The 60,948-nt window shown below is 45.6% G+C and overlaps 1 pseudogene; it reads left to right on the top strand.

Annotated features, from left to right (window-relative positions):
* Positions 1-824: 824 nt before the first annotated feature.
* LOC132869947 (adenosine deaminase 2-A-like) lies at positions 825-38,683 on the top strand (annotated as a pseudogene).
* The last annotated feature ends 22,265 nt before the right edge of the window (positions 38,684-60,948 follow it).

Below are 60,948 nucleotides of genomic sequence, written 5' to 3'. Positions count from 1 at the left end.
CTGAGTATTGGTATGGACGCGTCCATATGCATTTTTACGCCCATGCCTGTGACTCATCTGGAAAAAAAGGCGAATGTCAGCCCGTTGGTCCTTCCTTTTCTTTGCGGCTACCACCATTTGAATGTGTCCACCAGCAGCCTACCTGACAGTCCGACTGAGTGGATTTTCAAACCAACGAAGCCGCACTGGCGTCATGGGCTGACCCAAGTGCACAATCAAAGGGGGTGGTCGCAAAGTTTTTTTTTTTTTGGTTTCTCTGTGCTTCCTAAATTGAAAGTAAATCGGACATAACAAGTGAAGGATTCATTATATAGCCATGGTTCAGGATGGCATATTATTTGTCTCATATTGATTTAATACGCCAAATATTGGGGGGGACAGATTGGTACTTTCCCAATATTGGGGGGGGGGGATATGTCCCCCCCCAGTGCCTATGGTGGTTACGCCCATGGTGGTAGGCCTATCATTAGATTGACACAGAATTTAAGGACTGGAATAAAAAGCTATTCTCTTATCTGTTAATAATTATTATATTATGGGAAAAACACTTACTGTAGTGTGTCTTGTAGAGTTGTGAACAAGTTTTGAGCATTCGGTATATTGCACACTGGAATGCCTAGAAATCTGTTTTCAACTCTGAAGGTCCTTTTGTCAAGCAGTCTGACCCTGATGGCACAAGCTTTGCCATCTGACCTTTTGTTGGACTCCTCCATCATGATGGTGATCGGGCCCTCTTGAGCAGTTTCCACAATGCTTTTCATATAGTGAGGAGCAAGAGCCTTATTGATTATAGCTGTGGTTTTTGTGTGTCCACAGTGAAATTTTTCTGCTATCCTGCTGTCTGGAAAAGCTGCCTTCACAAGCTGAGTTATATGCTCGGCAACAGAAAATGGTAAGTTATGCTCAGCTATAAACTGGCAAAACAGTACCTCAGCTTTTGTCACTTTATCATCTAGACCCCGAAGCCGCCGCCAGGCGCCGCTAAAACCGCCATTTAGAATTTGAGCCGCCGCCAGCCAATAATTTTGTAAGCCAATTTGAGCCGCTATCTAATAAAATTTGGCTGAGCCACTAAGAATTGTGTACATCAAATAATGGGTTTATCCACATCATGAGCTACAAGAAAAGTGACACAAACATGATCAACTGTACACACTAGTAGTAACACAATAGAGACGTATAGGCATACACTGTAGAGATTTAGAACTAATATCACAGCACAGAGAGCCACCACAAGCTTGCCGTTGTGACTACCTGTCTGGCTTCCCGCCCCTCACACCGTTACCACGATACACTGGGGAACCCGGGAACCCACCCAGAGCATCAATCGACTCCGATATCGACGAGATGGCTGCATTCTTTGCCGCTGCTGAGGGAAAGTGTAAAGGTATTTTTTTTTTGTTTGTTTGTTTGTTTGTTTGTTTGTTTGTTTGTTTGTTTCACATACTTCAAGATTGATAAAAAAAAAAAGTACTCCACCACTCTACTTTCATCATAGTAAGATAGCTGCCAGTCCTTCACTGGTCATTGCTAGTTAGAGTAGATCGCTAGATGCCTTCCTCGAACAATCCAGATTAGCTTATTATTAGCATTGAACTACAATCTTGCTAGATTTATATTTACAATGAAGTAAGAGACCAGGGGACCTGTGGTAATTTGCTATTTATTCCCCCCATTTGTTTGATCCGTTCGCCCGGATATATGCCACACAGTGACGTCCAGTATCAGCCATTTGTAGCCATAAACATTTTGGTGGCTGCAGCAGCCATTAAGGTTTTGGCTGAGTCAGCTAGCCAGCCAATAATTTCATCAGCCAGCCATTATCCTGAAAACAAACGGCTTCGGGGTCTATTATCATCCACAGTTTCAGTTACTAATATTGACTGAAGTAGATCAGTCAATCTTGCTTGAGTACCGCTCTGTTTGGCAGAACGTTCACTGTCTTTGTGTTTTTGTGGATCGGAATGTTTTCGAAGATTGTTTTTACCTCCATAGGCTACCGAGAAAGTCTCAAAACAGTAAACACACTTGGCGAACATCAGTCCTTTCTTGGTCTCTCTGACCCATGGATACTCCATTTTCCAACTCGACTGATACTTCGACAAGTACTTCGTTGACTTATTAGGCAGTTGAGAGCCATCAAGTTCTGTATTTTGTCGTTTTGACATCCTTAATTTACTCCTTTTCATTGGTCAAAGCAAAAAAATGCTGCCGACCACAGAAAACTGAAAGTACACAGATTTACTTCTGGCGGAAGGTGGGAACTAGAATAGGTGAGGTGACATTTTACGGCGAAAATAGTAACTGATGATCGAGTGGCGTTGCAATCGCCTTCCGTGGAAAAAAAACTCATCTCATCATCTCTAGCCGCTTTATCCTTCTACAGGGTCACAGGCAAGCTGGAGCCTATCCCAGCTGACTACGGGCGAAAGGCGGGGTACACCCTGGACAAGTTGCCAGGTCATCACAGGGCTGACACATAGACACAGACAACCATTCACACCTATGGTCAATTTAGAGTCACCAGTTAACCTAACCTGCATGTCTTTGGGGGAAACCGGAGCACCCGGAGGAAACCCACGCGGACATGGGGAGAGCATGCAAACTCCACACAGAAAGGGCCTCGCCAGCCCCGGGGCTCGAACCCAGGACCTTCTTGCTGTGAAGCGACAGCGCTAACCACTACACCACCGTGCCGCCCAGAAAAAAAACTGTATAAAAATAATTTTCGACTTCAGTCAACGAAATGTCGGGAGGATTTTTTTCACGTGTCGGTAGATCAGGAGATTTTTTAGAAAAGTGCCAAATAACCGGAGATCTCCCGATTTATCGGGAGACTTGGAGCCTCAGTTAATCTATCGATCTCCCAAATCATCGCCATCTCTTTTTCTGTCTGAACTGAATGAACTGCTAACTGTCGCCTCATCTGTCTATACTGCTGTCATTCTTCTGGGTGACTTGAATATTCATGTTGACATTAGTTACTCCCTTAAGCCAGTATCTCACTGGGCTGTGACAGCTTGCGACAAATTGCGAACGTCATTCACGAGAGAGTTTCAAAAGTGTCTTGAAACATTCGCGGGGCTTCTCAATTTCCTCGCATGAGTCTCAAAGTGTCGCTCCTTCGTCACTAAATTTTGAACATGTTCAAAAAATTTGTGTGACAAAATTTCTCTCAAAATAGCTGCAAATGCGTCGCTGGTGTCGCAAAGCCGTCATGAACCCTTCTCAAGTAAGTTTCCGTGAGACAGGAAGTGCGAGTGTATCTCGCTGGGCTGCAACAGCCTGTGACTAGTTGGAGACACAACAATTGTGATAAAATATGCGAATATCAATTCAGTGTGATTCCAAGTGAAAATTGTCGCTAATTCGCATATTTAAATCGCAATTGTTGTGTCTCCAACTAGTTGCAGGCTGTTGCAGCCCAGTGAGATACTACCCTTACTGATGAGCTCTTGACTGTCTGTCTTTGAATGTTTTGGTTTAACTCACTCTGTTGATTTTCTCACACATAATCATGGTCATATACTTAACTTGCTTTGCTCTACTGGTATAAAAATTGTATCTGTATCGGCTTCTGATGTAGGTTTTACTGACCACAAGTTGATTGAGTGTTGTCTCAGTGTGCCTTCTTCTATATTTCCTCTGCGTTCTTCTGTATTTTTCCATAATCTTTCTTCTATTGATGTGGATTCTTTCTCTGCCTCTCTTCTTTTTGTAAATTTGCTGAGGTTTCCTTTCCTGATGATACAGTTTCTATTTACAATAATACTATATCTAACACACTTAACACTTTCACTTCACTTAAAACTAGACAGGTCTCCACAAATCGCACCTCTCCTTGGTTCACCTCTGAGCTAAGGGCCATGAAGGCCAAGGGAAGGCATCTAGAGCACCTTTATAAGAAAACTGGCCTTACTATTCATCTTTCACTCTTCTCTGAACACATCGCAAAGTAGAAGGATGCTCTTAATGCTGCCCGATCCTCCCACTACGCTAACATCATTAAGATTGGCAACCATAGTCCCAAAACTCTGTTTAATACAATAAATAAACTTCTTCAGCCTCCTTCCTCAACCACTCCCAGTTCCCCTGCTCAGTGTCAGGCTTTTTTGGATTTTTTCAAGTATAAAATTGACAGTATTTACCAACACTTTCATTCTGAAATTCATTCTTCTGTCTTGCAAGTAGCTCTTTCTCATAAAGCTGACTGCTGTCTCTCTGCTTTCTCTCCTGCTGATTCTTTTAAAGTATCGGAAATTATGACTAAGTCCTCCTCCTCCTCATTTCTGCTGGACCCTGCACCCACTGCACTTCTTAAATACTGTGTATCTGCCATCTCCCCTTATATTGCTCATATGATTAATCAGTGTTTTGCTTTAGGCACTGTTCCCATCTCCCTCAAAATTGCTTCTGTTACACCAATACTAAAGAAACCTGGTCTAGATTCTTTTTCACTGTCCAATTACAGATCCATTCCAAATCTCCCTTTCCTAGCTAATGTAATGGAGCGAGTTGTAGCCTCTCAGCTTCATACTTTCCTTGCTCATAATGATCTCTATGAACCCTTTCAGTCAGGCTTTCGCAATACGCATAGCACTGAATTTGCTCTCTTAAGAGTTGTTAATGACCTCCTGCTCTCATCTGATGCTGGCCATCTCAATGCCCTTGTTCTCTTGGACCTCACAGTTGCCTTTGACACTGTACATCATGAGATACTCATTTCCAGACTATCTTCTTTTGGTATTACTGGCTTAGCTTTAGCCTGGTTTCAGTCATATCTAGCAAACAGGCAACAGTTAATCTCTATTGGTGTTCATAAATCATCCACTGTTACTGTTGCTCAAGGTGTGCCTCAGGGTTCTGTCCTTGGTCCCCTTCTTTTTATATTATCTATTTCTCCTATAGGCCAGACTATTCGTAACCATGGCCTTAACTTTCATTGTTATGCTGATGACATTCAAATCTACATCACTATTACCCCTTCCGTAGCCTCCGTTCAGTTGCAAAGGACTTGCATCACTGACCCTTAAGCAATGGTTGCATAAGAACTGCCTTAAACTTAATGCTAGCAAAATGGAGGTTCTATTAGTAGGTACCAAAAGACAGGTTCTAAACTTCTCCAGTTTCACTATTGATGTTGATGGTGTGTCTATTAGTCCTTCCCAAGTTATAAAAAACCTTGGAGTTCTCTTTGACTCCACCCTTACGTTTGAACCCCATTTAAAACTAATTACTAAGAATGCTTTCTTTCACCTCTGCAATATTGCACATCTCTGCCCTCTTCTCTTGGAAACTGATGCCAAAATGTTGGTCAATGCGTTTATTTTTTCTCATCTTGACGATTGCAATTCTCTCTTTTATGGTCTCCCTGCCACATTGCTCAATCGCCTGCAGTACATCCAAAACTCAGCAGCTAGAGTCCTCACACTCGCCAAGCGCACTGCTCACATTACTCCTGTTTTACAGCAACTGCATTGGTTGCCAGTTATTTCTTGGATTAAATACAAAATCTTGCTTTTAACCTATAAAGCTCTTCATGGTTTCGCCTCTTCCTATCTCTGTGAGCTAATTCATTTGTACTGTCCCTCCCGCTCCCTCAGATCTTCTGTCTGTGGACTTCTGACTGTCCCACATTTTAAACAGGCATCTATGGGTGGCAGGTCTTTCGGTGTTGCTGCTCCTAGGCTTTGGAACTCGTTACCACAATTACTTTGTGACTGTTCCACTCTCTCTTCCTTCAAAGCTAACTTGAACTTTTCTCTTTTCCTCACACTACTCTTCCTAGTGTGGCTTTTTTTTTTTTTTTTTGGGGGGGGGGTAACTCCTGTGTAAAGTGTCCTTGGGTTTGTGATAGGCACTATATAAATTGAACTTATTCTTATTTCATGTTTGCTTAATTCAAATAATTCAAATAAATGACATATTAAGTGTGAGCTGGAAGTTGCTGAGCTAAATAAGGCCTCATTGCATTAAATCTGAGAATCAGCAGTAATGAATTACACTTCATTTATGACTCTTTTGCCCATCCTTCTTTACAGGCCATGAAGAGATTTTACTACATATCATGCAGTACTACAGCTCTGCTGACGATGCTGATCTTAGCCTCTGTGAAAGATAGCAAATGTATACCAGACCCTCATCAGAGAGAGCTTTTACTCCAAGAGGAAGCCTCCAGGCAGATCGGTGGCAGAGTGGAGCTCAGTACAGCAGAACGTCGACTTGACTCACTCTTGCATAAACTGAAAGAGCAGGAGATAATGGCTCCATGTTTCCCTCCAGCAATGCACTTCTTTAAAGCAAAGCCCTACATCCAAAAGAGTCCTGTGTTTAAACTACTAAAAAAAATGCCAAAAGGTATTTTTGTGAATCTCTAACTCCTTATCTAAAATGTACCAAATTTCCTCAAGGACTCCCAACAAGCCTACATTGGTTTTATTTGGTTCTATTTGTACTATCTACAGTATAATGATTCCTGATCCAGGTTACTGAGTGTGGCAGTTCCTATGTATGGGCAGAGCACAGAAGACGGCAGGCCAGAACTGAGTTCACAAAACTCTTTATTTGCACTTTTCAGTCGCAAACACTCTCACACACACACACACACACACACACACACACACACACACACACACACACACATCAGCCATCTGGTTCGGGAGAGCACCCCTCTGCTCTCGCTCTCCCTCTTTATGTAGGGCGCGGTCACTGGGAAGACACACAAACACAGGTTAATTGCTCTCAGGTGTAGTGATTCTGCCACTTACCTTCCCTGACTCCGCCCTCCTGTCACAGACCGGCGCTTGACCACGCCCCAGCTGCCACATACCCCCACCGCCCGACTCAGGCCGGGCGGTTGTCCGGCCTGCAGCCGACTCCCCCCCCCGACGGGAGAGTAAGTCCGCCACGACCATCTGTGCCCCCGGCCTGTGGACCACCTTGAAATTAAAGGGCTGGAGTGCCAGATACCAACGGGTGATCCGCACGTTGGCATCCTTCATGCGGTGGAGCCACTGGAGGGGCGCGTGGTCCGAACAGAGTGTGAAAGGGTGCCCCAGCAGGTAGTACCGGAGAGTGAGAACTGCCCACTTGATGGCCAAACACTCTTTCTCTATGGTGCTGTAGCGCCCCTCATGCACCGACAGCTTCCTGCTGATGTACAGGACAGGGCGGTCCTCCCCCTCCACCTACTGGGACAAAACCGCCCCCAGCCCTCTGTCCGACGCATTGGTCTGCAACATAAAGGGGAGAGAAAAGTCAGGGGAGTGTAAAAGTGGCCCCCCACACATTGCAGCCTTTATCTCAGAAAAAGCCTGCTGGCATTGCTCCGTCCACTGGACCGGATCTGGTGCCCCCTTTTTAGTGAGATCAGTCAGCGGGCTGGTGACGTCCAAATAATTAGGTATAAACCTTCGATAATAGCCAGCCAGCCCCAGGAACTGTCTCACCCCCTTTTTGGTCTTGGGCCTTGGGCAGGCCGCAATTGCTGCGGTCTTGTTAATTTGGGGACGCACCTGCCCGTTGCCCAAGTGGATGCCCAGATACCGTACTTCCACCCACCCAATCACACACTTCTTCGGGTTGGCTGTGAGACCCACTCGCCTCAGCAACCTAAGGACGGCCCTTAGGTGTTCAAGGTGCCTCGGCCAGTCATTACTATATATGATGATGTCGTCGAGGTAGGCAGCCGCATAGGTGGTGTGGGGGCGGAGGACCCTGTCCATCAGCTGCTGAAACTTAGCGGGCGCCCCAAACAGCCCAAACGGAAGTGTGATGAATTGGTGTAAACCAAACGGTGTGGAAAAGGCCGTTTTTTCTCGGGATAGTGGAGTCAAGGGGATCTGCCAATATCCCTTCGTCAAATCCAGTGTCGAATAAAAGTGAGCCGTGCCGAGTCGATCAAGCAACTCATCAATATGAGGCATTGGGTACGCGTCGAATTTAGACACCGCATTGTCTTTTCTATAGTCCACACAGAACCGGACCAACCCGTCGGCCTTGGGTACCAAGACCACGGGCTGCTCCAGTCACTGTGGGACTCCTCGACGATGCCCATTTCGATCATGGTCTCGAGTTCTTCCCGAACCACCTTTTTTTTGTGTTCGGGTAGCCTGTAAGGGCGGCGACGCACTACCACCCCCGGGGGCGTCTCTATGTGGTGCTCTATGAGGTTAGTGCGACCGGGCAGGGGCAAGAACACATCCGAAAACTCGGTCTGCAACTGGGCGACCTCCATGAGTTGGGTCGGGGAGAGGTGGTCTCCACAGGGGACCGGAGAGGTACGTGATGCCAATGCCCCTTTTTGAACCTCCGGCCCCAGCTCCGCCTTCTCCGGAACCACCGACACCAATGCCACGGGGACCTCCTCATTCCAGAGTTTAAGCACATTGAGGTGGTAAATCTGTAGTGCCCCACCCCTGTCCATTCGCCTCACCTCGTAGTCGACGTCCCCGACTCGCCATGTGACCTCAAAGGGTCCTTGCCACTTGGCGATCAATTTGGAGCTCGACGTGGGCAACAGTACGAGTACCTTATCTCCCGGTGTGAACTCCCTAAGACGCGTACCCTTGTTGTACAGGCGGGCTTGCCGTTCTTGGGCCTGCCGCAAATTCTCCTGGGTTAGGTGGGTGAGGGTGTGGAGTTTTGTGCGCAGGTCCATAACGTATTGAATTTCATTTTTGTTTTGTGAAGGTCCCTCCTCCCAATTTTCCCGCAGCACATCTAGAATGCCACGCGGCTTAGGCCCATATAATAATTAGAACGGGGAGAACCCCATGGAGACTTGGGGGACTTCTCGCACTGAAAACAGCAAGGGCTCGAGCCACTTATCCCAATTACGTGTGTCCTCACTTACGAATTTTTTAATTATATTCTTAATGGTGCGATTGAACCGTTCCACTAAACCGTCTGTTTGTGGGTGATACACTCTGGTGCGGATCGGCTTAATCCCCAATAACCCATACAGTTCGTGCAGTGTCCGTGACATAAATGTGGTGCCTTGATCAGTCAGAATCTCTTTCCGGATTCCAACTCGGGAGATAACACGGAAGAGCGCCTCCGCAATACTGCGTGCTGAGATATTGCGAAGAGGCACTGCTTCCGGGTATCGTGTTGCATAGTCCACCAGAACTAATATAAAGCCGGTACCCTTGTGCTGACCGATCTAATGGCCCGACGAGATCCATCCCAACGCTTTCAAACGGGGTCTCGATTAATGGAAGAGGGCGCAAAGGCGCTTTTGGAATGGCTGCTGGATTCACTAACTGGCATTCGCGGCACGCCGTACACCACCTACGGACATCACCACGAATCCCCGGCCAATAGAATCGGGCCATTATTCGGGCTAGTGTCTTATCCTGCCCTAGGTGTCCAGCCATGGGATTAAAGTGAGCCGCCTGGAATACCAATTCCCGGTGGCTCTTTGGAATTAAAAGCTGCGTGACTCGCTCTTTAGTTTGAGTGTCCTGCGTCACTCAGTATAACCTATCCTTCATAATCGCGAAGTAGGGGAAGGACGGGGTGGCGTTCGGCTGGAGCGTTTGACCATCGATTACTCTCACTTGGTCAAACACATGCTGCAGAGTCTCATCTCGTGACTGCTCTAATGGGAAATCTGCGAGGGATTCCCCAATAGAGAGAGGAGGGGCCGGCGGCTCCTCACTCTGACGCGGAGATGACATAGATGGCTCTGTGACAGCTGCTCCCACCAAAGCAACACCGGGACCTCCCCCTGTTAAATGGCAGGACCCACTCTCTACTAAGCATGTCATTAAACCCTGAAATCCCGGCCAATCAGTCCCCAAAATTAAAGAGTGGGTAAGGCGAGGATTAACCGCCGCCTTCACTATAAATTTTTCCCCTCGGAAAAAAATGTGGACTGACACCAAAGGGTAGCTGTGAACGTCCCCGTGCACACACAACACCTTCAGCCCCTGTGCACCCCCCAATGCCTCGTGTTGCACCAGTCTTTGGTGAATTGAGGTCTGATTACAACCAGAATCCACCAACGCCTGATATGTATCCCCTTGGATACTCACCGGTATGTGATACACTCCGGCCCGATCGAGGGCAGCTTCTGGCGCGTCGGGGATCCGAACCACCGTGCCCACCTCCCTTGCCGTGCACTGCTGTTGGAGGTGGCCCGGTTCCCCACAGCGCCAGCAAACCGGCCCAGGCTTCCTCTCTGCACCGGTGTTCTGGGGCTCACTCACCTGAGGGGGGGGAGAGACAGACACAGAAGGACGAAATGGGAGGGCACCGCGGGTGCGGCGGGCCGGCTGGGGTGGTGCCGGCCCCCGCCTCCGCAGTGGGGGAATGGGGCGAGGACGGGACACAGAAGGAGATGGAGAGAGAGAGAGAGAGAGAGAGAGAAGAGGAGAGAAGAGAAGAGACTGTCTGCTGTCCTGCCGCCGGAACAGCCTCCAAATGGTCCTCCGCCAGCTCAATGGCCTGATCCAGCGACGCCGGGTGGTGGCACTGGACCCACTCCGCGGTTCTTATGGGCAAGCGCGATGAACTGCTCCAGCACCACCTGATCGACGATCTCCTCTGCGTCGCGGTTGTTGACCCTCAGCCACCGCCAGCAGGCATCCTGGAGTTGCTGGCCAAACGCGAACGTGCGACCGACTTCCTCCAAGCGCAGAGTGCGGAAGCACTGGTGCTGTTGTTCGGCGGTGCGCCCCACACGCTGGAGGATGGCCCGGCGAAGGTCTGCGTAGGCCAGCCGGCGGTCGGTGGGGAGCTGTAGCGCAGCCAGCTGTGCCTCCCCCGTTAGTAGGGGGAGGAGGCGCGCCGCGCGCTGATCCATCGGCCACCCCGAGGTCTCCGTGACTTGCTCAAAGAGCGTGATGAAAGCCTCGGGGTCATCCTGCGGGCCCATCTTTGTCAGGGTGAGGGGGGACGGGCTCGCGGTGGACGCCTCGATTGTTCCTGCCGACGCGAGGAAGTGCCGGAACGCCTGTCGGTCCTCTTGCTGGGCCAACACCAGGGCCTTGAAGCGCTGCTCCTGCTCCTTACGGAGCGTGACGAGCGCCTGCTGCTGGCTTTGCTGGGCCGTGGCGAGGGCGTGGACCAGGTTGGCGAACAGGGAAGACTCCATGGGGCGGTTCAGCGTTCTGTGCTCCAGTCCTGGGTTTTGGCACCACTGTGGCAGTTCCTATGTATGGGCGGAGCACAGAAGACGGCAGGCCAGAACTGAGTTCACAAAACTCTTTATTTGCACTTTTCAGTCGCAAACACTCTCACACACACACACACACACACACACACACACATCAGCCATCTGGTTCGGGAGAGCACCCCTCTGCTCTCGCTCTCCCTCCTTAAGTAGGGCGCGGTCACTGGGAAGACACACAAACACAGGTTAATTGCTCTCAGGTGTAGTGATTCTGCCACTTACCTTCCCTGACTCCGCCCTCCTGTCACAGACCGGCACTTGACCACGCCCCCGCTGCCACACTGAGCTTTTAGAAACTTGAGACATTAAGAATTTACCCTCAGTGTTCCAGAGGACTGAATAGAGAACCGAGAACTGAGTAGGTCATAACCACAAAATTCTACTATCTGTTCCTTTAAGGTGCTATCCTACATGTACACAGCGATACTCTGGTAAATGTGGATTGGCTTGTGATGAATGTAACGTATCGGCCTCACTGCTACGTTTGTTTCACATGGACGGGACGCGTGCAGTTCATATTCTCAGCATGACAGCCATTACCACATTTGAATTGCTCTGGATGGAACCTATTGGAGAACTTGAGGGCCACTCTCAGTGATGTAAAAACTTTTGACAAGAGGTGATCTACTCTAGCACATAAATTTGTTTGTTTGTTTGTTTGTTTGTTTATTTAAAAAAATGAGAAGCAGAGAATAGTCTTTATAAACCACCTACTGGAGTGTTTGTTTTATTAAGATAGCAGTTCTGATACTTGTAACTGTTTGAACTGATTTGGTTGTTAATGCATCTCGTCTCGTCTTCTTCCGCTTATCTGGGGCCGGGTCGCGGAGGGAGCAGTCTGAGCATGGAAGCCCAAACTTCCCTTTCCCCAGACACCTCGTCCAGCTCCTCGGGAAGAACACCGAGGCATTCCCAGGCCAGCCGAGAGACATAGTCCCTCCAGCATGTCCTGGGTCTTCCCTGGGGCCTCCTCCCGGGGGGACATGCCTGGAACCCCTCCCCAGGGAGGCATCCAGGAGGCATCCGCAAGAGATGCCCGAGCCACCTCAGCTGATTCCTCTCGATGTGGAGGAGCAGCGGCTCTACTCCGAGCTCCTCCCGAGCGACTGTGCTTCTCACCCTATCTCTAAGGGAGTGCCCAGCCACCCTGCGAAGGAAACTCATTTCGGCCGCTTGTATCCACGAGCTTCTTCTTTCGGTCATTACCCAAAGCTCATGACCATAGGTGAGAGTTGGAACGTAGATCGACCGGTAAATCGAGAGCTTCGCCTTTTGGCTCAGCTCCTTCTTCTCCACAATGGACCAGTAAAGCAACCGCATCATTGCGGAGGCTGCACCGATCTGCCTGTCGACCTCATGCTCTATCCTTCCCTCACTCGTGAACAAGGTCCCAAGATACTTAAACTCCTCCACTTGAGGCAGGACTTCTCCACCAACCTGGAGAGGGCAAGCCACCCTTTTCCAGTCGAGAACCATGGCCTCGGACTTGGAGGTGTTGATTCTCATCCCAGCTGCTTCACACTCGGCTGCAAACTGCCCCAGTGCATGCTGAAGGTCCTGGTTTGAAGAAGCCAACAGGACACCATCATCTGCAAAAAGCAGAGATGAAATCCTGTGGTTCTCAAACAGGATTCCTTCTGGCCCCTGGCTGCGCCTAGAAAGTCTGTCCATAAAAATTATGAACAGAACCGGTGACAAAGGGAAGCCCTGCCAGAGTCCAACATGCACTGGGAACATGTCTGACCTACTGCCGGCAATGCGAACCAGACTCCTGCTCCGTTCGTACAGGGACCAGACAGCCCTTAGCAAAGAGCCCCGAACCCCATACTCCCAAAGCAACTCCCACAGAATACCACGAGGGACACAGTCGAATGCCTTCTCCAGATCCACGAAGCACATGTGGACTGGTTGGGCAAACTCCCATGAACCCTCGAGCACCCTATGAAGGGTATAGAGCTGGTCCAGTGTTCCGCGACCAGGACAAAAACCGCATTGTTCCTCCTGGATCCAAGGTTTGACTATTGGCCGAATTCTCCTCTCCAGTACCCTGGAGTAAACCTTCCCTGGGAGGCTGAGAAGTGTGATTCCCCTATAATTGGAGCACACTCTCCGGTCCCCTTTCTTAAAAAGCGGGACCACCACCCCTGTCTGTCACTTCAGAGGCACTGTCCCCAACCGCCACCCGATGTTGCAGAGGCGTGTCAGCCAAGACAGCCCCACAACATCCAGAGACTTGAGAGACTCAGGGCGGATCTCATCCACCCTCGGTGCGTTGCCACCGAGGAGCTTGCAAACCACCTCAGTGACTTCGAGTCCACCTCTGAGTCATCAGCCTCCACCTCCTCAATGGAAAACATGATGGTGGGATTGAGGAGATCCTCAAAGTATTCCTTCCACTGCCCGACAATGTCCCCAGTCGAGGTCAACAGCTCCCCACCCGCACTGTAAACAGTGTTGGCAGAGTACTGATTCCCCCTCCTGAGGCGCCGGACGGTTTGCCAGAATTTCTTAGAAGCTGACCGATAGTCCTTCTCCATGGCCTCCCCGAACTCCTCCCAGTTCTGAGTTTTTCCCTCTGCAACTGCCCGAGCTGCGGCACGCCTGGCCTGCCGATACCCGTCAGCTGCCTCAGGAGTCCCGGAGGTCAACATAGCCCGATAGGACTCCTTCTTCAGCTTGACGGCATCCCTTACTTCCGGCGTCCACCACCGGGTTCGGGGATTGCCACCACGACAGGCACCGGAGACCTTGCGGCCACAGCTCCGAACAGCTGCGTCTACAATGGAGGTAGAGAACATGGTCCTCTCAGACTCAATGTCCCCTGCCTCCCTCAGAAGCTGGGAGAAGCTTTCCCGGAGGTGGGAGTTAAAGACCTCCCCAACAGAGTGCTCGGCCAGACGTTCCCAGCAGACCCTCACCATATGTTTGGGCCTGCCAGGTCTGTCCGGCTTCCTCCTCCGCCAGCAGATCCAACTCACCATCAGGTGGTGATCAGTTGACAGCTCAGCCCCTCTCTTCACCCAAGTGTCCAAGACATAGGGCCGGAGATCAGATGAAACGACAACAAAGTCGATCATCGACCTCCGACCTAAGGTGTCCTGGTGCCACGTGCACTTATGGACACCCCTATGCTCGAACATGGTGTTCATTATGGACAAACCGTGACTAGCACAGAAGTCCAATAACAAAACACCACTCGGGTTCAGATCGGGGAGGCTGTTCCTCCCAATCACGTCCCTCTAGGTGTCACTGTCATCGCCCACGTGAGTGTTAAAGTCCCCCAGTAGAACAATGGAGTCCCCAGTCTGAGCACCTCTCAGTACCTCTCCCAGGGACTCCAAGAAAGCCGGATACTCTATACTGCTATTTGGCCCGTAGGCACAAACAACAGCAAGAGCCCTCTCCCCAATCCGAAGGCGCAGAGAGGTGACCCTCTCATTCACTGGGGTAAACTCCAACACATGGCGACTGAGCTGGGGAGCTATAAGCAAGCCCACACCAGCCCGCCACCGCTCACCATGGGCGACTCCAGAGAAGTGGAGAGCCCAGCCCCTCTTGAGGAGCTGGGTTCCAGAGCCCAAGCTGTGCGTGGAGGTGAGCCCGACTATCTCTAGCCGGTACCTCTCAACCTCCCGCACAAGCTCAGGCTCTTTCCCCCCCAGTGAAGTGACATTCCATGTCCCAACAGCTAGCCACTGTGTTCGGGGATCAGGTCGTTGAGGCCCTTGCCTTCGACTGCCGCCCAATCCACACTGCACCGGCCCCCTACAGCTACCTCTGTGGGTGGTGAACCCACAGGAGGTCGGGCCTACGTCACTGCTTCGGGCTGAGCCTGGTCGGGCCCCGTGGGCAAAGGCCCGGCCACCAAGCACTCGCATACGAGCCCCAACCCCGAGCCTGGCTCCAGGGTGGGGCCCCGGCTGTGCCATACCGGGCGATGTCACGGTCCTTGATCGATTATTCTCCATAAGGGTTTTGGTGAACTGCTCTTGGTCTGGCCTGTCACCTAGGACCTGTCTGCCTTGGGAGACCCTAACAGGGGCGTAATGCCCCCGACAACATAGCTCCTAGGATCATTCAAGCACATAAACCCCTCCACCACAATAAGGTGGCAGTTCTAGAAGGGGGTTGTTAATGCATATAAGTGTTGAATCAGAGCAATCTTGTCCATTATAAGAGTAGTATGTGTAGGTGCAGTTTCTTCAATTTTTGTTTTATGACCAGTTCCTTGAGCTTTAAGTCAATGACGCAAGACTTCTTAAAAGTTTAAACTGTTTATTAAATCAAAAGGTTCAAATTACAAGCATAAAATTGCTAAAGTATCTAACTATACAGGAGATGGCTGATTTCCATGTAGTCACAGTCAAAGACTGCTGCGCTCTGACCTTCTGCGTCACTCTCACTGCTTAATGCTTCGGTAGAGTGATGTCATACGTACGCTAAAATAATTAAGCAATATTAAACTTACCAATTAACATTGCTAAAAAGCAACAGTCAGTTCTTTAAAATATTCAAATTAACATTATACATGACAAAAATTAAACTATTATTCACTAATTTACATAATGGCTCTAACATGCCCGGCCCCTAATTGTGTAGGCATGGGGTGGCCTCATCAATTACTCAATCAAATAGAGCCATTCAGATTCTTAGTCAAATACTAAACATATTCTAAGTTTTTAACTCTCAACATTAACTGTGATTCATCAATTATTCTAACAGTCCTTAATGTCCATTTAAACTGCTTTCTGCAACAAACATAACTTGGTTACAGGCCTTTCCAGGATGCTGCTGTTCGTCTGCACTTGAACACTCTGAACATTGCCTCTGGAATCTGGCATTGTCTTGATGATGCGGCCTATCATCCATGAGCTTCGTGGACCTGAAGGATCCACAATCAGAACAATGTCGTTCACTGCAAGGTTTCTTTTCATCTTGGACCAGCGCTGATGTTCTTGCAGCAGGGGTAAGTACTCTGTGGTCCATCTGCACCAGAACAGGTCAGACAGGTACTGAATTTGTCTCCAGCGTCTCCTCCCATACACATCACTCTTCCCAAAGATCCCTGGGGGTATTGCAGGCTTTGCTTTCATCAGCAGTAGATGATTTGGAGTGAGTGGTTTGAGGTCATTTGGATCTTCTGACAACTTTGTTAATGGTCTGCTGTTGATTATGGACTCTACTTCACACAACAGTGTATGCAAGCCATCATCATCAAAAACTTGTTGCTTCAGCAGAGCTGCTAGCACCTTCCTTACTGTCCTAATCTGGCGTTCCCAGATACCTCCTTGGTGTGAGGCACCAGGCGGATTGAAGTTCCACTCAGTTCCTCCTTTTAACATTTCTTCTTTGACCTTTGAGTCATTGATGTTCTGTATAGCTTCATGCAACTCTCTTTCTGCTCCAATGAAATTTGTTTCATTGTCCGATCTGATAACAGACACCTGCCCTCTTCTACTGATGAAGCGGCGCAATGCATTGATGCATGCATCGGTATCCAGAGAGTGCGCAACCTCTATATGAACAACTCTCATGGTCAAACAAACAAAACGCCATATCTCTTCACCATGGCTCGGCCTCTTTTTACTTGAAACGGCCCAAAGTCGTCAACACCAGTGAACGTAAAAGGTGGGTTGTCTGGTGTCAGTCTTTCCACTGGCAAATCTGCCATCTTTTGCTCGCCAGTCCTTGCATAGAGCTTGCGACAGGTGTAGCAATCTGATAGCATCTTTCTTATGGCAGAATTTGCATGCAGGATCCAATACTTCTGCCTGAGCCTTGCCAACACATAACTCCGTCCACAGTGTCCAACCTGATGGTGAGTATATTTGAGAATAAGTGTGGAAATCTTGAGGTCTTTGTGCAGGACAGCCGGATGCTTAGCCTCCTCTGGCATCGCTGTCCTACACAACCTTCCTCCAACTCTCAACACTCCTTCATCAAGGTATGGATGCAGCTTGTATATGTGGCTGCTCTTTTTAACTTGGTTCTTTCCTTGTAGCAGAGTCTTGATCTCTTCTCCATATTTCAGCTGTTGACTGTAGCGAATCAAATCATGTTCAGCATTTGTCAAATCCACCACACTGATTTGTGAAGTTTTTCAGGCTCTCCTTGTATTTCTTCATTTCTTGAGCTATAGCGCTATGCTGTCCATTCTGTTTGTTATCTGATGCACTGCTGGTCTTTTGCAGCTCTGCTCTTTTGTGGCTCAAGTCCAGCAGGATCCTTTTGAGATGGGTGAGCCAAGCTACTGCCTTCTTTAAGCGGTGCCAATCAGAATAGTAAGCAATGAGCTTGCTCAAAGCATATTCATCTTCTTCAATTCTGACGACACAAGATACAGCATTTCCTTTGATCTCTGGATCATCTTCTAGCAAAGAACTTGACCGGTCTGTCCTGACAGGCCATTCCTCGCATGGTCTCAGCAGGAACGAAGGTCCTTCAATCCAGTTCTCACATCTCATAAGGTTTTCTGCCGTCAGACCTCTTGAGACATGGTCTGTGGGATTCTTTGATGAATTCACGAACCTCCACTGTGACGGCTTGGAGGCCTCTCTTATCAGTGACACTTGGTTTGCTGCATGTCCAGCTGCATGTCCAGTTCCTGCTTCAGCATTCGGTCCATCTTAGCTGCCACAGTTGCAGCTGTAAGTTCCATTCTGGGTACGGTTACTTGTTTGAGTGGTGCCACTCTGGACTTGGCCATTACAAATGAACAGGACTTCTGATCATGCTTATTGGTCAACACAAGGTAGGTCACTGTCCCATAACCGTCCTCGCTGGCGTCTGAAAAATTATGCAACTGTGCTGTCTTGACAGGTCCAAAGTTAGCAGGCTTGAAACATCTCTTGACTCTAAAGCTGGAAAGCTTCTGAAGATCAACTGTCCATCGTTTCAGGTGGTTTTCTGTGATCTCCTCATCCCATCCTGTCCTGTCTTTACAGAAGTCTCTCAGGAGCAGTTTTGCTGGCAATACAAATGGTGCCAAGAATCCAAGGGGATCATATACAGAGCCAACTACTGACAAGATTCCTCTTCTTGTAGGGGGTTTGTTCTGCACATTGACATTGAAGGAGAATGTGTCAGTCTCAGTGCACCAAGTCACTCCTAAGGCTCGTTCTACAGGTAACTCACTGTCCAAATCCAGAGTCTTGGCTTCTGTGGCTCGCTCTTGCTCAGGAACAGATGACAGAAAGGCTCTTGAGTTACTCATCCACTTCAAGTTAAATCCCCCCTTGTTACAGAGAGATTTCAGATCCCTGGCCAATGTGATCGCTTCTTCCTCTGTTTCCACTGAAGTCAGGCAATCATCCACATAAAAACTATTCAGGAGTGTCTGAGCTGCCTTCTCTGTTTTCTCATCTTGTTGATCCTCCACTATTCTTCAAAGAGCAAAGCATGAGCAGCTTGGCGAAGAGGTAGCATGTGGACACACATCCGGTAATCAACTGCCTCGTCTTCCAGACTGCCTTCAGGCCACCACAAAATCATAAGAGGTCTGTATCCTTCTCTTGAACTCAGACCTGATAAAACATTAATTCAGTGTCAGCCATGATGGCAACTGGCTGTCTGCAAAACCTGTTCAGCACTCCAAGAAGAGCGTTAGTGAGGTTGGGCCCTTGTAGTAACTTACCATTCAGGGAAAATCCTTGGTAGGACACATTGCAGTCGAACACCACTCTTATCTTATTCTTCTTGGGGTGGTAAACCCCGTGGTGAGGGATATACCACACCCTTCTGTCTGGCTGCAACTCATCCTCTGGTACCCTTTCAGCATATCCCTTGTCAAGCATGCTGTCCATGAACTGTGTATAATCACTGTGAAACTGGGGATTTCTTGTGAGTTTCCTTTTCAAGCCTAACAGCCTCTGCATTGCTATGCATCTGTTGTCTGGCACCTGAATCTTCTCATCTTTCAGTGGCAATCCTATGTGGTAATGACCATCTCTGAACTGTAAGGACTTAGTCACTGATCGCATGAATTGGTGATCTTCCTGAGACATTTCTGTCTTATCCTCATATCTTTTTTCAGGAAAGTCGGTATTGAACTGTTGAACTAGCAAGTCCTCAATGGTCTCCACTGATATGCGGTTCGCTATGCAGCTTTGCAGAGTGTCGGGATTCAAACTTGTGCTGTCTTGTTTTGGGCCATTCACGATCCAGCCTAGCAATGTCTGCACTGCATATGGTCCATCATCTCTGCTGTTCAGCACTTTCCATGGTTCCATTGCTTTATAGGCATTCACACCTATCAACAGTCCAACATCTGCTTCAAGTTGTGGTAGATGTACTTCGGACAGATAAGGCCACTTACTTAGATCTTGTTGCTTAGGAATGTTACCTTCCTTCACAGGAATATGTTGCTGTGTCAACACCCTTGGCAGATCAATGTATGTGGTTCCTTCTAATGCGCACACTTCTAAATCTGTTAAGACATGTCCTTGTGTCTTCTTTTGCTGTCCCATGGTACACAGTAAGAAGTCTGTCTTCTTGCCTCTGACATTAAGTTTGTGCATCAGATCCTCTGTACAGAAAGTAATGGTGCTGCCAGGGTCTAAAAACGCATATGTCTCCACAGTCTTGTCACTTTTCTTTGACTTCACCTTGACAGGTACGACTGACAATATGCACTCACTGTCACCGGCCCCAGTAGAGCCACAAGTTTCTTGTTCCAGTGACAGAAGAGCATTTGATTCTGTAGGACTGCTTGCATTATAATTCCCATTAGCACTACCATTTTCCATTGTCTTATGCAGTATTGTTGGATGCTTGAAAGCACATTCTGCACATGTCAGTCTTTTCTTACAATCTTTACTTAGGTGTCCTTTGTTCAGACATCCATAGCAAATTCCTTTGCTTTTCAGGAACTGTATTCTTCGGAATGCTCCTGTTCCTTAATCTTTTCACATGAGCTGAGCGTGTGTGCCTTCCCACAATACAAACAAGTCTTTTCTGTGGTGTCAGTGGTCTTGTTCATATTATGCTGTACCTTTTCCTTAACAGGCTGTGTGCTGTCCTTCACAATAGGGGAAATACCTGTAGCAAAGTTAGCACCTTTCATATTCTTCTTAGCACTTTTTGCAACTGGCTTGGCCTTTGCATCAGAGGTCACATCCTGAATGTCACCAAAGAGTGGATCATTCACAACTTGTGCATACCAATCAATGAAGTCGACCAGGTCTTCAAATCTGGCTCACCGTCTGTGACGTGTTTGAAAGTCAAATGCAGTGTTCCTCCAACGTTCTCTGACTTTGTATGGAAGTTTTGAAATCACTGTCCGCATGTTGCTTGGATTGTCCATCTCTTCCATAAAATCAATATCAGTCATGGTATTTCTACATCCAATGAGAAACAGTGCATACGTCTTCAACCCTTTGGCATCCTCAGCTTTGATCTGTGGCCATTTAAGTGCTTTTTCAAGATAAGCTGTGGCTATCTTCAGTTCGTTGCCATAATGGTACTGAAGCAGTCTCTTGGCTTCTTTAAGCCCTTTATCTGGCCGCATGTGTTCACAGCTGCAGACAAAGTCTCTTGGTTTGCCACTTGTGTACTGTTCTAAGTAGAACAACCTATCCTGATCACTGTTCGTCTTCTTCTCTATTGCACTTTCAAATGCCCTCATAAATGATCTGTAGGCAAGTGGATCTCCAGAGAATACTGGAACCTCTCTTTGGGGAAGCTGGGATAGACTTTGCTGCATGACTAGTAGCTCTGTTACTTCATTCTGACGTTGTATTATCCTATGAAGTTCCTTCTCAGGGCCACTAGGCTGTGAGGAGTCAGGAATTTGCCTTGCTGATGCATTTGTCTTACTGCATGAGCCAGGTGCTTGTAATGATGTCCTTGGCAGAGGTGGTACAGGTTTTCTTTCCTCTTTCAATGCGGAATCAGAAAAATCAGATCTGTCCTTAGTAACATTCTTGTGTGACTGATAATAATCATTCATGCCATCATTAATCTCTTCATGTTCACTAAATATTTCCAATCTGGCAGTAGAAGCTGCAATCTCTGCCTCCATCTCAGCATGTTCACGTTTGGCCATTAATTTCAATTCTTCAGCATCTAGTTCTTGCTTTTTTCTGTAATGCATTTGCACGCGCAAGCAATACTGCATGCTCTACTTTGGCCTTAATGCGTGCGGAGCTGGTTGTGGATTGTGCTGCAGAGCTATGTCTACTCCTAGCACCCAGTGAGAAAGTTGCTGACACACTGTCATGTGGCATAATGTCTTCATCTACATCCTCTTCACTTTGCCCTTTTCGTGTTTCTGAGATCCATTTTTGAGTTTCAAATCTAAAATTCTCAAATATAGCAAACTTAGAATCATACCAATTTGACTGGTCATCTTCTCTTTCAGTTTCAGATAAATTCTGAATCACTTCTTCATTGGCATCTTTAAACTCACAAAATATGCGATGAAAGCTATGTGACAATTCAGTTTCAATTATTTCAACATTGTCTTCAACTTTTTTCATTTCCTGAATATCATGCATCTTGCAAGTGAGCATTGACAATTTTCCTTGTCTCTTGTTACGCAGCCTATTCAATTTGTCTTCTCTGGCTGTTTCTGTAGGCTTTGGCGCCCTCTTGTGGCTAGCAGAATCCATGTTTTCACTTGCTGAGTCATCAGCCATTTTAGCTCCTTATGCTAGTGCACATTAACTGTCTCAATTAACTGGAACTTCGACAATTTCACTGTCTTCTTAATGTTCACAAATCCTCTTGTGAAAAGACACACATAGAGTGCAACAAGCATTCAAATAAAGCTGGCTTTTTATTAAAATGATTTTCAGCAGTGCTTTTCCACTAGCAGCAGGAATTAGCAAGCTCACAGTAGCATGTTCATCTTAGCGTTCAGACGTCAAAGGCATTTTTCCGAGTTTATCGTCGTCTTCAACATTACAAAAGTAAACGATCGGTAAAACAGTCTACTTCAATGCAGTTCAGTTTACCTCCCTTTAGAATGCAGCAGGATAGATGAAGGCTCCGTTTTGGTTTTTCCTCCAGAAGCTTCTGTTCCACCACGAGGCGTCCATGAGCCCGGTCTTTGACTAATGTAGGTGCAGTTTCTTCAATTTTCGTTTTATGACCAGTTCCTTGAGCTTTAAGTCAATGACGCAAGACTTCTTAAAAGTTTAAACTGTTTATTAAATCAAAAGGTTCAAATTACAAGCATAAAATTGCTAAAGTATCTAACTATACAGGAGATGGCTGATTTCTGTGTAGTCACGGTCAAAGACTGCTGCGCTCTGACCTTCTGCGTCACTCTCACTGCTTAATGCTTCGGTAGAGTGATGTCATACGTACGCTAAAATAATTAAGCAATATTAAACTTACCAATTAACATTACTAAAAAGCAACAGTGAGTTCTTTCAAATATTCAAGTTAGCATTATACATGACAAAAATTAAACTATTATTCATTAATTTACATAATGGCTCTAACAGTATGAAATACAAACCCAATCTTATGTTCTTCTAAAATGTATTAAATAAAGCCAGATAATATAAAATCCTCACTCTCTATTCCTGATCTTAAGTACTTCTTTAAGAATCTGAAGAAACTTATGAATGTGATACATTTCATACTTGGTTTGGAGGAAGCTGTGTTTTATATTTCTTCAGATTCACCTGTTTAACAGAGACCTACAGGTTTTGTGCCCAAATACACTAGTTTGGTATTAGGAGCTATCCATAATTCCCTCTATCTTGACTAGAGCCCCAGTCCCAGTTGAAGAGAAGCAGCCACATTACATGATGCTGCCACCACCATGCTTCAGCGTGGGTTCATTCTTTGGATGATAAGCTGTCTTGTTTGTTTGTTTGTTTGTTTTTGTGCACCAAACATATATTTTAGAATTATGCTCAAAAAGTTCTACCATGGAAGAACTTGGAGAAGAACTTGATTTAAGCAGGCTTGAATGCTTTTTGTTCTTGAGGAACTGCTTCAGTCTAGCCACCCTACCCCAAGTACAGACACATGAACAATACAAGGGATCGTTAAGTAAAGTCAATCTAATCTTTTCCACATTTTCCTCTGAGGACCCTGATGTAAAATACCCGACTCAGGATTTAGTCATATTCAGGAAGTCATAGCATATGTAAAGATGTATTCATTTCCAGGCAAGGTTTGTAACTGACTAAATGATACTGCTTTTTTAGCAATACTAAGCATGATTTTCTGCTTCAGATATATGAACTTGATGGCACCATTTATGACAAAGAATGGTCTATTCAAACCTACAAAAATGTAACGGAGCAGTTCACGCTGGAGTATCCAGATTTCATTGGGATTCGATTAATTTATTCTGTCGATAGGTAAGCTGACATGGAAATACATTTGACAAGTTGTTCTGGTACAACAATTCCAGAAACTTGTAGAATTGACCCAAGTTGCACTGAAGCTGTTTTGTCTGATTTTCCTGGCTGAAAACTTGAAGACTCTTTTTATGTTGATTTTTGTTGATGTTGACTGTCACTCATCTGTATGTCTTGTGAATGCTTTGCTGTTTTGAGATGCGTCTCTTCTGCTTCCTTGTACAGATTACAGAACTTGTCCATGGTCAAAATAGCAGTAAGAGATACTATTGAGATGCAAAAACAATATCCAGAGATTATCGCTGGCTTTGGTCAGGTGAAATCCTTTACATGACTTTATGCCAAATCCATAATAGAAATACATCTCGTAATGAAATTCTGTTACGATCTACAGTAATTTAATGATCTAAATTTGGGATTATCTCTTGCTGTAGGTTGGGCAAGAGGATAAAGGAAATTCCATCTGGTATTTTCGAGATGCTCTATCAATTCCTGCTAAAGTTAAAGCCAAACTTTCCTACTTTTTCCATGCAGGCGAGACTGGTAAGTGTCATATTAATATATTACATATACAGTCAATATCACCCACATTCAAATGTTTACAAAAGAAGATATTTTGTTCTGATTTCTTCATAAATACTTCACAACATCCTGCCGAAAAAAAATTAAATCTCTGAAAAAGTTCATAATTAAAAGGAAAATAAATGAGTTGTTTAAAGGAACATCTTGCGATTTACACTGTGATTTATGGTATCTTTTGCATGAATTATAGTGTGTTTAAATGCATCTCAATCCACTTTACATCCCTCAGTGCAGGCATATTTGGACAGTCCTGCTTATACAATTGATCAGACTCTCAAACTACTGTACCTTTATTCTTTGGAGAGAATTGGCATTAAGGGGTAACTTATAGGTTTAGCAAAAAATAAATAAATAAAAAGGACACCTTATATTAGGCAACCATTTGGTCACTCCATCATGTTTCTTCTTAGATAGGGCCACCCAGTAGGGCAGTGCTCCATTTTATCTACAGTCCCATATCAGAAAACGTTGGGGTGGTATGGAGAAATGCAAATAAAAGAGAAAGCAGTGATTTTCTAAATTTACTTTGACTTGTATTTCATTGCACACAGAATGAACTCAAGATATTTCATGATTTGTCTGGTCAAGTTAATTTCATTTGTTAATTTCAGGCCTGTAACACATTCCAAAACAAGTTGGGATGGGGACAATTTAGGGTTAGTAATGAGGTAAAACAATTAAATAATGATGTGATTTGAAACAGGTGATGTCAACAGGTGACTGTAATCATGATTTGGTACAAAATCAGTATCCAGGAAAGGCCTAGTCTTTGAGGAGCAAAGATGGGCTGAGGATCTCCAGTTTGTCAACAAATGTGTGAGAAAATTATTGAGGTGTTTAAAAAGAATATTCCTCAGAGAAATATAGGAAGGGATGTGGATATTTAACCCTCTACGGTGCATGATATCATTAGAAGATTCAAGGTATCTGGAGGAATTTCAGTGCATAAAGAGCAAGGGCACAAGCCTAAGCTGAACACTTGTCATCTCCGATCCCTCAGACAGCACTGCATCAAGAACCGTCATTCATCTATAGCTGATATAATCACATGGGCTTGGGATTAATCTGGCAAACCTTTATCAAGCACTATAATATGGAGTTACATCCACAAATGCCAGTTAAAACTTTACTGTGTAAAAAGGAAGCTTTATCTTAACTGTGTTCAGAAGCACCATTGACTTCTCTGGGCTTGGAGGCATCTGGGATGGACCATCACACATTGGAAACTGTCAGGGACCAAACAGGAGAGGAGATCAAAAGCACTCAAACCACAGTTTATTAATGAAAAGGGAGTTGGGAGAATGTGTGAAGTCCAGTGGCAAGAGAACTGAGAGGCAGGGATGGCTGGTGGTGACGTCTGAGGTCTCCCATCCAAGTACTGGCCAGACCCAACCCTGCTTAGCTTTTGAGATCTGACAGGACCAGGCATAGTCAGAGAGGTGTGGCTGTAGGCTGATAGTACTTGGGTTTCAGGCAGTCTCCCAGCAAGCAGTACCACAGCAGGCAGGAGTTAGAGAGCAGGACCAGGCAGATGGAGAGGCAGGCGAGCAGCAGGGCTAAGCGAGCTGGAGATCAGGCGAAGGTACAGGAGAGGCAGGCAAGAGGCAGAGTCGACAGAACGGAAGGCAGATCAGGTTACCGGGGCTGGAGAGCAGACAGAGTCAGACGGAACAGGATAATTTCAGGAACCAGAGTAGTTGGGACACAGAGCAGGTTATCAGGCTGAGAGTTGCAGACGATCTGACACAGAAGCTTGGGAGGACTGCAGCTTAAATACACACGGGGGGAAGCAGGTGATCGGCAACAGCCAATGACAGTCACTGAAAGATAATAAGAGGAAGTGAGTGTGGGTGTGGCCGGTAATGCTGAGTGGAGATGTACCTGAAGAGAGAAGCCCACAGGTAGGACCATGACAGAACCCCCCCCCCTCAAGGGATGGCTCCAGAAGTCCCTAGCCACAGATCCACAAAGACGGGCGGGAGGAGGAGGGTCAGAACTCCTCTGACCGGTCAGAGTCCAAGGCCTCAGGATCTGGTTCAGGATCGGACTCAGGGACAGTAGCGGTGGGCGCATCGTCATTCCGACAAGGCCCCTTTCGTCGGCCCCTCCGGTTGGCCGGCTGGTCCGGATGCAGGTGGTGAAAGGTGCTGATGAGGGTACGGTCTAAGGTGGTGTTTACATTAGACCGTTTCAGCGGATCATCAGATTAATATTTTTAAAACGATTCGCGTGCACACAGCAACGCCAATACACGGATACGCTCGGCTCCGCAGGCATCCTGCGCTCCAAATCACTCCGCCCTTAACAGCGAGTGCCCTCTGGAGGGTGTACACTCCGGCCCTGCGCAGCTCACAGAGCGTGCGAGTGAAGCGCACGAGCAGTGATTCGGGACAAATAGCAGGAAGTGAAAGTCCACGCCGTTTTTCAGCAGTCGCGTCACATGACCAACGTGGCATGACCAATGCCAGCGAATCAGGAAGGTGGATGTCACAGTGATGTTGTCCAATGACGACGTCAGCTAGAGCTCAGCACTGCGTATCCTCGTTCCTCAATGTTTACACAGCACCGGATCAGATACGTAATGGATTGAATACGTGGGCCCTGGCGGATTCAAGTTGTTCCACCTGTGGAGTCGTTTCCCGGCATTTTAATGTGAACGGACAGTGCATCCGCGAAGAAAACAAGATGGATACAGTCTAATGTAAACACCACCTAAGATCCTCCCAGCAGGGACCCACATCCTCTCCTCAGGACCGTAGCCCTCCCAATCTACCAGGTATTGGAGGCCCCTGCCCCTGCGCTGTGACTTCAGCAGTCGCCGGACGGAGTAGACCGGGCCACCATCAATGAGATGAGGAGGAGGAGGAGAAGGTGCAGCTGGGACCAGCGGGTTCTCGTGCACTGGCTTGATCTTAGAGATGTGGAAGGTGGGGTGCACTCTCATAGACTTGGGCAGTCGGAGCCGGACAGCAGACTGGCTGATTATCTTCAGGATAGGGAATGGTCCGACGAACCGAGGTGTTAGCTTACGAGACTCCACCTGGAGGGGCAGGTCCTTGGCAGATAACCACACCTTCTGGCCCACCCGGTAGGTGGGCGCAGGCGTCCTCCGCCGGTTGGCTCCAGTAGAGTAGCTGGTGACTGACTTGAGGAGTGCAGCGCGGGCTTGAGACCAGGTGCGGCGGCATCGGCGTGCATAGGTGAGGGCAGCCGGGCAGGTGACCTCTTCCTCCTGGCTGGGGAACAGGGGTAGTTGGTAGCCATACACGCAGTGGAATGGGGACAGCCCGGTGGCTGAGCTGGTGAGGGAGTTGTGAGAGTATTCCACCCACAGAAGGTGCTCGCACCAGGCCCTAGGCTTGTGTGACGCCATGCACCGAAGTGCCTTCTCCAACTCCTGGTTAGTCCGCTCCGACTGGCCATTGGACTGGGGTCGGAATCCGGAGGTGAGGCTGGCGGTGGCCCCGAGTAGGTGACAGAACTCCTTCCAAAAAGAGGAGGCGAATTGCGGCCCCCGGTCCGAAACGATGTCCTTGGGCAGCCCATGGATGCGGAAGACATGTTGCAAGACGATTTGGGCAGTCTCCTTGGCTGACGGTAGTTTAGGGAGGGGAACAAAGTGTGTGCCATCTTGCTAAAGCGGTCCACGATGGTGAGTATGACCGTCATCCCGTTAGAAGGGGGTAGACCCGTAACAAAATCCAGGGAAATGTGGGACCAGGGTCGCATTGGCATGGGCAGAGGCTGGAGCAAACCAGCAGGGGGCCAGCTGGAGGACTTATTTTGGTTACAGATAGGGCAGGCTCGGACGAAGTCTCACACATCCCTGCTCATAGTAGGCCACCAGAACCATTGGGCGAGCAGGTGGTAGGTGTGAGTGGAACCAGGGTGGCAGGCTAGATGGGAGTCGTGTCCCCATTGTATAACCTGGGATCGCAGGTCTTCAGGAATGAAGAGGCGACTTGCGGGGCATGCGCTGGGGCTGGGTTGGTCACGGAGGGCTTCCCGCACTCGTTCTTCGATGTCCCAGGTCAGAGCAGCAACGATACAGGGGTCAGATAGGATGGGAGCCGGGTCCTTGGAGGGGGCATCATCCTTCTGGAACTGGCGGGAGAGTGCGTCAGGCTTGGTGTTGCGAGATCCGGGCCGGTACGAAAGGGTGAAATTGAATCAGGTGAAAAAGAGAGCCCAGCGGGCCTGTCTGGGGTTGAGTCGTTTGGCGGTGCGGATGTATTCTAGATTCTTATGGTCTGTCCAGACCAGGAATGGGACTACGCTCCCCTCCAGCCAGTGGTGCCATTCCTCCAGGGTGAGCTTGACTGCCAGCAGTTCCCAATTGCCTACGTCGTAATTGCGTTCGGCCGGTGATAGCCGGCGGGAGAAGAACGCACAGGGGTGGAGCATGTTGTCATCCACAGACCTCTGTGAGAGCACTGCCCCGACTCCCACATCCGAGGCGTCCACCTCAACGATGAATTGCTGCTCCTCATCAGGCAGCCGGAGGACAGGAGCAGTGGTGAACCGAGCCTTGAGGGTGGCAAAGGCTTCGTTGGTGGCCGGAGTCCAGGTGAAGGGCTGTTTGGTGCTGGTCAAGGCGGTGAGGGGTGATGCAATGGTGCTGTAATTACGAATGAATTTCCTGTAGAAATTTGCGAAGCCCAGGAACTGCTGAAGCTGCTTCCTGCTCTCTGGTACTAGCCATGAAGTAACTGCAGAGACTTTGGCAGGGTCCATCTGGATGCTCCCTTCTGCCACAATGTACCCCAGGAACCCCACAGACTTGGCATGAAACTCACACTTCTCCGCCTTGACGAAGAGGAAGTTTTCCAGGAGACGACGGAGCACTTGCTGGACATGCTGGGTGTGTTCGGACAGGGTTTTAGAGAAGATCAGGATGTTGTTGAGGTAAACGAACACGAACTTATTCAACATATCTCGCAGGACATCATTCACCAGAGCCTGGAATACCGCTGGCGCGTTGGTAAGGCCAAACGGCATCACCTGGTATTCATAGTGACCGGTGGGGGTGTTGAATGCGGTCTTCCACTCATCTCCCTCCCTTATCCGAACCAGGTGGTAGGCATTCCGGAGATCGAGTTTGGTGAAGACCGTGGCTCCCTGGAGCAGATTGAAGGCGGAGGTAAGCAGTGGGAGAGGGTATCGGTTCTTGACGGTGATGTCGTTGAGACCCCTGTAATCGATGCAGGGGCGCAGGGATCCATCTGTCTTTTCCACGAAGAAGAACCCAGAGCCGGCGGGAGAAGAGGATGGACGGATAAGGCCGGCAGCCAGAGAGTCACTGATGTAGGCCTCCATCGCCTTCCTTTCCGGGGCGGACAGAGAGTAGAGACGACCCTTGGGTGGTGCAGTGCCTGGGAGGAGATCAATGGCGCAGTCGTAGGGCCGGTGAGGAGGCAAGGAAGTGGCCTTGGTTTTACTGAATACCTCCCGAAGGCTGTGATAACACACTGGGACATTAGTGAGGTCGGGGGCAGAGTTGGCAGGTGGAGTACGGGTGTTTAGGATGGCGGCTCGTAAGCAGGTCCAGTGGCAGTCCTTGCCCCATTCTCTTATCTCTCCAGTGGCCCAGTCGAGGTGAGGACTGTGCTGGCGGAGCCATGGATAGCCCAGGATGAGAGGTTGGCCGGGGGAATGGAGCAGGTGAAATTGGATGGGTTCGTGGTGGTTGCCTGACAGAGTCATCGGAACAGGGGCAGTGAGGCGGGTGACGGTGCCAAGGAGATGGCCATCCAGCGCCCTGGCTGGAACGGGAGAGGATAGGTGATGGCTTCGCAGACCCAACTGGCGTGCAAGCTCAGTGTCCATGATGTTAGCCTCGGCGCCAGAGTCCACCAGGGCGGCCAGGGTGTGGGTGGAATCCAACAGACGAAGGCAGACTTGGAGCATAGGTTTCTGGCTGGTGGAAGATTGGATGGTCATTGAGCCCAGCCGGGCCCCTCCTATGTCCGGTGAGCTCGTCGCTTTTACTGGGCAAGAGGCAGCACGGTGACCGTCACCCCCACAGTACAGGCACAGATTGGAGGTGATCCGACGCTGGCGCTCGGCCGTGCTTCCCTCAGCCCGGCCGATCTCCATGGGCTCTGACTGGTCCAGAAGGTTCGGCGGAGAAGCAGCAGGAGATGTAGAAGGGGCTGGGTTACTCCGTGCACTGGTGACTGGCTGATTCTGGCGGGCCCTCTCTCGTCGACGGGTCCGGACCCGGCGGTCAATGCGGACGGCCAGGGCAATGGCCTCATCGAGTGTCGATGGTTGTTCATACAAGGCCAAATTGTCCTTCATGTAGTCGGCCAGGCTGTGCAGAAAAGCGTCCACCAGCGCCTGCATGTTCCAATTGCTGCGCCGGGCCAAGGTCCAGAAATCGATCGAGTAGTCAGCCACTGTTTGTCTGCCTTGGTGAATACTCATCAGTCCTCCGGATGCCTCTACTGACGACGAGCCCAGGTCGAAGACCTTGGTCATCTCCGCTGCAAGCAGGGAGAAGGAGGCACACGCCGGTGTCCGGCGTTCATACTCTGCAGTCCCCCACAGGCGTGCGCGGCCAGTCAGACGAGTGATGACGAAGGCCACCTTCGCTGCCTCCGACGTGAAGGTTCTGGGCTGCAGGTCGAACAGCAACCGGCAGCTGGTCAGGAAAGCACGGACTTGGGAGGGATCACTGTCAAAACGCTCCGGACTGCTGACCTTGGGTTCCAGGGCATCGAGTGTAGCAGGAGCACCTTCCGGAGCTGGAACATCAGCGGCGGGTATGACGGGGGCTGATGCAACGAGGGGCTGCGGTGGTTGACTCGGAGGAGCAGGGGGTGCTAGGGCGGTGAGCAGCTGGAGTGCTTGGTCCAGTCATTGTTGCTGGAGCTGTTGCTGATGACCAAGCTGGATCAGGGCTGTAATGTCGGCAGACATCCGACTGACCTCCCCTTCGGTGCGCTGCAGCCGGTCTAGGCCAGAGGGTTCGGGCACTGACTCCATGTAGTGTTCAGATCATTCTGTCAGGGACCAAACAGGAGAGGAGATCAAATGCACTCAAACCACAGTTTATTAATAACAAGGGAGTTGGGAGAATGTGTGTGGGTGAAGTCCAGTGGCAGGAGAACTGAGAGGCAGGGATGGCTGGTGGCGATATCTGAGGTCTCCCATCCAAGTACTGGCCAGACCTGACCCTGCTTAGCAGTAGGGATCTGACAGGATCAGGCATAGTCAGAAAGGTGTGGCTGTAGGCTGACAGTACTTGGGTTTCAGGCAGTCTCCCAGCAAGCAGTACCACAGCAGGCAGGAGTTAGAGAGCAGGACCAGGCAGATGGAGAGGTAGGCGAGCAGCAGGGCTAAGCGAGCTGGAGATCAGGCGAAGGTACAGGAGAGGCAGGCAAGAGGCAGAGTCGACAGAACGGAAGTCAGATCAGGTTACCAGGCCTGGAGAGCAGACAGAGTCAGACGGACCAGGATAATTTCAGGAGTCAGAGTAGTTGGGACACAGAGCAGGTTATCAGGCTGAGAGTTGCAGACGATCTGACACAAAATCTTGGGAGGACTGCAGCTTAAATACACACAGGGGGGAAGCAGGTGATCGGCAACAGCCAATGACAGTCACTGAAAGATAATAAGAGGAAGTGAGTGCGGGCGTGGCCGGTAATGCTGAGTGGAGATGTACCTGAAGAGAGAAGCCCACAGGTAGGACCATGACAGGAAATGTGTACTGTGGTGAGATGAATCAGTATTCCAGATCTGTTTTGGATGAAATGGACATGGTGTGTTTTGGACGAAAGACAAAAATGACCATCCAAACTGTTACCAGCAACAAGTCCAAAAGCCAGGGTCTGTCATGGTATGGGGTTATGTCAGTGCCCTTGGCAAAGGTAACTTGCACTTCTGTGATGGCAACATTAATGCAGAAAAGTACATTGAGATTTTGGAACAACATATGCTGCCTTCAAGAAGACATCTTTTCCAGGGAGATTTCAAAATACAATGCAAAACCACATTCTGCTCACGTTACAAAGGCATGGCTGTGGAAGAAGAGGGTGTCTGTCCCCTCTGTCTCCTCTGTCCCCAATAGAGAATGTGTGGAGAATTCTGAAATGAAAAATATGACCATGATGATCCTGTACTGTTGCACACCTTAAGACCTGTTTGCAGGAAGAATGGGACAAAATCACACCTGAAACGCTTCAACACTTGGTGTTTCCAATCCCTAAACATCTTTTAAGTGTTGTAAGAAGGAGTGGAAACACTATAAAGTGGTAAATGCTTTACCGTCCCTACTTTTTTGAAATGTGTTGCAAGAATCAGAATTAAAATAAATGTTTATTCTGAAAAACTATCAAATTCATGAGGTAAAACATGACATAATGTGCTGTTGTATTGCTTTGAATGCAATACAGGTCAAATATTATTTACAAATCATTGTTTTCAGTTTTAAATTCAATTTGAACATACCGTCCCAACTTTTTCTGATTTGGGCTTGGACCACAGGGGCACCCTCGAGAGCACTTTCACACTTTCCCTATGGGGGCATCAGCAATGTACACCCCAGTTCCTCCAGTGTTATGTAATGCCTCATTGTGTGTTTTCCTGTCCACACACTCACAGCCAAGATCCTACAGCTCTGGATGTGTGCCAAAGTTTCCTGCACCTTCTTTAATGTCCACATAAAGGACTCATGCCCTGTCTGAGACCTGGTGCTGGCTGATACATGCCATATCAGAGTTCTAGATGGCAAGAGCTGCATTAACAAAATGACAGGTAATAAAACATCCAATAAAAGCAGTGCTTAAATAACTATGAAGGTACTTGTGACTGGTTTGAAGAGACTGCAGTTTGAAGAGTTCATTAGATGAATGTCATTGGGAATAATAGCAGTATGATATGATGACACCAGGTCAATCTCATCAGAAATATTCAGTCAAAAAAATGTGAATCACATATTTGTACACGGGCGGCACGGCGGTGTAGTGGTTAGCGCTGTCGCCTCACAGCAAGAAGGTCCTGGGTTCGAGCCCTGGGGCCGGCGAGGGCCTTTCTGTGCGGAGTTTGCATGTTCTCCCCGTGTCCGCGTGGGTTTCCTCCGGGTGCTCCGGTTTCCCCCACAGTCCAAAGACATGCAGGTTAGGTTAACTGATGACTCTAAATTGACCGTAGGTGTGAATGTGAGTGTGAATGGTTGTCTGTGTCTATGTGTCAGCCCTGTGATGACCTGGCGACTTGTCCAGGGTGTACCCCGCCTTTCGCCCGTAGTCAGCTGGGATAGGCTCCAGCTTGCCTGCGACCCTGTAGAAGGATAAAGCGGCTACAGATAATGAGATGAGATATTTGTACACAAACTGCTCTCCCATTATAGTCTCTGAAATCAGTGGTCTGCCCAAATATCAATCAGTAAAAATGCAGGGATATGGATTTTTGGTTTTGTCCTATTAAAATCTCCTTCTGAAAAAGGGTTTAAAAAGTATCCTTTTTAAAATTCTATCCATATTCACTGGATATGAGCAATCGCACGCTCTGATTGGCTACTCTACTACTAGGCTATCAACTCATATACCGTGAGTAGAGAAAAACAAAATGGCGGAGCGTGTTGCTGAACCAACTGAGGACAAAATAAAAACTCTACTTTAAAACAAAACCCCAAAAAATAAAAAAAGCAACAAAATATGGAATAAAAGTATTTGATGGTAAGAACATATCTTTTTCAAGAATTATTATTATTACAGCATTTTTCACAAATTGCTACTGTTATTTCGCCAGTTTGTTTACATTCTAAGCAGAAATGATTTTGTCAGACGTTTTGTACAAAGTTTTTATTTATTGACTTTGCCAAAAATAAAAATAAAAATGCTCTGTTTCTCAAAATCCAGTGAATGTGGATAGAATAAAACAATTATTTCACTCCATCTCATCGTACATGGCTTATAGCCAACTCAGTGCTACGTGCCTCGTCGGCTATCAGCTCATGTACGATTCGATTTCATGGAATATCTTAATTATTGAGTATGATTAAGGATTGTACCACCCAAGCACCTTCTCAAATGCACCCTTATTGCTTAGAAAATTGTTTTATTGGTGATAAATTGGTGCCATGGTCATGCAGTGGTTAGTGGTGTTGCTTCATAGCAAGAAGGTTCTGGATTTGAATCTGCTGGTCAGCAGGGGCCTGTCTGCATGGAGTTTGCATGTTCTTGCCATGCCTGGCTACTCTAAATTGCCTATAGGTGTGATGGTGAGTGTGTCTCTCCGTGTTAGCCCTACAATACAGATTGGTGACCTGTCCAGGGTGAACCCTGCCTTTCATTCAATGTCAACTGGGATTGGCTTCAGCTCATTCATGACACTCTGTAGGATAAATGGCATAGAAAATGGATGGATGGATTAGTGATAAATGACCTGCACTTAAGCTTTAATATAACAAACATCTTAAAGTTTGAACGTATTTGGTCTCCTTTTCTGTTCAGCCTGAGATGATCTATAGCCTCTGTATGCATACAAATACAGTGGTGCTTGAAAGTTTGTGAACCCTTTAGAATTTTCTATATTTCTGCATAAATACGACCAAAAACATCATCAGATTTTCGCACAAATCCTAAAAGTAGACAAAGAGAACCCAGTTAAACAGATGAGACAAAAATATTATACTTGGTCATTTATTTATTGAGGAAAATGATACAGTATTACATATCTGTGAGTGGCAAAAGTATGTGAACCTCTAGGATTAGCAGTTAATTTGAAGGTGAAATTAGAGTCAGGTGTTTTCAATCAATGGGATGACAATGAGGTGTGAGTGGGCACCCTGTTTTATTTAAAGAACAGGGATCTATCAAAGTCTGATCTTCACAACACATGTTTGTGGAAGTGTATCATGGCACAAACAAAGGAGATTTCTGAGGACCTCAGAAAAAGCATTGTTGATGCTCATCAGGCTGGAAAAGGTTACAAAACCATCTCTAAAGAGTTTGAACTCCACCAATCCACAGTCAGACAGATTGTGTACAAATGGAGGAAATTCAAGACCATTGTTACCCTCCCCAGGAGTGGTCGACCAACAAAGATCACTCCAAGAGCAAGGCATGTAATAGTCAGTGAGGTCACAAAGGACCCCAGGGTAACTTCTAAGCAACTGATGACCTCTCTCACACTGGCTAATGTTAATGTTCGTGAGTCCACCATCAGGAGAACACTGAAAAACAATGGTGTGCATGGTGGGGTTGCAAGAAGAAAGCCACTGTTTTCCAAAAAGAACATTGCTGCTTATCTGCAGTTTGCTAAAGATCACATGGCCAAGCCAGAAGGCTATTGGAAAAATGTTTTGAGGATGGATGAGACCAAAATAGAAATTTTTGGTTTAAATGAGAAGTGTTATGCTTGGAGAAAGGAAAACACTGCATTCCAGCATAAGACCCTTATCCCATCTGTGAAACATGGTGGTGGTAGTATCATGCTTTGGGCCTGTTTTGCTGCGTCTGGGCCAGGATGGCTTGCCATCATTGTTGGAACAATGAATTCTGAATTATACTGGTGAATTCTAAAGGAAAAATTCAGGACATCTGTCCATGAATTGAATCTCAAGAGAAGGTGGGTCATGCAGCAAGACGACGACCCTAAGCACACAAGTTGTTCTACCAAAGAATGGTTAAAGAAGAATAAAGTTAATGTCTTGGAATGGCCAAGTCAAAGTCCTGACTTTAATCCAATGGAAATGTTGTGGAAGGACCCGAAGCAGTTATTGCTGCACAAGGGGGTCACACCAGATAATGAAAACAAAGGTTCACATACTTCTGCCACTCACAGATATGTAATATTGGATCATTTTCCTCAATAAATAAATGACCAAGTATAATATTTTTGTCTCATTTGTTTAACTGGGTTCTCTTTATCTACTTTTAGGACTTGTGTGAAAATCTGATGATGTTTTAGGTCATATTTATGCAGAAATATAGAAAATTCTAAAGGTTCACAAACTTTCAAGCACCACTGTACATCTGAATGCATTATATACTTATACTTTTGGGACTCACTTAACTATAAACTAATCCCTAATGTTACTTTGATATAAACATATTAAATACATCCATATTACAATATAGATTATCATCTTGTTTATACTGTAGTGTATGTGTGTTTATAGACTTATACAGCACAGATGTTGACAGGAACATTCTGGATGCTCTGTTATTCAACACTACGCGTATTGGGCATGGTTTTGCCTTGGCACACCATCCCCTGGCTAAAGAGCTCTCCAGAAAACTGGAAGTGCCAGTGGAAGTATGTCCTATATCCAACCAGGTATGGCATCAGTATCAAGTGTTGATAAAGCAAATAGACTGCACACAAATACTGTATCCCTATAGCTATTTCGCTAAATATGAACGTTTTATTGTCTTTGGGGTGCTTTGATTCAATTATAGGCTCCCTTAGTGCCTTCCATTTAAATATCACTAATATATCAGAATCACTTTATTCACAAAATACTGACATACAAATGTGCCATGATTAGTTGAATCACACACATCAGAAAACAGTTGAAGAAAAAATGCCCAGCTACATTCTGTATGAAGACTATTCATGAAATAGTATAATTATCAGTTTAATTAGCATGGGTTTTTGAAATTAGCATGAAAATCTGCAAGTTCAATTGACTGTGCACAACACCAGCCTTTAAAGGCACATTTTATAGGAGTAGTTTTCTTGTACCCCTTTTCAACCAACAGGGAACGGGTTCCGTTCTTGTTCATGCACCAAATTTTGTACTGTTCAGAGCATTTCGACCAAAAATAAATTGGTTCGAAACCTGAAAAGTTAGTTCCCAGCTGGAACCAAAATATAGCTGTTTTTTCCAGCACAAACTGTGACATCAATGGTCGTGTCATTAGTTTGGAGAGGAAGCAGAGTGCAGCAATGGAGAATGCAACAGAAAAGGATATATCTTCAGAAAAAATGGACCGAAAACAAATATCTGTAATAACAGAACGAAAGTTTGCAGGTAATCAATATGCTCTGATATATTGCTGCTACTGTTTACTCCTGTTGTGAATTGTGCAGTGCCCTCCGTTGATGATGCATCATTGATTTACTATGGTTCTGAGCAAAGCTAGTTTTCTAGCTGGCACCAAGGTTCAAAGAATCCTGAACAGAACTGGTTCCAGAACCCTTTCCCTGTTGGTCAAAAAGTGGTATTGGTGGTGGTCCACTATATGGCCAAAAGTATGTGGACACCTGCTATCACACCCATATGTGTTTTTTCTCCCAACAAAGTTGGAAGTACACAGTTGCATAGAATGTTTTTGTATCCTGTAGCATTACAATTTCCCCTTCATTGGAACTGAGACCGAAACCTGTTCCAGCATCACAGTGATCCTGTACACAAAGCGAGCACCATGAAGACATGGTATGTTAAAGTTGGAGTGGAAGAAGTCAAGTGTCCTGCACAGAACCCTGACTGAACACCTTTGACATGAACTGGAACACCAACTGAACCCCAGACCTCCTCATCCAACATCAGTACCTGATCTCAGCAATGCTCTTGTATCTGAATGATCTGAGCTGGAAGAGTGGAGCTTATTATAACAGCAAACACACAGGGTGACGAAATCTGTAATGAGATGTTCAACAAGCACATATGAGTATGGTGGTCAGGTGTCCACATGCTTTTGTGTGTATATATAGTGCATGTGGATACCTGTCCTCCTCTCACGAATGTCGTGGTGGATTTATATGTATTGTAGGTGCTGAAGCTGGTCTCAGATCTGCGAAATCACCCCGCTGCAGTGTTAATGTCAGAGGGCCATCCCATGGTGGTGAGCTCCGATGATCCGGCCTTGCTTGGCACAACTGGACTCACCTATGATTTCTATGAAGTCTTTGTAGGAATTGGAGGTCTGAGTGCCAATGTAGGCACGCTGAAGGAGTTGGCAATGAATTCAATCAGGTGAATGACTTTGCTTTGTAATTAGATTAAAGCTTTTTTTATATGTGAAAGAAATTTCCGACTGAATTATTTTGTTTGCGTACAGGTACAGTTCCTTGCCAGCAGTGCTTAAGGATAAGGCCATGGCCTTATGGCAGCAAAAGTGGAACAAATTTATATCGGAGTATTCACCATAGTTACTGAAAGTTGAAGAAAACACTTGAATGACATTTTCACACTGAAAAGAAAAAAAAGCAACAACCACCAACTCTCTGGTGAAGCCATAGTTTATTGGAGTACTGTTGCAGAGATCCTTTGGCTATTTGACTAAATCCTGACCTTCATGTTTTCTAAAAGTCTCCATCACATAGGGCTGGGTGATATTGTGATAATTTATGTTACAATATGCTTTTCTGAAATAAAGTGGAACTTGTGGTTTTATTTTATAATAAAAACACAATTCAAGAACAGAATTTTAGTGAGACAAAACTATACTGAAAACGCTGCTTGTGAATATGAATCAGTTTTAAGCGACATTAACATTGAATGACTACAAATCTGGCCTCCAGTTCATTAACTTTTGTTAACTCCCAGTAAAGTTGCTACGACTATGAACAGTTTTCAGTGTAGTCTTTTCTGAACACCTCAAAACCGAGCCTTCCAATAAATATCACTCCACTGCCTCTATCCACACAATAATACATTACATTACTTACAATAATGCAGAGCAATGTTTTTTTTAATTTCTGATCTGTGAAAACGTGATAAGACGTGTATAAAATAAACATGCATTCTGCCTGATCAATACACGTGTCTTCTTTTCAGACAGTTGATCAAATGTTACGTGGCGAAATAAAGCCAGATCATTGCCTATATCGTTTAAGTTGTGTGGAAAAATTTGGCCAGGAATTTGTTTCTATGCATCATCAAACTTATTTGATGAACAAAAGTTTTTTTTTTTTAAATAATAACAGGTTAATTTTTTTTAAAGCAAGAAGGAAAAATAATGTGCAGGAACTTTTAATCTCAACACTATATGGTCAAAAGTATGTGGATACCTGACTACACCCATATCTGATTCTTCCTCAAACTGTTTCTATTGTGTATGAACAGGCAGATTAATGTAAGTCATTAATGTATTTATAACGAACCAGAAATCTAACTTATAAAAGAAAGAGACACAACATGTAACAAAATGTGCCGCATGTTTGAACCATCCTAATTCCGTGCAAAACCCATGTTTCGAATCTTTGATTTAGTTTGGAGCAATTGACTCATTTTACTTGAATGGTTCAAACGTACTGGACTTCCCATCACCCTCTTTAACAATTTTGCAGCGTACAAATTGGCAGTCAGGAGTGATTTCAATTGAAACATGACAAGGATTTAATTTACATCTTTAATTCTCACTACACTCCAAAGACAAATAAAACACAACAAAATATGTAGATTGGACGTTTTTCAATTAAAAAAAGTGAAGACAGTTAAGAAAAAAAGATATTGGCTAGACAGATACAATTATGTTCAGTATAATGATTTTTTTTTTTTTAAACAAAAAGCTTCTACTGTGCTACAGTGTTGGGGTGCAGGGGTTTTACTCGAGCCAGGCGGGACAGTCCTAATTGTAGACCAAGTCCAGGGGACTTCACAGGAGGACTCTGACATGAGCTAGGGCTTCTTCCTACCAGACCTGATAGCATCCAATGAAAAAAAAATGAACAGATCCTTTGCTTAGGTCTTAAATAGAGGAATTAATAATTAGTATACCTCAATATGATTAATATTTCTAGAGTAAAGCATCAGTTTGCTTTGTAGATAAAAATTCAGACATTCAGACAATAGGATACATCCCTTGCAGAGAGAGACTGCTGTTTGTACATGATTATCAACTGCACAAGATTCACTTTAAAGAAGTCATCGTTGTCTACATACGCATGCATTCTACACACGCCTTACCAGGAGGAGTCCACTTTGGCATTCTGCCCCCAGCAGGACTGGTATGGAGAGTAGATTTAGTCACAGGAGGAGATGTGGGAGTTCTGTTCAGTGCACATAGAGGCTGAGCAGCAGCTGGACTCCGGACCTCTGGACTATTGAGTACTGTGTTTTTGACTGAGAAGAAGAGCAAAAAGTCAGTTATTGGTTCCAGCATGACAATGCCCCTGTGCACAAAACACACTCAATGAAGACATAGTTTGTCAAGGTTGGAGCGGAAGAACTTGAGTGTTCTGCATAGAGCCCTGTCCTCAACCCCACTGAACACCTTTGGGATGAACTGGAACACCAACTGCACCCCAGACCCCTTCGCCCTACATCCCTAATGCTCTTTGGCTGAATGAGCCACTAAGTCTGGAATGGGTTTTTCAGCAAGCCCAAATAGATGTGATAGCCAGGTGTCCACAAACATTTGATCATATAGTGTGTATTCAGCACTAACTGTTTAGTGCAACATTAACTTGCCATTTATAACAACTAAACACAGCACTACAACAGACAAGCTGTAGTTATGTACATAACCATCATGGTTTTCTCCAAAGCGCAGATACATGCCGTGCTGTGCGACGTCAGCACCACGCTGTTTTTTTGTTTGTATTTATTTATTTATTTATTTATTTATTTTTAGATCGAGTCAAAAATCGTAATACATACATCAGCATACATGGGGTACAAAAATAAAAAAAATAAATCACAAAGAGGAATGCAAATCTGCAAGCACGCAGACAGTCCTGTCTGCTTTCTGGCTGTATAGTCCCATTAAAGTGTTCAGATAGGATTTGATTTCATTTTTAAATGCAATGATTGAGGGTTTCCCTCCCCCCACTTACATTTGTGGATGTGGAATTTTCCGACAGGATAAGAAGATTTATGGTGAAAATGTGATTTTTACAAAACGCTTCTTTCTCAAAAAAAAAACATCTTTTTGATTAAGTGTAACACTGCAGGACCATAACACACCACACATGTTCTCTACTTCAGTCCAGAAGTACCTTGTGTAAATGCATTCATAAAATGAATGGGAAATAGTTTCAGTCATATTCACTCAGAAAACACAGGAGTCTGAAGTATCTCTAAATTTTTTTAACAAAGAGTTGGTAGGATAGAACATGTGTATTATTTTATAGTATATTTCTTTTACTTTGTTATTTAATATAAAATCATTGACACAGCACCAGACCCTGTCCCAATGGATTCCGTCAAAGATGCCGTCCCAATAGCTTTTGCAACATGGAATAGCAGGTAGCTGCACTATTCGTCTTAACCATCTATTATTGCATTTGTATTTTTTATGCTAACACCATTCAGTGATATCTCACTCTGTAGAGTAGACTGCTCGCAGGGAGCTTGAGGGCCTAGTATTCTAAGAAAACCGTCAGGAAGTGCAGCAAACACAATACTGTATTCTCTAGGTTGTACTGGGATGGCAAATTTGTTTAAGAATTCAATATATGTAAGAAATTGGCCTTCGTTATTAATCAATTGAGAAATAAATAAAATGTTATTGGAGACCCACTTTTCAAAGTACATAGATTTGTTTTTAAAAGTGATAAGTTTCATCTCATCTCATCTCATTATCTCTAGCCGCTTTATCCTTCTACAGGGTCGCAGGCAAGCTGGAGCCTATCCCAGCTGACTACGGGCGAAAGGCGGGGTACACCCTGGACAAGTCGCCAGGTCATCACAGGGCTGACACATAGACACAGACAACCATTCACACTCACATTCACACCTACGGTCAATTTAGAGTCACCAGTTAACCTAACCTGCATGTCTTTGGACTGTGGGGGAAACCGGAGCACCCGGAGGAAACCCACGCGGACACGGGGAGAACATGCAAACTCCACACAGAAAGGCCCTCGCCGGCCCCAGGGCTCGAACCCAGGACCTTCTTGCTGTGAGGCGACAGTGCTAACCACTACACCACCGTGCAGCCCGAGCCAAAATTTGCATAACTAAAATGAACAAGAATGGTGGTGCAGGGTCTCCCTGCTTTATTCCTCTAGATATGTTAAATCTGTGAGTGGTACCTCCTGGAAGTTTCACTGAACTATTACAATCATTATATAAAGTTTTTATTGCCCTTTTTAAAAAAAAGGGCCGAACCCAAAAATGTCTAGAACATCAAATAAGACATTATGCGTTACAGTGTCAAAAGCCTTATATATGTCGATAAATAAGATAAAATTATTGCCGGTTAGAAATTCTCTATAGTCAATTATATCTAAAATTAGTCTAATATTGTTGCTGATAAGTCTTCCTTGCATAAATCCTGACTGGCCTTCATCTATAATTGAGGGCAGACACAACTTGAGACGTTGTGAGAAAATATGTGCAAATAATTTAGCATCATTGTTTATTAAAGTAATAGGTCTCCAATTTTCAATTAGTAAACGATCTTTATTAGCTTTAGGTATCAAGGTAATTAGCCCTTGACACAAGGAAGAAGGGAGTTTGCCAAGATCTATAGCTTCTTTGAACACATGCAATAAAAATTCAGCAATGTATTCTTGAAAGACTTCAAAAAATTCTCCTGTAAGACCGTCATTACCAGGGGATTTATTGTTTTTTAACCGACTAATATATTTTTTTAACTTCATCTAAGGACATATTCTGATCACATAGACTTTTTTTGTGCTCAGTCAATCTGCCTTACATTATTGTTTAAAGAGGACAAAAAAGGGAGTGTGTCATAAATTACATCTGGCTCAGTGTATAGTTTTCTATAAAATTCTTCCACAAAGTTGGATATTTCCTTGGGGTTTTCAGAAATTGATTGATTAATTTTTAGTTTATGTATGTTGTTAATGCTGGCATTCCTTTTTTCTAAATTATGAAACTATCTAGTGTTCTTTTCACCTTGCTCCAACCATTTACGTCTGGAGCGAACAAAGGCACCCTGTGCCATGCTCTCATAGATACCATCTACAACCCCGATTGCAAAAAAGTTGGGACAAAGTACAAATTGTAAATAAAAACGGAATGCAATGATGTGGAAGTTTCAAAATTCCATATTTTATTCAGAATAGAACATAGATGACTGTAGCAAGAATCGCGTGTGGGTGGAGCACAGAGGACGGCAGGACAGAGTAAAATTCAATTACTTTTTTATTTGCTCTTTTCAGACGCATACACCACTCTCTCAGCCACGCACACAGACACACACACACACACACACACAAGTCGTCTGGCTGGGGAGAGAGCTCCCTTCCGCTCTCCCTCTCCCTCCTTAAGTAGAGGGCGGTTTACTGGGGAAAACACACACAAACACAGGTTAATTACCCTCAGGTGTAGCGATTCTGCCACTTACCTTCCCCGACTCCGCCCTCCTGTCACAAACCAGCGCTTGACCACGCCCCCGCTGCCACATACCCCCACCGCCCGACTCAGGCCGGGCGCCCGTCCGGCCCGCAGCCGACTCCCCCCCCCCCCCCCCCCCTTGACGGGAGAGGAAGTCCGCCACGACCATCTGTGCCCCCGGCCTGTGGACCACCTTGAAGTTGAAGGGTTGGAGTGCCAGATACCAACGGGTGATCCGCGCGTTGGCATCCTTCATGCGGTGGAGCCACTGGAGGGGCGCGTGGTCCGAACAGAGGGTGAAAGAGCACCCCAGCAGGTAGTAACGGAGGGCGAGGACCGCCCACTTGATCGCCAGGCACTCCTTCTCTATGGTGCTGTAGCGCCCCTCACACACTAACAGCTTCCGACTAATGTACAGGATGGGGCGATCCTCCCCCTCCACCTGCTGGGACAAAACGGCCCCCAGCCCTCTGTCCAACGCATCCGTCTGCAACATAAAAGGGAGAGAGAAGTCAGGGGAGTGTAAAAGTGGCCCCCCCACACAGTGCAGCCTTTACCTCAGAGAAAGCCCGCTGGCACTGCTCCGTCCACTGGACCGGATCTGGCGCCCCCTTTTTAGTGAGGTCAGTCAGCGGGCTGGTGACGTCCAAATAATTAGGTATAAACCTACGATAGTAGCCAGCCAGCCCCAGGAACTGTCTCACCCCCTTTTTGGTCTTGGGCCTCGGGCAGACCGCAATCGCTGCTGTCTTATTAATTTGGGGACGCACCTGCCCGTTACCCAAGTGGAAGCCCAGATATCGTACTTCCACCCGCCCAATCGCACACTTCTTCGGGTTGGCAGTGAGCCCCGCCCGCCTCAGCGACCTAAGGACGGCCCTCAGGTGTTGCAGGTGCTGCTGCCAGTCATTACTATAAATAATGATGTCGTCAAGGTAAGCGGCCACGTAGGTGGCGTGGGGCCGGAGGACCTGGTCCATCAGCCGCTGAAACATAGCGGGCGCCCCAAACAGCCCAAACGGAAGTGTGACGAACTGGTGTAAGCCGAACGGTGTGGAAAAGGCCGTTTTTTCCCGGGATAATGGAGTCAAGGGGATCTGCCAATATCCCTTCGTCAAATCCAGTGTCGAGTAAAAGCAAGCCGTGCCTAGTCGATCGAGCAGCTCATCAATACGAGGCATTGGGTACGCGTCGAATTTAGACACCGCGTTGACTTTTCTATAGTCCACACAGAACCGGACCGAGCCGTCGGCCTTAGGAACCAAGACCACCGGGCTGCTCCAGTCACTGTAGGACTCCTCGACGATGCCCATTTCGAGCATGGCCTGAAGTTCTTCCCGAACCACCTTTTTTTTGTGTTCGGGTAATCTATAAGGATGGCTACGCACTACCAACCCCGGGGGCGTCTCTATGTGGTGTTCTATGAGGTTAGTGCGACCGGGCAGGGGCGAGAACGCATCCGAAAACTCGGCCTGCAACTGGGCGACGTCCGTGAGTTGGGTCGGGGAGAGGTGGTCTCCACAGGGGACCGGAGAGGTATGAGATGCCAATGTCCCTTTTTGGACCTCCGACCCTCCCTGTCCGTTCGCCTAACCTCATAGTCGACGTCCCCGACTCGCCGTGTGACCTCAAAGGGTCCTTGCCACTTGGCGATTAATTTGGAGCTCGACGTGGGCAACAGGACGAGTACCTTATCTCCCGGAGTGAACTCTCTAAGGTGTGTGCCCTTGTTGTACAGGCGGGTTTGCCGTTCCTGGGCCTGCCGCAAATTCTCCTGAGTTAGGTGGGTGAGCATGTGGAGTTTTGTGCGCAGATCCATAACGTACTGAATCTCGTTTTTGCTCTGTGAAGGTCCCTCCTCCCAATTTTCCCGCAGTACATCTAAGATGCCGCACGGCTTATGCCCGTATAATAATTCAAACGGGGAGAACCCCGTGGAGGCTTGGGGGACCTCTCGCACTGCAAACAGCAAGGGTTCGAGCCACTTATCCCAGTTACGTGCGTTCTCACTTACGAATTTTTTGATAATATTCTTGAGGGTGCGATTGAACCGTTCAACTAAACCGTCCGTCTGTGGGTGATAAACGGTGGTGTGGATCAGCTTAATACCCAGTAGCCCATACAGTTCGCTCAGTGTTCGTGACATAAACGAGGTGCCTTGGTCAGTCAGAATCTCTTTCGGGATTCCAACCCAGGAGATGACGTGGAAGAGGGCCTCTGCAATACTGCGTGCTGAGATATTGCGAAGAGGCACCGCTTCCGGGTATCGTGTTGCATAGTCCACCAGAACCAATATAAAGCGGTACCCTCGTGTTGACCGATCTAATGACCCGACGAGATCCATCCCAATTCTTTCGAACGGGGTCTCGATTAATGGTAGGGGGCGCAAGGGCGCTTTTGGAATGGCCGCTGGATTTACTAACTGGCATTCGCGGCACGCTATACACCACTTACGGACGTCGCGGCGAATCCCCGGCCAATAGAATCGGGCCATTATCTGGGCGAGTGTCTTATCCTGCCCGAGGTGTCCAGCCATGGGATAAAAGTGAGCCGCCTGGAATACCAATTCCCGGCGGCTCTTTGGAATTAACAACTGGGTGACTCGCTCTTTCGTCTGAGTGTCCTGCGTCACTCGGTATAACCTATCCTTCAAAATGGAAAAATAGGGGAAGGACGGGGTAGCGTTCAGCTGGAGCGTTTGACCATCGATTACTCTCACTTGGTCAAATGCATGTCGCAGAGTCTCGTCTCACGATTGTTCCAGTGGGAAATCCGCGAGGGATTCCCCAATAGAAAGAGGAGGGGCCAGGGGCTCCTCACTCTGTCGCGGAGATGACGTAGACAGCTCTGCGAACGCAGCTCCAGCCAAAGCGACACCGGGACCCTCCCCATCAACCGGCAGGACCCACTCTTTACTAGGCGTGCCATCAAACCCCGAAATCATGGCCAATCAGTCCCCAAGATCAAAGAGTGGGTAAGGCGAGGATTAACCGCCGCCTTCACTATTGATTTTTCCCCTCTGAAATGTATGTGGACCGACACCAACGGGTAGCTGTGAATATCCCCGTGCACACACAACACCTTCACCCCTTGTGCTCCCCCCAATGCCTCGTCTTGCACCAGGCTTTGGCGGATCGAGGTCTGATTGCAGCCTGAATCCACCAACACCTGATATGTAGCCCCTTGTACACTTACCGGTATGCGATACACTCCGGCCCGATCGAGGGCAGCCTCTGGCGCGTCGGGGATCCGCACCACCGCCCCCACCTCCATCGCTGCACACTGTTGCTGCAGGTGGCCCGGTTCCCCGCAGCGCCAGCAAACCGGCCCAGGCCTTCCCTCTGCAGCTGTGTTCTGAGGCTCACTCACCTGAGGGGGGGGAGAGACAGACACAGAAGGGAGAAACGGGAGGGCACCACGGGTGCGGCGGGCCGGCTGGGGTGGAGCCGGCCCCCGCCTCCGTGGTGGGGGAATGGGGCGAGGATGGGACACGGGAGGAGGGGGGGAGAAAGAGAGAGAGAAGAGGAGAGAGAAGACGATGTCGTTGGCTGTCCTGCCGCTGGAACAGCCGCCAGATGATCCTCCGCCAGTCCTACGGCCTGATCCAGCGACGCCGGGCGGTGGCACTGGACCCACTCTGTGGTTCTGGCTGGTAAGCGGGCGATGAACTGTTCCAGCGCCACCTGGTCGATGATTCCCTCGGCGTCGCGATCTTCGGCCCTCAGCCACCGCCAGCAGGCGTCCCGGAGCTGCTGGCCAAACGCGAACGGGCTGCCGACTTCCTCCATCCGCAGCGCCTCGGGGTCGTCCTGCGGGCCCATCTTGGTTAAGGTGAGGGGAGACGGGCCCGCGGCCGGGGCGCTGGTGGACCCCACTGACGTGAGGAGACGCCGGAATGCCTCTCGATCTTCCTGCTGAGCCAGCACCAGGGCTTCGAAGCGGCACTCCTGCTCCTTCCGGAGCATGACGAGTGCCTGGTGCTGGCTCTGCTGAGCTGTGGCGAGGGCGTGGACCAAGTCCGCGAATGGGGAGGATTCCATGGGGCTGCAGGACTGATGCTCCACCTTTTCCCGGGCTTCAGCACCACTGTAGCGAGAATCGCGTGTGGGTGGAGCACAGAGGACGGCAGGACAGAGTAAAATTCAATTACTTTTTTATTTGCTCTTTTCAGACGCATACACCACTCTCTCAGCCACGCACACAGACACACACACACACAAGTCGTCTGGCTGGGGAGAGAGCTCCCTTCCGCTCTCCCTCTCCCTCCTTAAGTAGAGGGCGGTTTACTGGGGAAAACACACACAAACACAGGTTAATTACCCTCAGGTGTAGCGATTCTGCCACTTACCTTCCCCGACTCCGCCCTCCTGTCACAGACCGGCGCTTGACCACGCCCCCGCTGCCATAATGACATATCAAATGCTTAAACTGAGAAAATGTATCATTTAAAGAGAAAAATTAGGTGATTTTAAATTTCATGACAACACATCTCAAAAAAGTTGGGACAAGGCCATGTTTACCACTGTGAGACATCCCCTTTTCTCTTTACAACAGTCTGTAAACGTCTGGGGACTGAGGAGACAAGTTGCTCAAGTTTAGGGATAGGAATGTTAACCCATTCTTGTCTAATGTAGGATTCTAGTTGCTCAACTGTCTTAGGTCTTTTTTGTCATATCTTCCATTTTATGATGCGCCAAATGTTTTCTATGGGTGAAAGATCTGGACTGCAGGCTGGCCAGTTCAGTACCCAGACCCTTCTTCTACACAGGCATGATGCTGTAATTGATGCAGTATGTGGTTTGGCATTGTCATGTTGGAAAATGCAAGGTCTTCCCTGAAAGAGACGTCGTCTGGATGGGAGCATATGTTGCTCTAGAACCTGGATATACCTTTCAGCATTGATGGTGTCTTTCCAGATGTGTAAGCTGCCCATGCCACATGCACTAATGCAACCCCATACCATCAGAGATGCAAGCTTCTGAACTGAGCGCTGATAACAACTTGGGTCGTCCTTCTCCTCTTTAGTCCGAATGACACAGCGTCCCTGATTTCCATAAAGAACTTCAAATTTTGATTTATCTGACCACAGAACAGTTTTCCACTTTGCCACAGTCCATTTTAAATGAGCCTTGGCCCAGAGAAGACGTCTGCGCTTCTGGATCATGTTTAGATACGGCTTCTTCTTTGAACTATAGAGTTTTAGCTGGCAACGGCGGATGGCACGGTGAATTGTGTTCACAGATAATGTTCTCTGGAAATATTCCTGATCCCATTTTGTGATTTCCAAAACAGAAGCATGCCTGTATGTGATGCAGTGCCGTCTAAGGGCCCAAAGATCACGGGCACCCAGTATGGTTTTCCGGCCTTGACCCTTACGCACAGAGATTCTTCCAGATTCTCCGAATCTTTTGATGATATTATGCACTGTAGATGATGATATGTTCAAACTCTTTGTAATTTTACACTGTCGAACTCCTTTCTGATATTGCTCCACTATTTGTCGGCGCAGAATTAGGGCGATTGGTGATCCTCTTCCCATCTTTACTTCTGAGAGCCGCTGCCACTCCAAGATGTTCTTTTTATACCCAGTCATGTTAATGACCTATTGCCAGTTGACCTAATGAGTTGCAATTTGGTCCTCCAGCTGTTCCTTTTTTGTACCTTTAACTTTTCCAGCCTCTTATTGCCCCTGTCACAACTTTTTTGAGATGTGCTGCTGTCATGAAATTTCAAATGAGCCAATATTTGGCATGAAATTTCAAAATGTCTCACTTTCGACATTTGAAATTATTGCATTCCGTTTTTATTTACAATTTGTACTTTGTCCCAACTTTTTTGGAATCGGGGTTGTGACTACAGCTACAACTGGAATGTGCTGATTCTGTTAGTGTTTGTAATTATTGTACCATCCACTATTAGATAAAATTAAAATAAAATCTTACAATATTGTTTGAAAGTCTAGAGCAAGATATTTTGTTATTTTACAAATAATAACAATTCAGATATTGTTTTAACAATAATAAGCATCACTGTATAAATGATAGCGTGCAGACAGCTGTGTAACTACATGGCCTTGGGGTTGCTGAGACATGGACGGGTGGGAATACCATCTAGCCCACAGTTCAAGTCAAAGCTCTTTGAGAGTAAATGCTTTGGCTTTCACAACATTCTGTTCCCAAAAGCTGATGTCGGGAAAAAGTCTTTATACAAAGAAGGTTTTCGTGCTTCTGTAGTTTTTTAAAACTGTTCTTCTGTGTCGGGACTCATCTCATCTCATTATCTCTAGCTGCTTTATCCTTCTACAGGGTTGCAGGCAAGCTGGAGCCTATCCCAGCTGACTACGGGCGAAAAGCGGGGTACACCCTGGACAAGTCGCCAGGTCATCACAGGGCTGACACAGACAACCATTCACACCTATGGTCAATTTAGAGTCACCAGTTAACCTAACCTGCATGTCTTTGGACTGTGGGGGAAACCGGAGCACCCGGAGGAAACCCACGCAGACACGGGGAGAACATGCAAACTCCACACAGAAAGGCCCTCGCCGGCCCCGGGGCTCGAACCCAGGACCTTCTTGCTGTGAGGCAACAGCACTAACCACTACACCACCGTGCCGCCCTCTGTGTCGGGACTTTTCGGGAAAAAGAATGTATATTCCAACATGTAGCTAATGCTAATGCTAGGCCACAAATCTGCATCGTCACTCCAGTCATTTCGAGGAATTTTGCACGGATCAGACCCGCTAATAAACTCTAATTTCCGTGTATATCTATCCTTCGCTTCTTTCTGAATAAGATTGTCCAAGTAATCCAGTAGTAGAGCTTTTTTAGCTGTAGTTTTCTTTGGACAACAGTAACAGATGCCAGAAATCTTCGCTTGGCTTCAGTATGTGAACAGCCAATCAGCAGGTCCTGTATGTGTTTACGATTTTTATGTCACGATTTATAACCAGTGGGAGACACCCTTTGTCAGCAGGCCATCTTGGATTTTTAAGTCAGGGTTGGTAACATTCCTCTATCTTTCTGACTCAGAAATCCCAACTTCCCAGTACAAATGAAATGTACCATAACTTCATGAGCCTTGTCCACAGGGTAATTAAGTTTAACTCCTAAGGTGCTGCAGTAAAACATCACGTCTGTCTCTTTAATGTTAGGCTGCCATGCAGAAGAACATCCCCATCTACAAAGCAGCTGTGAAGAACAACCTTGAAGTGAGGATTGATCAAGACAATTTCCTCCCTCCAGATATGTGCGTATCCACCGTTCAGAGGAAATCATTTCTGTACTCGGAATCCGAAGCAGCTTGTGCAAACCGAGTGTGTTGTCTTTTGTCTCCTTGTAGCTCGGGTGGGATTGAGCTCTACAATGCAGATGGGAAGATTAAGGTATCTAACACTCTGGAGAGCAGGCTGGACCATTTGGCCCAGCAGGTAGCGTATGATGGGTTAAACTGTATCAGGGAAATGCTATGATGGCGTCAATCAGTGACCGCGAGAGGATTTTTAAATCCCAGCATAGATAGATAGATAGATAGATAGATAGATAGATAGATAGATAACACTTTAATGTCAGATAACTCTGAAATTTGTCTTACGTCCTAGCAAAGTATTGCAAATGCAGCTCCATTTGTGAAGGATAATACATACAATACTACGTTACATGTACACCAGTGGCGGCTGGTAGTCTTTCAAACAGGGGAGGCTGGTCGGTTACGATATTTCCAGATTTTAAAAGAAAAAACATCAATTTTGCCCATACTCTTGCCTCTGATCTGGCTGATTGTTGGCAGCGTCACAAACTGTGAAATAACAGGTTCTTTTGGCCCATTAGCCTACTGTCCAATATACATGATGGTGGTGTTGGGGGGGGGGGGTATATTTTAACATTTTATATTTTAAAATTGTGGCATGTTGTTTAAAAATTGATCATTATTGAAAGCAGCTCTTTGTCAGGAACCTCAGCAGTAGAGCTGGGTGCCACACATTTCATTCAATGACACTTTCCCTATATTTTACTTATTTTGACTGAGAAATGTTTTATTGACAATATTGATAATGCTTTACTTTTAATCCAGGTCTGTAGTGTGAAATGTTCTCGGCTGTGTTTTTGTTTAAAAATGTTTTCCAAATTGTAGCTGTGTTTAGTTCATATCCAGAAAAACATATATTCCAATATAATAGACTCAGCATAAACATTTTAAATAGATTCTATATTTTTGGTCCATCCATGACATATTACTAAAGTAGCCTATTTACTGTTGTTGATGTGGGTCACTTGCTGTTAGCCAATTCACTTTCTCGTACCAGGAGAGCTGAAAGGAACGAGTATTATTCCCTACCTTTTTCACCAAATCAATTTGAGGCGTTGGTCTACCCTGCTCTTTAATTTTAATTTTTTCCTTGAAAGGAAGACTGGCAAATGGCTTCGCCAAAATTAAATCAGCAATGCTTGGCATCCGTGCGCAGCTTTCTTGCTAGCTGACTAGCCCCCTCAAGTTCAAGTTCAGTCACTCAAATAAACGAAATTTCTGGAACTAAGATAGCAAACTTGACAACACTATATTTACACTTTATTTGCAATGAAAATATATACAAACTAAAAAAGCTGGTAGAAACCGTATGTAATGAATGAAATCGAAATGTAAGCTGATCTCTTACAATACACCACAGCACTTGCGAATCCGCATGGGACTGAACTGAGATTCACCGCCGCCTGTCTATATTTGAAACGAGCTGTCAATCAAAGAAAATATCTGGCCGCTTTCACCAATCACCAGTCTCCTCGCGGAAACTGCCATGTCCCTCCCATGTGAGGCTCGGAGTCCGTGGGCGGGCATTTTCGCAGTATTTGTCCAATAACCGTCTTGCATTTTGAGATTGAAAAGCGCATAGCTCCCAAATGCCGTTGAAGTCCACTGAGGCTGGGAGTCTGTGAGACTCCGTGGGCGGGCATTTTCGCAGTATTTGTCCAATAACCGTCTTGCATTTTGAGATTGAAAAGCGCAGAGCTCCCAAATGCCATTGAAGTCCACTGAGGCTGCGCTGCATCGCGCTGTCACGAGGGGGAAAAACTCACGCACACATTAAAGTTATAAGGGCATTTTTAGAGGAGGCTGAGCCTCCCTCGTTGTCTTAGAGCAATCGCCCGTGATGTACACACATAAACTACATACCCACACAGTTTCACAACAGACAGGCACAATACATTTAACAACACATGAAATAAATAACAGCACATATGACATAAATGTCCAATCACCGTCTGCTTGACCTTGTTTTAATTTCAGTGTTTAACTTCAGGATAGCCTGGTGTACAAAAGAATGCTTTAATCTTATCCTATTAAATTGTGGCACACTGAATCTGCGGTTAGATGGTAAAAGTTGAAATTCATTATTTAAGACATGATTATGGTTAGAAGCAATGTTATTAGCCATCCTTATCATGCTTTTGTGATAGGCTGATTCATAGATGTTATGAAGATGTTGACCAATAATCTTTGAGCAGATTTTAGTTTGATGGGACAATTTAGTTTTTAAGCTCATGGATAGACTGCCATACCAAACAATATTACAGTACTGCAAGATGCTCATTATCACAGAAGTAAAAAAAAAAAGAAGAAGAATCTGTCTGCTCGCTCCAAATGATCAAAGACAACGAAGAAAATAAATTCTTTGCTTTGTTCTTTTGCCAACGTATTCTATATGGTCCTTCCAGGACAGCAAGTGATCTACCCATACTCCTAAGTATTTATAGGACGTTACCTGTTTAATTTCTTCAGTGTGAATAACAATAGGACATTTATGTGAGTCAGGTGGGGCCCCAAAGACGACTTCTTCAGGTTTTTTTTTTTTTGTATTTATCTCAAGAGCATTGTCATCACTCCATTCAACAACTTTAGTTACACCATGTTGGTGTAGTTCAGGAGCAGTTGATTTATTTAGAAGAGACAGTAGGACTGTATCAGAGTACTTTAAAATAAACTGGTTTGGCGTATCTATACGACAGTCATCTGTATATAAAGTGAAAAGTACAGCAGAGCTGACACACCCTTGGGGGGCTCCCACATTGGTTGTAATAACAGATGAAATGGTTTTGTTTATTTTTACAAACTGAATTCTATCAGGGCGGCACGGTGGTGGAGTGGTTAGCGCTGTCGCCTCACAGCAAGAAGGTCCAGGCTCGAGCCCCGTGGCCGGCGAGGGCCTTTCTGTGCGGAGTTTGCATGTTCTCCCTGTGTCCGCGTGGGTTTCCTCCGGGTGCTCCGGTTTCCCCCCACAGTCCAAAGACATGCAGGTTAGGTTAACTGGTGACTCTAAATTGACCATAGGTGTGAATGTGAGTGTGAATGGTTGTCTGTGTCTATGTGTCAGCCCTGTGATGACCTGGCGACTTGTCCAGGGTGTACCCCGCCTTTCGCCCGTAGTCAGCTGGGATAGGCTCCAGCTTGCCTGCGACCCTGTAGAACAGGATAAAGCGGCTACAGATAATGAGATGAGATGAGATGAATTCTATCACTCAGAAAGGAGGCATACCAGTGTATTAGATAGGGGTTCAGGTCCCACTTGACCATCTTGGTCACCAATGGATTAGTTTGATTGTATTAAAAGCTGATGAAAAGTCTAAAAAGAGAGCTCTTGCATATGTGTTGTATTTGTCTAAATGCTTGGTTATCAAATGAACCAGAGTGACTACCGCATCTTCTGTCCTACAGCCCTGCTTATAAGCAAATTGATAAGGGTCAAATTTATCCCTCATGATGTTGACCAAGTAACATAACAGAATTCTTTCTCGTGCTTTCATGACCACTGAGGTCAATGCTATTGGTCTAAAATCCTTGTATTTTCTAGGGCAGAGAATTTTGGGTATTGGATTAATATATGAAGTTTTCCAAAGTAAGGGAACTGTGTGTGTATCTATTGATGCTTGAAAGACAGGTTGCCAGGCTGGGGCCAGTTCTGAGGCAAAGTTATTTAAAAGAAAAGCACTGCACTCATCTGGCCCTGCAGCTTTCCTTGGGTTGGTATATTGGAATGTTTTTCTAACATTTTCACCAGTGAAAGTGATTCTGTTTGCAGGGGTCACTTTTATGTTTTTGAGAATATCTGCACACTCATCAGGATTGTCATGTGATTCAAATCTAGAAAAGAAACTGTTATTAGCAAAACACATTTCATTTTCTGACACAACAGGCTTGGATGAGTTAGATAGTCCAGTCATAGATTTCATGATGTTCCACACCTTCTTGGGGTTATTAGCTTTGAAGGCATCTTCTAAGTGTTGTCTGTGCATTGACTTTGCCTCCTCAAGTCTTTTTTTAACTCCCGTTCTGTCTCTTTAAGTGCTACCTGGTCCTTGTTCTTAAAAGCATATTTATGTGAGTTTATTATTTTCTTTATGTCCTTAGTCACATATGATTTGTTATTTGGATAGATTTTTATGTCCTTTGTGGAGACTGTTAGTTGTACACAGAAATTAATGTCGTCATTAATAACAACAGTCATTTCCTCTAGTGGGCCCTGTTGGAAGACCTCCCAATTGGTCCAATCAAGGCAGGCTTTCAGTTGTTCCTTACTTTCATCAGTCCATAACCTAATCACTTTTCTTATTGGTTTACTCCTCTTGAGCTTAGTCTTATAGACTGGAATCATATGCACAACATTGTGGTCTGAATTTAAAATGGGTGGTTCAACTTTTGATATATAGGCATCATTAACATTAACAAAACATTTGTCCAAGATTTTTTGTTTCCTGGTATGATCCCTCACATACTGCTCAAACCTGGGTAATACAGTTTCCAAATGGCATTGATTTAGGTCTCCAAGCACAATTGCTGGTGCGTCAGGGTACCGTAATTGGGTGTCATGTACATAGTCAGCTATAGTGCGGGCTGCTTGTGTCGCTCTGCCGCTAGGAGGCGAGTAGACAACAAACAGCACAATGCACCCACATTCTCTAGGCAGATATGCGGGTCTTAACATCATGCCGAGAATTTCAACATTGGGGTCGCAAACCTTACACTTAACAGTGTGCAATCGGCACCACAGGTCATTAATATAGACGCAAATGCCGCCTCCTTTGGTTTTCCCAGAACTGACTTCCCTGTCTGCACGAACAAGTGTAAATCCAGGGATTTCAAAAAGAGCGTCAGGCATTGTAGGTTGAAGCCAGCTCTCTGTGAAGCAGAGCAAGGATGCCTCACGAAATTTGTTACAGTACCTTGTGTATGTCCGTATCACATCCACTTTGTTGCCTAATGAGCGAAGGTTTGTCAGAATAATAGATGGAAGGGGTGGCCAATTAAATCTCTGCCGTAGTCAGTTTTGGATGCCTCCTCTCCTTCCTCTTTTCTTCTGCCTTCCAGGCCTTATCAGCTCCTTTGGGATTTTGTCCAAAAGTATGTAGTTTAATGTCATCTCCTGAATCAGTTTAGTTTGTAACTCAAATAGGATTCCCCGACTGTAGCGTATGGGCCGAGGCTCCTCACCACTTGCACCCGTGTTGCCGGTCTGCCATGTTAGAGACAAGCAAGATCTAACAAGTAACATTGCAATAATCCACAGGATCAGTAGAACGGTTAGTAGGACATTCATCTTTCTTCACACTAGGACAACGTTTAGTAAACTTTAGACAAGACGTGGACAACACAAACGGAGCATGCAGACGCGGTGTGCAGCCGAGCAGTGCAACCAAACTTGATGCAAAAAAAAAAAAATCCCAGCAGCTTAATGATGAAAGCTTATACTGCACAGAATGAATGGTTGGTGTGGTTAAGGATTTCAGGAAGAAATTTTGGTACAGCTGGGAGTCTGTGCTATTTAAACCACAAGCTCTTTTAACCCTGAGGTTAAAAATGCTACCTGAATAATAATAATAATAATAATAATAATAATCAGAGGTGATTCTAGAGTCTGTTGTGGCCCCAAGCAAAAATGTCCAGGGGGCCCTTCTGACCAGTGTTCATCACCAATATGTTATAATCTGACACCAATAAAAAATGTATGAAACCAAAGTTTTTTAAATTCCAAATGTGAAAATACAATGGTAAAGAACAATAAAAACAATAAAAACAGGGGCGTTGTGGCTCAAGTGGATAAGGCGCCATACCATGGACCTGGGTTTGATTCCGACCCGAGGTCATTTCCCGATCCCTCCCCGTCTCTCTCCTGCTCATTTACTGTCTCTACACTGTCCTATCCAATAAAGGTGAAAAAAGCCCAAAAAATATCTTTAAAAATAAATAAATAAATAAGCCCTCGGGCCCTGACTCTCGGGGGGCCCCAAGCAGTTGCCTACCTTGTCTGTTCACAAGCTGTGCGTCTGATTATCTCATCTCATTATCTCTAGCCGCTTTATCCTTCTACAGGGTCGTAGGCAAGCTGGAGCCTATCCCAGCTGACTACGGGTGAAAGGCGGGGTACACCCTGGACAAGTCGCCAGGTCATCGCAGGGCTGACACATACTGTAGACACAGACAACCATTCACACTCACATTCACACCTATGGTCAATTTAGAGTCACCAGTTAACCTAACCTGCATGTCTTTGGACTGTGGGGGAAACCGGAGCACCCGGAGGAAACCCATGCGGACACGGGGAGAACATATAAACTCCACACAGAAAGGCCATCGCCGGCCACGGGGCTCGAACCCGGACCTTCTTGCTGTGAGGCGACAGCGCTAACCTCTACACCACCGTGCCGCCCGCGTCTGATTATATATAGATTTTTTTTTTAAAGGAAACTCTTGATGTTGACAATCTTCCAAAACTCAGTAGAAACTAAATCCTTGACACAAAATCCATCTCAGATTTGCTATGATCTGGGTCAAGAATGTCAAATCAGTAGTCAGGAGACCTGGATGCACTGAAATATCAGTGCTGAATGTCAGTACATGTAGAGAAGTTCTGTTTCAATTCCTTTTCTTTCAGTTTCTCAAGCATATCAGTTCACAATGTAAAGGTAAACTCAAACATCAGTGACACGACTCAGCCCTGTGTGATGGTCTAGTACGTTTAGTTTAATCAGAGAGATATACAAATCAGGTGCTAATGTTCCCAACCGAATATGAACTTTTAAATGAGAAATCTGTTACTGTAAATGAACTACTATTTTAATTCCAAGAGCAATACATGATATTTATATCTGGTTTAAGTCAAGTCGGCTTTATATAGCGCATTTTAAAAGGCAAAGCGTTGACCAATCAGTAGAAAATTATCGCAACATGAACTAAACATAAAACACCACAATTAAGAAATTAGATTAAATAAAGCAAAAGAGAGAGATTGAAAGACATCAGTAACAGGACAAAAATAAAGAGGTCGCTGGATAATGGAGGTCTTCCCATGAATCAGATTCCTTGGAGAATAAATACAGTTTCAGATTGGATTTTTTTTAAATGTCTGTTTTAGGGGATAAACAAAGTAAACTATTACACAATCTTGGAGCAGCAACAGAAAAGATTCTTCAGAGGAGAGCGTTCATCTGAGAGCGTGGAATGGTGAGAAGCTGCTGATTAGATCAGAAATTTCTGGAGGTGGAAAGGGGACAAAGCGGATCAGAGATGTAGTTTGGTGCTGAACCATGTAGAGCTTTAAAAGCTTAATAAAACCTTTCTGTATACTTTAACTGCATTTTCCTGATTGTAAGATCAGTCAAGTGTTTTTATATGAATTCTCACTGTAACAAATAACCCAGGTCTTTCTTTGACTGACTTTCTTTCTTTGGCTTAGATGATGCCTGAAATCAGAGTTGCCCTGTTTGGCGCAAATCAGAACCGCAAATTCATGGATTAATCATCATGGGATCCCAGGAGCATTCAGGACCATAACAGGAAAAAAAAAAAACACACCAGTGTTTGTCTTTTTAATTTGGATGTAAAATATTGAATTAATGTGTCCAAGTATTGTAGTATTTATCATATGAATTATATGTATATGTTTGGCGTATTTTGTGACTCGTTGTTACTGTTGGATTACTTTTTATGTTTACAGTCGAGTCTGAATGGTTTCACTCATGATGACTCGAATCTAAGTCATAATGGTAAGTGGACATTCCTCCATAGCTTGGTTTACTTTCTAGTCCACATTACAGCATTTTTTGTTTGTAAGATGTTTACTGTGGTTCCCTGTCCCATTTTGTCCAGATTATGTGCTGCATAACTGAATAAATTTTTCTTGTTGAACCACTTAATTAGGTGGAATTTAATGTAAAGAAATAAAGAATATTCTGTCCTTCTCTCTGTCTTTGACTCTAAATATATTATTCAGGGTCCGCCTCTGTTTAGCAACTCAAAATGGAGGATGGTAAACTGAAGAATGTGCAACTGTGGAAGTTCTTGTGAACATATTTAGGATCTTATGACTCACTGTGTTCCCCTATTGTCAATGTCCATGGGAGAAATAATGGCGTGACTTATTCAGCTGACCAAATGTGCTACTACACAATGGGGAAGTGAGGGGTTTTGACATGGGGAAGTGAAGGGTTTTGACATGGGGAAGTGAAGGGTTTTGACATGGGAAAGGATTTTGACATGGGGAAGTGAAGGGTTTTGACATGGGGCAGTTGTGTAAGTTTAGTCTCTTGGCTCAGTAGTGAATAAAGATTCAGTGGACCAGATTCTCATTTCAAGGGTCATTGTATTTGCATATTTTGCTCTATATTTTTGTATCGCTTGTACTTTTTTTTTTTTTTTTTGGGGGGGGGGGGGGGGTGTCCTTTGGATTAAAGCAGGGGAGAGAGAAGATATGATTATAAGGAGACAAAGCATTGGCAATACTGTCTTAAATCTTGTTTCACGTCATTCAAATAAGAAGGAAAAATGATGGAGGCACAAGGCACAGACTTTGACAATCTTATCAAGTTAAATCAGCTTCCAGTATTTTTTTTCTTAAGTTGCAACAATTCTCAAGTCATATCTCTATTGCACTGCTCCATTTGAGATATTTGTAACCCCACTGAGTTCCGTCCGGCATCACTTCCAGTCTGTCTGTGCTGGGAGGCTTTCAGGCACAATTTTATGACTCTGGTACGTCTGTAAAACAAAAAGTGCATAAGTAACATGAAGTTACTAGAAATGCATCATTAATATCTCACCTGGCAAAGTTGACCCACGTGGTTCTCCTTGTGTATCCAAACTCACCAAGTGAGTGCGGCTTCTAATCTGGCTTTGATTGATTGATTGATTTCTTTATTCCGAACAGTAAAGAAGATACAAAGATAAAATTGCAATAATCAAAACATCGTCATAAACAAACAGAATAGCGTAGCCACAAGGCAGTAACATAATAATGTTCGGAAAGGATTAGGAAGAAGTAAATAACTTATCAAATCCTAACCCTCTATACCACCGCTAATCAAATGTCACTTTCCGCCATAATAAACTATATATACAAAAACAACAACAACAACAACAACAACAAAGAAAACATACCCACATACCAAGACTTACCAACATGGTATAATATCGACCAAAGCAATCATATATACAGATACTTATGTGATGCATAGTATACACACACATGCAATACATATATACAGTACATACATATACAAATATACACATACCTATAACTATACACATATCCATATGTACAAAGACACCCATAATATAATTATGCATATATATATATATATATATATATATATATATATATATATATATACACACACACGTACGTACCCATATACACATGTCTACACTTGTATTATCAATAGAATGTTATTGTAAATCCTCCTCCCTATACCTCATAAAGATCTGTTCCTTATACTTTTTTTTGAACTGGTTTATAGTTGTACATTTCCTGAGCTCCACATTCAAACTGTTCCATAGCTTTACTCCACGAATAGAGATACTGCAGATTTTTAACGTTGTCCTAGCACTGCGAATTTTAAATTTCAATTTCCCCCTAAAATTATAGCCCCCCTCTCTATCCGAGAACATTTGCATATTCCTTGGTACTTTATAATTCCTTTGTACATTATTAAGGCAGTTTTATATTCTATAATATCCCTGAATTTTAAACATTTTGAATTTAAGAATAGTGAATTAGTATGATCTCGGTAACCAGCACTATGAATTATTCTTATAGCTCTTTTTTGAAGTATAGTTATTGCATGAAGTGAACATTTATACGTATTTCCCCACACCACTGAGCAGTAATTTAAGTACGGTAAAACCAGGGAACAGTAAAGAATGCGGAGTGAATTATAGTCCAGGACGTGCTTAGCTTTACTCAAAACAGATATGCTTCTTGATAGTTTAATTAGTATGCATTTTATATGTGATTTCCAAGTAATTCTATCATCTATTATTACCCCAAGAAATTAATTAGTAGAAACTCTTTCAGTATCAATACCACCTACCTGTACATTTATTGCTTTATTTATTTTATAATTATAAAACAACATGATTTTTGTTTTAGACAGATTTAATGATAATTTATTTCGATCAAACCAACTTTTTAACCTGCACACTTCTGAAGAGATTATGTTTTCTAACTCATGTAAATTTGTTCCAGAACAAAACATATTTGTGTCATCTGCAAATAATATCATCTTAAATATCTTTGATACATTGCACGTCATTTATATAAAGAATGAACAGTTTAGGACCCAATACTGACCCCTGGGGGACACCACAATCAATATTCAAACGAGTTGACACAGAGTCACCCAACT

This window comes from Neoarius graeffei, chromosome 21 (genome assembly GCF_027579695.1).
Source record: "Neoarius graeffei isolate fNeoGra1 chromosome 21, fNeoGra1.pri, whole genome shotgun sequence".
Lineage (NCBI taxonomy): Eukaryota > Metazoa > Chordata > Actinopteri > Siluriformes > Ariidae > Neoarius > Neoarius graeffei.
The sequence above is the reverse complement of the archived record's forward strand: the minus strand, read 5'-3'. Positions and strand labels throughout refer to the sequence as shown.